This window comes from Vigna unguiculata, chromosome 2 (assembly GCF_004118075.2).
Source record: "Vigna unguiculata cultivar IT97K-499-35 chromosome 2, ASM411807v1, whole genome shotgun sequence".
Classification (NCBI taxonomy): domain Eukaryota; kingdom Viridiplantae; phylum Streptophyta; class Magnoliopsida; order Fabales; family Fabaceae; genus Vigna; species Vigna unguiculata.
The window spans coordinates 30,049,678-30,101,980 of record NC_040280.1 but is presented as its reverse complement, the minus strand read 5'-3'; the positions used below and the strand labels follow the sequence as shown (position 1 = coordinate 30,101,980).

Here is a 52,303-nt window from a genome sequence, read left to right as displayed (position 1 = left end):
GTGCAATAATTTTAATTCCAAACTTCTTTAATGATTAAGAAATAAGAAGTTGATTTGCATTCATATTGTTGTATTGTAGGTAGGGGAAATTGTATATTCATTGAAGTTCATATTTATTCGTGAGCGAAATTTGTGTTTTGTTTTGATTCCGCTATAATGGGTTTATCTACATACGTCTATCTATTCATTCAAATATTTATGAAATATATAATTTTTAAATTTAAAAGAAATACATTTTTTATGTCAAATAATAATGAGAATTATAATTGTATAAATTTTGAAATGGTATACAAAATTACAGAGTCTTTATAATTTAAGTTCTGGACATGTATGAGAATAAGAATGGTTGAATGTGTAGATATTTATTTTTTTATGCTTAATTTAAAAAGCTAATTAATATTTATATTTGTACCTATGTTAATAATTTTTGTTAAATATTGAGATGAGTTTATATAATATCTAAAAATATACGTCTATTTGCTATTTCAATTCTAAAAATTGAATAAACCTACAGAGAAACAAAGTCTTATACGGTATAAATATTTGAAAAATAATGGAAAAACAGAATACTTGTACTACATTTCAACTATTTAAAAGTCTTGGTCGAAATGTAATTTGAAAACAATACAAAATTATCTCTTAACATTTAAAAAATGTGTAACTTTTTTAAACCCATGAATCATACCTAAACATTTTCTCTACTGAATTTTTTATTTGAATTTAATAGAAATATTAATTTAAACCCGTCCAAATTATTTTGATTAGCTTGGTTTACAAATATGATAAAAACACATCTTTAATCAACCCGTGAACAACTCTGGAGGGATTGTGATGAAATGCGAGGAATTGAACGATAAATGCTATTTGAGTACTCTATTTTTCGCAATGAAACATGAGTCCGAAGTTTCAAACGTCTAATTAAAACACAAAATGAGAAGAGGAAAATTAAAATTATTTTGGAAGATTTACATTGAAAAGAAAAGGAGAAAAAAAGAGTCAGGAGTATATTTAGAAGATAGGATGATATTAAGTGTAACTGCCACGTGTTTTAGCAGTAGGGTTGTGATAGCTAGCTTTGAGTTCGTTATCTTCCGTAGGGCTGTATGTTGGAACTATGGTTTCGTGAATAATCTCGTATCCATACTTATTTTCTTATTATTTCAATATTAATTTTAGTTAATTTTTATAAAATAATAAAAAATTATGATAAAGGAAACATAATATTATAAAATGTTAGAATGAATTATAATTTTGAAATATTTTGTTTCTTTAATATTAAATATTTTGAAATAAATTATAATTGTTTACATTTTATATTATAATACTAAATAAATTTCATGAGAACTAAAATAATTATTTTTGTAAATGTTATGAACATAATTGATAAAATTAAAAAATATTTTTTAAAAAATATAAAAGAAAAACAAAAATTCAAATTAAAATATATTTTAAATGTTTGTTTACTTCAATCTTTTAAATTTTAATAAATCTCTTTTTTGTACACTAATAAAAGTTATAATACATCATTTGATTAAAATGATACAAAGAATAAATAATAATCATAATAAAAAATTTAAAATAAATTATAATTGTTTAGATTTTAGATTATAATACCAAATAAAATTTTATGAGAACCAACACATTTATTAAATTTACAAACATTAATGAAACCTAGTTGATAATATTCAAAAATATTTTTTTCTAAATATAAACGAAAAACAAATATTCAAATTAAAATATATTTTAAATATTTGTTTACTTCAATCTTTTAAATTCTAATGAATCTCTTTTTTATACACTAATAAAAGTTATAATACATCATTGGATCAAAATGATACAAAGAACAAATAATAATCATAATAAAAGTTTAAAATAAATTATATTTTTTTACATTTTAGATTATAATACCAAATAAAATTTTATGAGAACCAATACATTTATTAAATTTGCAAAAATTAATGAAACCTAATTGATAAAATTTAAAAATATTTTTAAGAAAATATAAAAGGAAAACAAATATTCAAATTAAAATATATTTTAAATGTTTGTTTACTTCAATCTTTTAAATTCTAATGAATCTCTGTTTTATACACTAATAAAAGTTATAATACATTACTTAATAAAAATGATATACAAAGAACAAATAATAATCATAATAATAAAATTTTAACATAGATATTATATCTTTTGAACTTCAATTATGTTGGATGGTGATAAAAAAATATTAATGACAATTACATTAAATTTTTATATTATAGTAAATAAAAGTTTTTTATACAATTATAGTTAAAAAATTACAGTATGATTGAAAATGAGTTAAAAAAATAAAAAATAAATAGATAAAATATATCGAAATAGTATTCTACATAATGAAAATAAACAAGAAATAAAAATATTAAAAAATTAACAAATGTTTACAAACAATTTGAGAGACTATTGAAATAAATTGCACAAAGGAAAACAAATGTATAATTAAGAGTATGATAAGTTGAAAAATATCCTAAAAATCTAAGAAAAATTTTCAAATATCAACATATATACTCAGTGGTTGAAAAATAACCAAACTTTTTTTAGTGAAATAAAAAAGTTATTCAAATGACAAAATTAGGAATATTTTAATAATTTAAAGGGGACGGGTAATATGGCGTGGATATGTACATCCCCATACCCAACCCCATACCCAATTGAAAAAGTCGGAGATTCCCCATACCCATACCCATACCTAGTCAATGTGGGAATTTCCCGTCAAAACGGAGACGGATTCGAACAATACCCACGAGGACGAGTTTATTTGCCATCTCTGACTATGGTTTCATTTCACCTAGATCTACATATGCTGCTTCTTTCTGTACCTCTCTATTTTTTCTTTTTGCACCTTTTTTTTATTGTCCAATTTGAAAGATATTTTTGAATTCAAAAATATTTTCTAAAATATACAATTTATACAATTTTAAATGTATTAAAAAATATTTTTTTAAATATGGATTTTGAAATATATTTTCAATTCAAAAATATCCTCTGAATTACATTATCCAAAATATATTTAAAAAATTGTATTTGAAAATATCCCACCGTTTGAAAATAGAATTTTAAATGTGTTTGAATGCTAGATTGTGTGCATAAAATCGAAACATATTGTATTACTTTTGTCATTCCAAAAATACCTTGCAAAGATAGTTCTAAAAAGTAACTTTTGAGATAGTTTCCAATTAGGATACTTTCGTAAAGTATGTTTCGGAATTGTTGTAATAAATAAAATTTATTCATTTTTAAAAAAAGAAAAAAAAAGAGAGAAAGGAGCTTTGGGATGAGTGAATTGTTTCTCAATGCTGATAAAGTGGGGACCGTTGTTGTTCATCCCCAATTACGAAAGAAAAAACTATAAGAAGGGGTGATAAAGGGTAAACGTTAAAACTATAATAGGAGAATGTATAAATGGAGCTATTTGAAAAAAAAAAAAGGACATTAAGGTTAATGAGATAATTTGACATTCAAAAGAAGGAAAGGGGATGTAAATAGCAATTCCCTATGTGTTCCATTGTAAGTGGCCTATTTAATAACGAAGGAGGGGTATTGGAAGAAATATAAATGAAGAAAAAACTCTCCTTTTCTTATTCCTGCACCTCCCTTTATTGCATTCTGCACCCCATAAAATTTTATTCCCTTTTTAACCCTACACCAGGTGCAGCAAGAGATTCCCGTCTCCTTTTTTCTACAGCTTGGTTTGAGGCCCAATTCTTTCTCAGCGAACCAAGATTTATGTTGGGCCTTTCAAAGGTGAGCACATGATGTTTAGTTACGAGGTACACGAAAATTTAGGTCGGTATTTTTGTCTTAACGTGTCATGAGTGTGGTTAAGGTAAACGGTAAGAATTGAGTGTGGTTAAAGTAGCTTGTAAGGTGGCGAAACCAAAACAAAAGAGCCAAGTCATGTCATCCTTGAAAATGCATTTAGGTTAATGCCAAAAACGATGTGTGATAAGTGGCATTTTTGGGTGAATATATCCTGACAAAGGCGTTATAGAATAGAATAATAATAATAATAATAAATAACAATAAGAATCAGAATGAGAATGTGAGTGCTTTATCACTTACCACAGCTGCTGCTCCATCAGCATCAGATGGGAACTAAAGTATGACTGGTGTATGTATGCAGTACATTTTATTTGTCCACGCCACAGGGATGGGCCATCTTCAAAACCGTGTTGCTGATATTTACAGCACAAAAAACTTGAGAGAAAAAGGCTTCTATATATCATGTCATCTATGTAATATATGGGGGAATCGGAATCACTATTCCTTTTCTCATCGTGGTCCCCAACCCAACCTTTTCACTTGTCTCTGTCTTGACCTTTGCTTTGCACCAACATTCCCTTTCATTTTTCCTGCTTTTTTATACATACCATAACCACCATATCTTCATGGATTTCCTTGCTTAATTCCCTTTCCTTCATCTGCATTATTCACCTTCAAAAAATTATGCTTTTTCAATTCACGTCTCCAACTAAACAAATAACACAAAACCTTCTGTTCTTTCTATAGTCATATTTTCCTCCGCTCAGCTTTTTGTAATCAAAAACTAGTTTGCAATAATTTCTCTTGTTGTTAAGGAAACATTTCTCTGCATGCAATAAATGTAATGATTAATCAGAGTTCTGATATTTAATATGCTACAATTGGGTAGAATGATTAAATTTGCACTCATCTTCTGAACGAGAAATGCTACACGTGATGGCTACAAATATTCGGGAAACTAAATGAAAGTTAAAGCATTTGGCTTACTATCAGTACCAAAGAAATAATGGTACTAATAAAATCAATTTCCGTTATTAAATTTAGTTTCTTTGTGTCTCAGACTCGGACCCATTTATGGTTATACCTCGCATAACTTTTGGAAAGTTGCATAACCATTTAAATTAAGAGGTCAATGCATGTTCTTCGTTTTCGACAAGTTATGCTCACAGAATAGAAAATAGAAGTAATAATTATACGCATTGGGTTTAAATTTACTTCACGACAAATGGGTTTTCGAAGGGTACTACTGTTGCACCTTATTTTTATGCAAACGCAGTCGCGCAAATCCATCAATCATCTATTCAATCCACAGTGTGGAAGCCATTATTGTAGTGTCTGGATATTCGTAAAATAAGACGAATTGTCCAAACAACAAATGTACCAGTATTGCTGTTCAAGACAATGCAAGTTATACGCAGTTTGGTTCGAATTTTGTTAAAACTTCAGTTTATATTTGCATAGGCAAAGAAAATGATTTTACTAGTGCCATGAAAAAAACTAGTACATAGAAAGAGTATTTTTTAGACATCTACGAAAAGGACTCAAAATAACTAGGAAATAGAAAGAAGTTTATATAATACTCCACAGAGTTTGCTTTACTGAAAACAGCATCTGATCTGGTGCCTTCTAACTATTGATGCACCAATCAACATGTTCGAGATGGGAAGGGTGTTACATCATGTGACTTCTTATTGTGTTGTCATTTTGAACAGAAATCACAGTATGGGATTTCATTCCAACTAACCATCTCCCTCTGTTCATGTACTCAGCAGTTTACCACCAATTAATGGAAAAACTATGCCAATTTCTTAGGATACTAGGAAAATTTTAGCCCTGCATACCATTCTCTGCTTGCTTTCGGTGGCTAGTTATCAGTGCCAATTATCGTTTGACCACACAATATATATTGATTCTCGAATACTACAATTCACTGTAGAGTCAAACAGTGGCAATGCATTCATAATATATCTTCATTTTCTACAAGCATGAGTGATAACCAAAGTGCGACTTTGAACATGTTACATCACTACTTATTTTAGAACTTAGATATTCAGCAAAATTTTAGTTTTCTAACTGGTATGATTAGATGATAGGCTAACTAGAATTGCAGTATGTCTTAATTTTAGTTCTATTTATTGTCTTGTTTGTCTTTTGTTCATTTAAGTAAACAAAATCATATATCAGAAGCTGCTTGATATCATTTCTAAATTTTTGCTCTAGAAAAATTGCAGAATAGATTGATCACTCCAATTCAGTGGTGTGTGGGTCACAGTATTATGAGAAATCTAGTTTACAGCAACCTAATACTCGCTCAGGACAAGCAGTGAACAATTAATGTCTGTTCACGTTTTGGAATAATATTACAAGAAAAAGGAAATCAAGAGTACAATCAGAGGTTAGGTTGTCAATTTTTCTTTTTGTTGCTTTCTCATATTGCATGTAGCAGAGTTTGGCTCCGTCTAGAGAGTGCTACAGGATTGCTCAATAGAAAGAACACAAAAAGTAAAGCACAGTTCATGGTGCTGTTTTTTAAAAACTTAGAAAAGATTGATTGTATTCTTTGACCTCATGTTAGTGCAGGAATCTCAAGGGAAAACAAAAAGGAATTTCATTTTAACTTGTTATCAAATTTTCTGTAATATATCTATAAATCACTTGCATGTCAGTTATATTAGTTAGGAAAGTTGTTCCTTCCATTAATTTTACAAGCTTCACTATTGTACTGTCGTAAAATCACTCATATTATTTGGGAAGTTTACCAACGTGTTAGCCATGTCAATATTTATATATATATATATATATATATATATACACACACACATTATAGAAAAATAAAAGAAATCAAAACAGAGAAATAGTCACCCCAAAAATGAACAGAAAAAAGCTGCTCTACGCAAACTAGCACTCAGTTTTAAGTTTTGGGCTCGCAGAATTTGCTTCTGAGAAGCAGAAGTGAGTGCTAAATCAACTTGCAAAATGCAATTTACATGTTGAACGAACCATAGCACCCGCAAAATGATACAACTAAACATTTCCTGCAAGGAAATGAGGGCAATTTACTATAGAAAAATAAAAGCTCACCTCAGAGAGAGGTCATTGAGAGGTAAAAACAAAAGACTAAAAAAACAAAAAGAATTACTTAGAAATGTATATTCATGTACAAAATTGGTAAATTAGTTGCTGTCATCCTTGATTATCTAACAACTAAATTGTGGAACAATTGGAATCAGGGGTTGAAAATACGGTTCCCACATTTGCACTTCCAACTCATGGGCTTGTAGTTGGACCCGCCTTCTCCCACTGGAAAAGCAATTGTTGACAGAGTTGAAGAGTTGATCCTCCCATTCTGCGCTTGAGGATTTGTAGGTACCTGAATGGCCTCACAGTGTCCACAAGACCTGCACCTTCTCTCACACCTTGGTGGTCTTGAGCCTATCTGTGCCCTCACCGTTGTTTTGTCATCATGTACTGTCTACACAAATCACCATGTTTGGGATCAGTAATGAATCAGTCGTGCTAATAATTTGCAGAGAATGAAGAACCAATTTAAAAGTAAGCTAGCTGGGTTGTACCTGATAAAATCCATTCTGTTTGGGAGTCTTTCTACCTGTTAGAACAAAGATAAGAAATTGTTAGTTGCAGGTGGTACTGGTGTCCATTTGGAAGCTTTGAAAACTTTTCTAATGCATGTATCTACCTTCAGTAACAAGTCCCAGCTGGGTCCAAGTTGAAATTATGAGAAAGCAAAGAGAAATGGTAACAAGTGAGAGTGTTCGGGCACGGATAAGATGGTGATGATCACGTCCCATTGTGGTGTATAAAGAGCAGAGAGTGAAGAGAGGTGATTGAGAAATGAAAGGTTGGAGAGGATGAAGCAAAGAGCAGAAAGTGAGTGAGTGAGTGAGTGAGTGAGTGTGTGAGTGACAGGGTGGAAGGAGGGAGGAATAAATATATTGCTAAAAAGACGTTTTCATGTTGAAGTGATGGAACATAGAAGGACAAATGAGAAAAATTCAGAGGGGCAAGAAAAGGAGGAGCCCCGAAAAGGGAAACACCTCTCCTTTGGTCGACGAGCCTCTGTCAAAACAAGAAACCAAAGATTGTATAATAATTGCTGCAACTGCAAGGGAGAAGCATAGACATTACATTACAATTACATCCCTGACTGAGAACTGAGAACCCCAAATACATGATAGTGGATAAGACAAGTAGAATATATAAACAGCAAAAGGTCACCAATTTTCACCAGATGTGAGGGAAAATCTCCCACTACAAGACATGCATTTACAGCTGTAGATTTTTGTTCTTTTTTCATTTATTTTACACATGCTTGCATGCATGTATGTGTACACTGTTTTTAATTCCTAACTTTAGTTTTTATGTGTGTTGTTTTTGGTTTGAGGTGTAGCATTGGTTCTGTGGTATATGTCAGGGGAGTAGTCCCACCATGGAATACATATACAACGGTAGTACTCTACTCTCTTTCTGTCTGAGTGTGAGAAAGAGAAAGAACATAATCTCTCTCTGGCTTCAACATTATGGTATTATCTTTTCACTCTATCATTATGCAATCACATAAGATCCTGGCAATCATTCTTCCTTTTCTCTGGTTGGGGTTTGGTAAATCTGATGGAATGATTCAGAACATGCATTCCTTCTGCTGTGTTTCATACTCACACTGCTAAGCTAGCGACTAATAACCAGCCTTCAGCCGCATACCAATGCTTACATAATAACATCTTTCCCACGCTCGCATCTCTTGTCGTTTTATCTACTTTTGTTCTTCCGTCAAGTACAAATACAACTAATTCATACTATACAAAACTTCTTATAAATTAACTTTATAAGGTTTAAGTTCATTGAATTATTATTGCATCTGCTATCAACTGTTTCACCTAATCATGTCAATTTAGATTAAAATGCAGAGAGTTTAAGTTTTTACTTATGGTAGATGTGGGTAAAATATGTTTTCTTCTGAACTTACTCAAACACGTTATGAAGCTCAGACGTTGATTGTACATATTGACAAATTTGGGCTTTCTAAACTCGAAACCTTTTTTTCTTGTTTGTGAAAAGATGACATGGCCCAATTTGTACCATGAATGATTCTCCACTCCTAGTGTGTAGTCCAATCAGATGTTAAAGGCTGAGCCAACCCACTTTCTGAGACAAAACAAAATACGAAGCAACCCACGCCCACTTGATTATGATCATAAAAAAAGATACACCTGCAACAAAAAGAAACATTTAAAAACTGTTTCCATTTTTTCTTTCTAAAATAATCAATACATCAACAAAGTATATCACAATGTTGCATAAGATTAAATGCTCTGTACAAAACTTTATTTCTATGCTAAACTTGTTAAAATGGGTTCAATAAAAGGTTTACTTAAAATGAGTAAAAGTAAGTGAGGTAAATTAAATTCACTTATTTTTAACTTGTGATATACTAATGTATATGAGTTTCGTATTAACTCAGTTTGACACTCTTATTCAACATTCATATTTAAGATATTTTTGTATTTATTACTTTTCTTCCATCGTTGTTTAAAATGAATGAGGTTTACATAAATTAAATTATTTCGTTTACTTTGATGATGAAATTTGTTAAGTAATGTTACTCAACTTTTTATCTTTATAAACAGTTTCATTGAAAGTGACCTTCATCTAACATTCACAACTATATATTTATTTATTGTTATCACAAATAAATTCATCTTTATGAGAAAAATATATCTATAGTTTGTTCGTGAAATATTTGACCTACGATAAAATATTCACAAGATAATAACTAAATTTATTATTTTTAAATAAATATGAACGTAAATACTTCATTGTATTTCATGTGAGTCCTATCTTAGAACCTACCGAAAGATCACTCATCTTAATAGTCAAAGTTTGGTTCAAAGAAAAAAAAAGAAAAAAAAGTTGTTTTGATAAGAAAAAGTAAGCTAGAATTTGAGCTTGGAACGATGATATTATAACACTTCCATTTTTTGAATTTCATCTTTTATTCTCTGACGTGATTTAAGTTATTGATTCTTTCCAAAAAAAAATATAATGATACATTAATCAATGACTCACTCTAAGTCATGTTATAAAGTAAAAAATGAGAGTCAGAAAATAGAAGTCAAAGTATAATTTTTCTTTGAATTTTTATATGTTTTAATCTCATTCTTTATATATGACTCATCTATAACAATCTTTGTAACTAAAATTTTATTTTAAATATTTAACATAATTACATCAACAATAAAAAAATAAACATATAATAATTATTAAAGTAGATCGGTATATATAATTGTTACTTTCATAGTAATAAGATGACAAATAAATCAGCAAGTATTATTTGAATATCTTGTAGTTATGATTTGTAAATTTATACATCGATTAAGTGCAGGAATAATACCCAGCTCGGTATGAGGGTGAGATAAGTATGTATACATTCTCTTCGTCTCATTTTCATATTCGTCCCATTACTTTTGTTTTAAATCACTAAAAACATTTTTAATTTATTTAGCAAGTTATATAACAAAATTATATTAACTTTTTTTTTTGCCGTCCTTTAACACAATGACATTGAATACTTGGTAATGTCAAACATCTTTTTGTTGTAATTTATATTTTTTTTGAAAAACATATTTAATTAACATATAAAGTAGTGACAAATACGAGTATACAAATTCTCTGATGAAAATGTGACGAAAACTTTTTACTAAATGAGAATAAAAGTAATTTTCTAATTCAAAAACAAAGATTAAATAGTCAAATTTTACTTATTCACTCGCTTGTCATTTCTACACAAGAATGTAGAGTTTAAAGATAAAAGCAATTATTAATAAATAATAAATGAATATTTTTCAATGAAATGATTAAATTAAAACTATTGATAAAATAATTATTTATAATTTAATTATACTATTTATATATTTTTTAACTCTTGTTATATAATGAACAACACAAAAGTATGGAACCCTTCACTCCTGTTCACATTCAGGACAATCCCTTACACTTTCAACTTTAATCATCTTAAGTAGCCGGTCGGGTAATAAACGGACTTCAGTTTCTGCAAATTCAGATATTAGGTAGCAGCTACAATACTACAGAAAAATTTTCGTACCAAATAAAAAACAGTATCCAAAACTGTTTCTTTATTCCATGCTGGATCTATTATCCAGAATTATGGAAAAGCTTCGTTACTATCGAGCCAGATGATGATAAGTTGTAAACAACAATTATGCATGTGTGGCAATTTGATGTGTAGAAGTCCACATCCTAACAGAAAGCGTTCTCCATGCTACGAACAACAAATTATTAAGAATTTAAGTGTCATTCTAAGTTTTATATTGACTAAAAGTAAGAAAGTAGAACATTATGTAAGAATAAAAATCCATTTTATTAAGATTTTGGGTTGACAATGGTATCAATACTTTATGTAGTTGAGTTTAGGTCTCATTGGTGTTGTATCTCTCCAATAATACTCTTCTATAAACGTAATACAAATATCCTAATGGTCTGTAACTATTTAGGACCATCAATTATTTCTTTCTTTCTTCAAGACCCAACCATGCAATGAAGTTATTTCAAGTGGGGTCTGTGTGTCGTTTCGCTGCATCAAGAGAACTACACAAATTCCATTTCAAATTCCATCAATGCTCACCGGCAATGACTCTGCACTGAAAGTGAACTCTGCATTCCAACCCTACACAAATTTCCAACCACACTTATCATATGCACACTACTCTTTTCTCTACTTTCTTGTCAAATTATACTTCTACTTCGATTTCCAACTAATATTCACAAAACACCCGTTACTCAACTCATCTCTTCTGTATGCACTAATTTAGTAATATAATACTGTTGTACAAAAACTTCAATTTGAAGTGCCACAATTCAACAAAGGATCGCATTGATTTGCCACAAAATTGTGTTCCGATTGCCCTAAATGATTGAACCAGCTAAAGTGACGGTGAAGTAGTGAACAGGTTGAGTTTTATGTGTTAGGTTATATATTCTTTTATATGTTTTGTTTATATATTGGTTATGGTTATAGTTATTGAAAGATTGTACTTTTATATGGTTATATGACATTAGTTTTACACATATAAAATATTTGGCACCATTTTAACTCAAAAACATTAAGTCAATGATGTTATAGATCGATCACCTTTACCCCAAAATCTTAAGACAATGATATTATGGGTCTTCATTTTTATATAGTATTTAACTTTGTCTATTTTATCTAATGTAAAACTTCTTCACTCATATTATATGGTGTCAGTAACGCTAAAATAAATAATTACCTCCTCCAAGTCAAAGTTGAATTTTTTTATATATTTTTCTTAATGTTTTCAAAATATATAAATGATCACTTATTTTAAAATTTTAAAATATATTGAATTTTTTGTTTTAAATATAGAGTAATGTTCTACAGAGAAAAACACAAAAAAAACTCCCATAAAGAACACCACAATAAAGTATATTTGTGAATTTTAGAACTTTGTGATCATTAGAAAATGACGAAGTCCACTACCACAGAAGGAACAAACTAAACATCACATGAAAATTGAAACACCAGAATTATTTTATCCCACCAAAGTTAAAGATTATTTGAGAATGATATAAGTGGTAAAGAAGCAGTCCAAGTTTCTGCCTTACTTGAATCATAATATAGTATTTGGCGTGAATTGCAATTCTTTGGTAAGTGATTGATAACTTTCCTAAAAAAAAAAGAAGATATAGCAGAGGGTGAGGAGCATAGACACAAGGTTGTGTACCCGAGGAGGAGAAAAAAGTAATGCACTAAATAAAATAGTATTATTTGTATTTCATTTTCATAAGAAAATGTATTAATTGTATCTCATTTTATTATGAGAATATATTTGTGTAATATTTGTGACTTTTTCACCCTTGCCGACACTTCCCTACTGTTCTTGCGCCCAGGCTTTGTGGTTCACTCTGCGACGCTTACGAACCACAATTAAGTGCATTTAAAAACCAATCTCATCACAGCACCTACACCCAATAATTTCTTAATTAAACCTCAACCTAGCACAGATTTCAATTCTTCAACACTCCATTTCTTTGGTAATGAGTTATAGGACGGTGCCGTACTGTATCTTGTAGCACTTTCCTATTAGGAAATATTAACAGGAATAAAATTTACAAAATGAAATCTAATCTTAAATGAATTTTTGAGTTAATAAGAATAAAAAAATATTTTTTCTTATGAATATTATAATTAAATAAAATATTAATTACAGTATGGATATCAAGTAATAGTTGTAAAAAAAATCTTAAAAATGATAAAGTATGGTAGGACTAAAAAATAAAAAAACTAAAGCCTTACATAATAACTTTTGTAGTTAACATGATTTAAAAAAGATAGTATAAAATTATATTTATTGTCTTCTTTTCTGTATTAAAGGGAATTTTTTAAGTTTACAGAAAGAAACATTTTTCTTTTAATATAATTATTTTAATATCTTTTATATATATATATATATATATATATATATATATATATATATGTAATCATGAAAGTAAAAGTTCATCTCTTTTATTTTCTTTTTATTGTTTTTTTTTCTATTATCATATTTCTTTATCTCTTTAATTCTCTCCAATTTTTCTCTACATTTGTTGTGATTCTGTTTGTCATTTATTTTGCAAACAAATCCCAACATTAATTACACTCCATCATAATTGGACCTAGAGTAAATTTTTTTATTTTTATTTTTTTTCTTTTAGTTGTTACGTGAGTAATTGGCATTTTTTTTTTGTTTTACTAAATAAGTTATTTTTTGAACTAGATCATTCGTTGGAAAGAATTTTGATTCGATCGGTAATATTTTTTAAGTTTCTATTTTTTGCAATTTTTTTAGCAATTACTTGGAACACAAGTAACTCAAAAGCAAGGAAATTATTTTGAGTTTGATTGAAATGGTTGGAATGCAATTGTTGTTAGATTTGTATTTAATGCGTTTGGTGTGAAATAATTGATTTTAAGTTTACATTAGTTTTTTAAAATTTGATATTTAGTTTCAATAGTCAAAATGACGTATATTGAGTATGTTAGGCACATAATGTGTTACAAGTACAAAATGAAGTTTGAAGTTTGTTAGTATACCTTGAATAGGAAAATTTTGATTTGAAGAAGTGTTATGAATTTTTGCAAAAACGGTGTTTCTATATGAGAAATAAGTTATTGTTCAAATGATAATTATTTTTGTTCAACTTATTTAAAAACTCGAGTGAGAGACTAATATCCAAGAATGATAACTCAAATAATAAAATATTGATGAGTTTGATAAGGTTTTGTTGAAATTTTTAAGTATCAAAGTGAAGCATATCACTTGGGTGATAAGTATTGATATGTTGCTTTATCAATTTAATCTAATGTTTAAACAACTTGTGGTAGCTTAAGAGATAAGGTATCTGAAAGAAAAATTTATTTTATTGGAGAATATTACTTCAAATAGATGATTTCGTTCAAGTAACATTCATTGATATCGAAAATATAATTTAACTTAGTTTAGAATGTTTTCATATTTAATAACTATAACTCATAATATATTTATACTATAATGTATAATTATAATGTTTTGTTGAAATGAAATATTGAATTATTATGTTTAGATATTGAAAATGATATAAAAGAATTGATTTTTTTAAGATATATTTATTACAACTACAAGAAATATGATGTATAAAATTACATTTGGAGAATTATTAAAGATGACGTATGTGTAAATTGTGTTAACTTATTTGTGTCTTATAAGTATTAAATTATGACCAACAAAGATAATCCTTCTTCATTTATTGTTTAAATTATTTAAATTAATACATTAGGTGATGAGAATCTTGAGAAAAGTTCTTACATGTACATTTGTAGGATGTTATAAATTTTGGTGCAATGAACTTGGCCTATTTTTAAAGTAGGATGTTATAAATTTGTGATCCACATGTACATTAAAGTTTTGGATCAAGTCAAATCCTATTTTTTGATTAGACTAATTTAATATAATTTTCGAGAGCAAGTCTAGTGGTTAAATGCTAATTTGAGTATTTTGAACTGAAACTTTTTATAGACCAACAATAGTAAAATTAAATAAACTAGTAGATGTAATTTAATTATGACTCCTGTCATAAAATTATATATAGATCTTGTTCTTAAGAGTGTAATTTTCTTCTTGTATTATTATGTAAATTTTCTTTTGCGATTATATTTGGTACATTAAAAATATTGAAAATAAAAAAATAAGTAGACATTTCATATATATATATATATATATATATATATATATATATATATATATATATTTCTTGTCAATTAACTTGATGTAATAAAATATACCAAATAATTATATAAAAAACATTTATATATATGAAGACACATACATAAAAGAAAAAAAAAAACTAAACTAACCATTGTAATTATATTATTTATAGATTTAACTTAGGAAAAATGCACACGCACTCTTCGAATTTTTCTTCAAACTTTAGTTCTCAAGGTTAATGGCAACATACCTTGCTTTCCCTTGTACCTGAATATGAAGGGGGAAAGTTGAAGAATAAAGTAGTTACAACTTAACTAATTTATTTGCTTTTACTTTATATTACTTTACATGACACCTTATTTTAAAAGAAAAAGAAAGTAAACATGAATGAAATGTTTGATAAAATAAATTATGTGGCATATCATTACTTTATTTTAACCTATTTATTATACATATTTTTTTTCACCATAGTGTAAGAATGTATGTTTCTACCGACTTTTATTCGAAGAAAACATTGACTTCCTTCCATCAAAAGTTTTATTTGCAATAGACAAGTGTTATAGGAAATATTTGTGTTTATTTTAAAATATCAAATAACCGCATAGCTATTGTTATTCAAATTTATTGTTTGTTATTTTTCTCGTTAAATCATTCATTTTTATTTTTTCTTATAACAGCTCAAACAAGAAGTGGATCCCGTAGCCTTAATTAAGGCTATCTATTCCAACCAAGGGAAAAAAATACGTCAGGGTAAAATTAAATAGTCATATTTTATTCTATTATTTGATAAAACGTCGTGTATTATGGTATCATTGTTGTCCGTCCAAGTTAGAATATGAGAGATGAAGTTGCCTTTTTGCATCAAAATTTTAATTTCTTTTAGCCATAGGAAGGTCGTTGAAAACTTGAATGAGACATGAAAAAACAAAATTGAAGCATGAATCGTTGAAAATAAAATGAGAATCTAAGTTTTACATTTGATAAAAATGAAAAAAATTAAAAAAACTTAATATATATCAAGTTAAAAGTGGTTATAATTATTGATGTGGATTAGAATGAAGTTATATACCTATAGAATGCATTTCTCGTAACAAAAGGGTGAGTATGTATATATTCCTTTGCTTTCAACGTAGAAAGGAGCAGCATTTGGGTTGAACATACAAGTGCCTTAAACATATATGTATGGTTCTCTGTCTTTTAACCATTAATATAGTTCACATTCACAGGGTTACATACAATGCACACGCTCAGAAAAATGATTAGGCAGCAGAGGACAAAAGGGGTGTGCCAAGAGTGAATAGTGTAGGCCATGCTCATTGTTTGTCAAAAGCTGGATCGAAAGCTATGCTGTTGTCACGCTTTTCAATTTCAATCTCAAACCCCCTATATAAATAACACTTCTCTCCCTCCACTTGCATTCCAATCTCACCTATATCTTTTCAGTTAAACATGTCCATGCCAATCATCAACACTTTTGGAAACATTGGTCTCTATGTTTTTTTACTGTCATGGTTTCTCGTATCTGCTGTGTGTGTTTGGGGACGACCAGCCACTTTTGTGCAAGACTTTCAAGTCGCGTGGTCAGAGTCTCATATCAAGCAAATTGATCAAGGCAGGGCCATACAACTCATTCTCGACCAAAACTCTGGTTAGCCACATAACCTTAACTTATACCTAACTCAAAGGCACACAAATTAATTACTTACTTTTTACCACACACACACACTCACTCTCTGCATCATTTACAGGTTGCGGTTTTGCTTCCAAGAGTAAGTACATGTTTGGCCGTGTTACCATGAAAATCAAACTTATACCTGGAGATTCTGCAGGAACTGTCACTGCATTTTACGTGAGTCCAAATCTCCTCATAACATCGTTTAAACAAGGTTTGAACTGAACAAGAACGCATTAATTAACATACTTGGTTGGTGAATTATCATTGTAGATGAACTCTGACACCGACACTGTACGTGACGAGCTGGATTTTGAGTTCTTGGGGAACCGTAGCGGTGAGCCTTACACAGTTCAGACAAATATCTACGCTCATGGAAAAGGGGATAGAGAGCAAAGGGTGAACCTCTGGTTTGATCCTTCCGCGGATTTTCACTCTTATACTATCATGTGGAACCATCACCATATTGTGTAAGATATGAGTTGTACTAGTACTAACAATAATAACGAATGAAGCAATTAGAATTTGACATTACAGACATGTTGGAATGCAGGTTCTACGTGGATGATTTTCCCATTAGAGTGTACAAGAACAATGAAGCGAAGGGAATCCCGTACCCAAAGATGCAGGCTATGGGAGTGTATTCGACGTTGTGGGAAGCTGATAACTGGGCAACAAGAGGGGGATTGGAGAAAATCGATTGGAGTAAGGCACCATTTTATGCGTATTACAAGGACTTTGACATTGAAGGGTGCCCAAGTCCAGGACCTGCAAACTGTGCCTCTAATCAGAGTAATTGGTGGGAAGGGGCTACATACCAAGCTCTTAACGCCATGGAAGCTCGAAGGTACAGGTGGGTTCGTCTTAACCATATGATCTATGATTACTGCCAAGATAAGCCAAGGTACACAGTGACCCCACCAGAGTGCCTTGCCGGCATTTAAACCCTAAATTCACCTCAATGCAATTCTCCATTGTCTACTGTAAAAAACTATATATAGTTGCTTCCATAGTTAATTTCAGTTCATCCCATGTGCCACGTCTCTCCAATTATTTCAAGTCTTCCGTGAAAACACGTGAAATAAATGTACAACAACAAAACAAAAGGTAAATCATTGGTCCCCATGCCCATGGATAAATTCAAATCAACACTTTCATTTTGTTGTTGTTTTGTTTTGGGGGAGAGGGCAAATGATTCCAGTGTCTGTGTCTGTGGGGGCGAGGGCTATGTTCGACCACAAGAGGATAAGTCAAAAGCCATTTCTGGATCCATTATGCAATTGTATTTTAGTGCGCATGATTGACGATGATATTTTTGGGTTTGTGATCTACCAGATTTCAGTGTGTAAGACTTTCTCTGTTTCTGTATAAGCAAGGACATCATAATTGCTCTACAACATTAACATTATCTATAAACTCTCACGCACCTGCTCCTCTCTACTCAACATTATCCTCCCTCTTTTATTGCTTTGTTTATATAAATTAAAAAAAAAAGTTAAAATTTACGCGACGAATAATTTGATTTATCTCCGTTTTAAATTTAAATTGTTTTTATTGTGTAATACTTAATATTTCAAATAAAATTTATTATACAAATATAAATATTACAATAAAAATATAAATATAATATTTTTGCATGTGAGTTACATGACCAATTTGATATGTAACTCGAACCTGTCATGTAATGAGTTTCTGTTTCAGATTCAACTGCCTGGGTCTAGCTAAGTTTTATAGTTATGCTTGAGAATAATCCTTTACTTTTCAATTCTCAAGTTTAATTTCCAAAAACTCTAGCTACATATACCAGAAAGAGAGTTTGGTATATTACAAGGTGTTTCCAATTACAAAATCTGTTTTAAGTTTCTGGAAAATCCTGTTCTACCCATCTTTTTATAGTATTTATCATTAACTATAGTTAATTTAATACTAAAAATTAAAAAAAAAAAGTTGGTATAATTAAGACAGCAAAAAAAAGTTTAATATTAAAACAAAATATATGTAGAATGAAGTTTAAACAGAGGGAGCATATAGGGAATGCAGAAAGACACTGAATATCTCGTTAAGAAAACAGGACAGGCTATATGAATATATATATATATATATATAGCTATCCGAAGTAACATAACATAACAGATAGTGATTTTTAAAACTGTAAAAACTGTCTTTGACTTAAATCTAACAATGTAAGAATATTTAAATGGACTTAAAAATGTATTTAAATCAGTACTGTTTATATATATTGATGCACAATTGAGCATTTAAATGTCAAGAAGTCTGGCTAATCTTAAGAGCATTACTAGAGATGTCTGAAACAAACTACAAAAACATTTAAACGTGAAGATCTAAGTAAACTAATCTGCTAAAACCTGTGCACCTATGCTCCAAAGTCCAAAACAAAGTAAAAATCTCTAATTCCAAGTAAATCCTACTATCAAGATTGAGTTTTCTTACATTTTTAAGAAGACACTTTACAAAACATTCACCTACCAAGTGTGCTAGATCCATCACAATCATCAATCAAGAACAAGAAGGAGCGGTGGTAGAGCTTCAGAGCTTCAGAGGAGAGGGGACAAAAAAGACAAGATCTGAGGGAAAATTTCAAGGGTACAGAGTGTTTCTATAGATGGAGGATTTTAGGTAATTTTAACTCTGTAATAATATTACAATGACAAGAGATGGTTTATAACTGAGAAACATTTTACTGCTGTCAATTATAAACGTTAACAGTGCATCCACTTTCGCTTACATAAATATCTAAACTCCACCACCACGCGTGAAGTATTTATTGTTGAAGTATCCAAAGAAACATTCAGAACAATGACTGGCGATAGGATTGAAAACATGGTACAGTTCAAACACCTAAACCAGGAAGATGAAACAGTAACTCTCGTATCCTCCAAATAACGTCAGAATTTAGGATTCTCAATATACGTAGCCGACAGCAACAAATGCACTCTTAAAGAGGTGGCCTACAACAACAAATTCCAAATAAATAAGACTTGACTTGTTCAAAACAGAAATGCAACTTGTTCGAAGAAGAAAATATCAAATTACTAATTAAATTCTAACATTTCTAACTCTACTTTCCTAAGGAAGGACACATTACTTTCCATTTTTGTCAATTTAGCGGAGACACTTGTGGCCAGCAAGAGGTCTGAAATTGAAGCAACAAGATAAGAAGATGGTGAATAAGCTCTTCCGAGCCCCTACATGCTCAAAATCTAGTGGTTAGATTAGACATATATAGTTGTTGCAATCACCAAAATCAATTCTATGCATTAACAAAGTAAACTCTTTCTATCTATAGACGTAATAGCTCCTGACGACGCTGTTTTCTTCACTTCTTGTTTTGAAGTAGGAGGTTGGCACGTACCTTTCCATCCTTCTGTTCTTCATGTCTTTTCAATGTCACTTAATTCTTCACCCTCGCTTCATGCATTATGCAAAGGAAAAAAAACAGTGACTTTACTGCTATTAGTGAGGATGAAACTTTCTGTTACTAATCCTTCAATTTCACAAAAATGTGCTCTCAATACCAATTCAATATGTTGATTTGTTGATGGTACGAAAATTGTAATGCTACTGTAACCACATGAATAGCCAACATGTGTGATTTTTCTTGTGCAACCGTCTAATAGAAAAAGAAAGTAATTTAGACCAATAATGAAGTAGGAGAACAAAAGAACGTCTGATTCATGAAATGGCCAGAGATAGTTTCCAATTTTCAGTGTGACATCCAGTTGCAGCAGGATTTCTGATGCCAGACCGCCCGAGTCATTCATGTATTTCTTTAACTAAAATGGCCTCAAAAAATTGAATTTGATTCTCTTTGTCCTTAATCAGCATCATTGGCACCGATCGAGAAAACAATAATGGTTGGATACGTTGGAAACAATGTTTTATGTACCTTGGGTATCATATAGAACAATAAATCCAAGACAGAAGGCACGGATCCACTCATCTCCCGTGCTACGGGTATTTTTGTGACTCTGCCAACGCTACCTACCACTCCTCTACATCCATCTCAAATCATAAAAGCATTTTTTAGGAAGAAGAAAAAGAAGTTACATAAATTTATCGCGACTTTTAAGTTCACCGATTTTTCTTTAAAAGATACTTGGGAGGATGGAGACGAAAGGAGGATATTTAAATTGTTTTAGATCACAATGATGTGAGACTATTAGTTGAATTAAAACATTATACTATATTATATTATATTATATTATATTATATTATATTATATTATATTATATATATATATATATAAAAATATATATATATATATATATATATATTTTTTTTTCTGATCTGATCTAAGTCCGGCAACGTTGATAAGAATAATTACCGTGTTCTCAGACGTTTTGTAACATAAAGTTTCGTCACGATTTTATCTTTAAATTATCATAGACCTTATCTTTAAGTGATGTAAAACTATATCCAAACGCTATTTATATTTATGTAGGTAATGATGAACACACACAGTATCTTGAATAACTTTTTATCATTAAAGGGGAGATCCGCAGCTTTAAAGCTCTTGTTACTGTGGGTCTTGAGAAGAATCAAGCACCTTATGAATCTATGGTATCAGCCTTACTTTGCATATTGTAAGACACTAATATAGCAGCAACTAAGGAACATGTAACTTCATCAAAATGGAAGCAACTCTCACTAGTTCTGAAATCATGATACAGCAGCAATGCTTTGACATCATCTTTGATGAAGTACTAAAACCAGTCCTATTTTCACGAGATGTTTCAACGCTTATTGCATGCGTGCATGGATAGATTCAAAATCCAGGAACAAACGTTGGATGATGCGCATCTCGAAGATCTGATTGGATAACAAGAGTTTCATTGATTGCACCTCATAATAAAGCTTCATTAGCTGCATTGATACAAGTAGAGAAATGATTGAAACGAATTCTTGAACCCTCCCTGATTTTATCCCCATGCGCATTGAATAAGTACAGATTTAAGGGAGAGGGGAATCATTTAAAAGAAATTATTAGACCTGTGTGTATTGTGATTCATCATGTCTTTGTCTTGGGTGTTGGGTGTTGGGTTTTTGTTTTCTATATAAAAATAAAGTAGAGTTAAACATAGATAATATAAAAAAACAATGACAAAATACCTATTTGAATGCTGATTCCCCTCATAAGAGACAAACGACTGACTCTTATATTCTGTACTGGTTCATACAAAAATATCCATTCTGCACACGCGTTTGTCTGCAACTTTATTTAGTGAAGACATTTTGAAATTTCACTTCACTCTTCTCTTACATGTGTTGTCCAGTACTACTACCTCTTTATTTTAATTTTGTTCATTTATTGAAACTTTAAGTGTAATAAAGCAAGAAAAGAATAAAAGAAGTAGTTTATGCGTTGGTGGGAAGGGTAGAAGAAAATGAGGAGAGGAAAATGTTGGTGTTAGCTGCAGAAGAAGAACAAGAAAAATAGGACAAGAACAGAGAACATGTACCCGACCCCAAGCCGAAAAGGGTAGGCACAGAACCATCCTTTCTGCTACACAACAAAACGAAACTAACTGCACGTACCAAGATTCTCTTCTTTTTTTTCTTACCTCTTCCACTTCACCATATTATCTAAAACTAAAAATCTCCAAACTCATTCCTTTTCAACACTCTCACAACCCTGCAAAACACAATTTCAACACTTTTTTTTTTTGTATAATTATTGGTGCAAAAAGAATGCCAAATTAAATAGTTTTGTAATTTATTAATAAATAAATCCTTTTATGGGTACTAGCTATTATTTTGATGCCCACCAAACTTGTTGATTAGCTTTTAAAAAAAATAATTAAGCTTAGTTCGGATGTATATGTTAGTTTAAATATTTTATAAAAAAGTTTAACCGTTATTTTCTTTGTACCGTTCCAGTCAGATATCCCTGTAACTTGTAACGGCTTGTAGTTACACAATGATAATGTAAATAATTGTTTCTTGTTGATTCAAAATCTAATAATAATATAGGTTTTTTAAATAATAAAAAATTAACCAAAAACGGTATTATTTAATACGCGACAAAAAAAAATACGGTATATTTTTCATTGCACTATTACAATGTTTACTTTCTCGTAGCTAATTGCCTAAATTTACAGTTTTTATTTTAAAACATAGGAAAAAACTATCCAAAATCAAGTCCCGGAGATGTTTTTTTCCTTCTTAAGCCAAAATAAGTTGAAAGGCTCTTTTGAAATTTAAAAGAGGTGTGAGCTCGGCCCACGTTCTTTTTCTTTTTCTTTTTCCAAAAAGGAATTGTAAAGTATTCACGATACATATAACACGTAATATAAAATTTATTTTGTATTTTAAAAAACACTACGTGAAAAGTTACTGAAAAAACTTTTGGAAGAGTATACTCAACATTAATTTTCAACTTTACAAGTACACCCCTTAAAATATATTTAATATTATTTATTAATAACAAATATGCATAATTTTTTTATTAAGAAAAAAGAAAAAAGAAAAAAGCTAATACTTTTTATAAATTGTATTTAATATTTACTAATATAACCTAACTTTGAAAAAGTGTACTAATATTTTAATAAAGCACGGGTTATTCATGAGTTATTACAGCCAAAACCTTTTAAAGTTTTAGTTTAATTTATTTAAATAATTAAACTTAATCAAAGGCTTAGATTTTTGTATTTAGCTTAAACAAATAGTTAACAAATCGAAGCCGTGTAATTCACAGATATTAGTAATGGGTAACGAAACAAAATTAGCATCTATTGGAGATGGAAAAGAGATTTAAGAAGAGTTAAAAAGAAGAATTAATTATGACAGAGGCATGCAAAGCAAGGAAGAGATCCATTAGGTGTTACTAAACGAAGGGACAGCTCATGTATAAACATGTCAGATGAGAACAGAAAAAAGAATGAATATTTTAGGCAATTCTTATATGCAGGATACTTCTTCCATGTTTCAGAAACAAAAACATCCAAACAGGAACAAAGGGAATAGCAGATTCCTTTAGCCCTTTCTGTCCTCCTTCTTCTAAAACCAATACCCTTTCATCATCACTTTCTGCGCGTGGCCCCACTTTCCACCATCTTCTCTCTACCGATTATGCAGAGGATTAGCTCCCGATGGCACGCCTCTCTTCTCTTCCAACTCCGCTTTCCCATTCCCAGACACATTCTTCCGCGGCCTTGTGAAATTCAACAAACCACCGCCCACACTCACAAACCCACTGTTGCAGAATATCAGTAGTAGAACCAGCAGCACCGAAAGAGCACCCATTTCACTCGTTAGCATAACAACACGCGAACCCACTTGTTTTTTACACGATTTTGCGAGAAATTGCAGATAAATGTGAATGATGTGATCACAAAGGCGATTGCTTTAGGATAGATTGCTTTCGAAAGCGATGTCTGTTAGCAGAAGCAGCTTCCAGCAAGGGAAAGAAGTTAAAGTATGGTAAAAGTTGATGTTTGGAGAAAAGGGTATATGGATTGAAGTGAGAAGAGGGAAGGTGATGGTATGAAAAAGAGTGGGAGAAGTTGTGATTAGAGTGAGTGAAGGCATGCAGAGGAAAATGGCAATGCGCAGTATCTTATATGAATAATGGTAGTGATGGGCATGTTGGAAGTTGGCGGCAACCTTTTTAAGAGAAAAGCCTCTGAATCACACGCCAGGGAGAGACCTTGTCCAGCATGACAACAGTTTTGATACTTTCTATTTGTTTTCTTCTCTTCTTTTCGGAGGGAGGACACTATCATGTCTTATAATATCATCACTCGCACCTGCTTTTCTAACCACTTTCTTTTTCTATTTCTTTATTACTAACATACAACCAATACCTCCCAAATCAAACTAAGCTAATAACAACGTTTGTTTCTTCAGTAGCTCCCGGGAAACCGTGCATTTTCTTTATCTTGTTTACTTTTTCTTTTTTAATTCTCATGCCTCAGGCTTCTAAGAATTTAAGCAAAACTCTTGTTAGGGGCTAGCATTTTTCAGCATGGGGAATTGCTGGCGTGTTCAAGAGGTAGAGCAAAACGTCAATGTTTGAAAAATTGCAGAAAAAGAAGCAGCCGAGGCGCATCACCATTGATCACAAAACACGTTCAACGTAAGGGTAAATAATGGTAGGTATCGTGGTCGTGATCCCCAATGTTGGGCTTTCTGGTTAGCACAATTTTGACAAGTGACGAAAAAACTTGCATCACACTCATTTGGAATTGAAGAAAAAGACTAGATGTTTCTTTCGTAGTAGTGTGATTGATTGGTTTTCCAAGGCTTAGATCAATAGCTTCCCGTTTAGACCATAATTTATTGTATTTAGCTTCTGCTTTTTTTGGGGGTCCTAACTATAACTTGAATATATAAAAAAAGGACAAAGCAGATCATGATAGCAGGGCATGGGGTTCCAAATTCCAATACCCATACGAATAATGTATTGGGCCCAATCATTAGTGTTTGCAGACAACAAAACAATTTCCAATCGGGACTTAGTTTACCCAAACGGAAAAAAAAAAATTGCAATAGTGACATGAAATTGACCCTTTCTTCGATTATTAGGATCCGTCCAAGTTGAGTTTTGGGCCACCCTTGTATGAGCACTTGGGCTGTTTCGGCTCCAAATAAATGAAGAATAACTTCTCCTGTTCTGAATCTCACTCTCACCACAAAAATATTAACATGCCATGTGACATGTCATGTGAATGTGGTGAGTTAGTCCGTGAGACACGGCAATGAATCGAGTTAATAATGGGTCATTCAATCTTCTTCAACTTTATTTTTCATTTTCAATGGATCAGTATTCAACGCACATAATTTCTTCTAACTAATCTGATACAACCCCTCTCAATTCATTAAATTTACAAACAAAAGATATTTTACCTAAATTTTAAATATGATAAGGAATTTGTAGTATTGACCCCATTTTTCCCATACGTGACCAAACACTTTCTTTTTCTAGAACAAATAATATATACATTTCTATATGGCCTTTAGCATTACTCAATTTTTATCTAACACCTCGTTTCTTGTTGTGTAACACCTTGATTTTACATTTGACTCACTATACAAGAAATATTTCTATCACCGTTACTAAAATTCTCACACAAAGATAAAAATAAGTCAATCCTAAATCTTTTATACAAATTATTTTTTTTAATTAAGAAAAAATCTCCATTTCATTTACTCAAACCAGACACACGCGATAATAGAATTCAAAAAAACTATGACTATCTTTTACTAAAATATCATAAAATAATTATAAAAAATTATCATTAAATGTCAAAAATTATCTAATATAAAATAAATCATATCATAAAATAATCATAAAAAATTGTTATTAAATTTTAAAAATTACCTAAGATAAAATAAATTAAAATATTTAAAATAATCTCCAACTTAATATATAAATTTAATATAATAATATACAAATATAATTTTAAAATATATATAAAAAATAAAATGAGAAAAATGTTGGGAGAGACATGGTTCCTCTTTATCATGTCTAACATCTGTCCTCGTCTCTGGGCCTATTCTCGTAAATATCACTTTTATAAATTACTTTTTACTTGTAGTGTCAAGCATGAAGTCAATTATATTTTATTTTTTAAATAATATTACTCATGGCGTCGTCTAGCGATGTTTAGTATTTATTTTTTTTAAATTATATCATTGGTAGAGTCATTTTATGGTGGAGCTCCAAAGGTGCATGAAGAGCTCCATGTGCAGCAGAAATGGATGAAGGAATGGAGGCAAGTTGGAAGGCATTTGCAAGCAATGGAAGGTGAAAGAGGTGATAGGATTTCCTAATCTATGCTAGCCTAAGAAAGGTGGCTAGAGGTAGAGAGAAGAAATCTTTAGAAAGTGATGACTCTCAAAAGGCAATAGAGGGAGAAGTGCTCTCAACTCAAGTTGCATCTATTGCATAAAATTTCAAGAGTGTCTACAAATGAGTGAAATTTTGGCTTTTATATGAAGTCATTTACACATGAGAAAGGAGAGTCATTAGATGGAGTGGGCCTTGATCTTGGCCCTTAGATCAAGCTTGGAGAAGGAGGCTTGATCTTGGCCATTGGATGATGCCTTGGAAAAGGAGGAAGCATTCCTAACCCTTGGATGCTTTGGATCCATAAGGTTTAGGAAGAAGTGTTGACTTCCACTCAGTCCACCTTGGCTCTTTTGATAGCTCATGGTCCAAACTCTTATTGGGCTTAGTCAAGCCCAATTTTATCAATTGAACTATTCATTGTTTGACTTATTATTCTAGAAAGCAAAGCCTAAACAATGGGCCAATATTATTGCTATTCTATTGCTCTTTGAGACACCTATTCAAATCTTCACATCTTCTTTGGGCCTCTTGATGGGCTTGGGCCATCTTGAATGAAGCCCAATTGGATCTTTTTGAGCATGCTCCTTGTTATTGGGCCTCTTGATAGGCTTGGGCTTGAAGGTGCATGTGGGCCATGTATTGGGTCTTAAGCATGATTTGGACCTAGGCGTTGACCCAAGCTATAAGTCTTGTTGGGATCACATCATTTTAGCTAATTCTTATTGTATATTTTTCTTGAAAAGAAAATTACCTGTTGTTGAGTTTAAGGCTTAGAAAACTCTGAAGGTGGATCAAAATTGAATTCAAAACATCCAACAATCTAGAATAAAATCAAATTAATTACAAAAGAAAGAACATTCAATCAAAAAGGCTATAAAATTTTAATCAACAACGCAAAAACAAACAAAATCCTCTCACACCACAACCCAAACTTCTTATGCATCATAATACTATTTTTAGTTTACGTGGGATTTTTGGTAATTACAATAATTAATCATTACTTGGTTTAATCAAATCATGTTTTTACCAATATAATATTTAATTTAATTTTATAAGTGGTGATTTGTAAATTTATCGAAATTTGTATGGTGAATCTAAGATCTCAAGTCAGTAAAAACAATTAAAAATTATTTGAGTCTAATTAAACAACCTTTTAAAGTAAAAAATAATAGACTAAGAAGCATATAATTGGAAAGAAAAAACATATAAGATTAGAGAGATAAAATAATTTTTTATATATTTAATAATTATTTTAACAAAATGGGAAAGAAATGAGACATTCGCCCACACTCAACTACATGTTGCTCTACCACTTTCTATGTCAATTACGAAAACATAACCTTGTTTGTAAATATTTTACTAATGGCAACTTTTTGACCGAGTTTAAATAAACGGGGAAACTTTGAATATTTTGTTCTCATAAATACATTTTAATCCTCTCTCCTTCATTGAATTTGTATTTTGCCATCATCCTACAGTGAAATGCATGCAACTTGGTATTTTATATATTTGAATTTAAATATGCATGGCATGATTTGAAATGCTGTTGCAAAACTCCTTGTAAGCATTTATGACATCCTCAACAATGTATTAAATGCACTAAAGATAATTTGATTACTACTCATGCTAGGAGGCACGAAATTGTTGAACGTAGCCACGCATACCCTCAAATAAAATTCGTAAGAAATCGTGTTATATGTATTTAGAGGTGTATCTTTAAAAAATATTTTAGGAGTGTAAATTTTTTTATATAAATGTATAGAAATGTTTAGAGATGTCTAAAAATATATTAAATTGTTTTAAAATACAATTTAAATATATATATATATATATATATATATATATATATATATATATATATATATATGGGGACCAAGGTTCTATGTCACACCCAAGGACCGCCCATATATGTATCAATATTATCATTAAAATCACGATTTAAATTATAAAATGGTAAGATTCTACAATCTTACACATTATTTTTTTATTTAGACTTCACATATAATGGTGACACATTAAAATAATTATAATAATGGCTTAAATACCTTTTTGTCCTCATTTTCGTAGTGTTTGTTGCGGATGGTCTTCATTTTCACAGAATGTTTAAAATGGTCTTCATTTTTACCGAATGTTTATAATGGTCCTTATTTTCGCAATTCGTGTTTTATTTGGTCCTTTTCTATAACGCCGTTTAAATCATTAACGGAACATTGTACAGGTGGCACGGTTTGTATTAGGGTGTGTTACGTGTATTGTACAGGTGGCTAATTAACCTTAATTTTTCAATTTAGGGGAAATTTTGCAATTAGGGAAATTTCTTTATCTTCGTCTTTGCTGATTTGTGTGTTATCCTTTCTCAACTCCCACTCTTCCAACCTTCTTTTTTTTCTTGGGTCTTCTTGATAAGATTCTCTTATGTGGTGGATGGACGTCAGGGTAGGGAGTTCTTTCCCATAAGACTTCACCATTGACTGGAAAGATGATGGATTGAAATATTTTTTCATAGGTGGATCTCCTGAAACAGATTGGTATGAAGTCCTCAGCATTGACATTGATGAAATTCATTGTTGCAATAGCATGGCAGCAAGGGATAGCAGTCAGAAGCCATTTCCTACAGCTGCAATGTTGAGCATCCACATTCACTGTGTACTTATCTCCAACCATGGATATGTGCCTCACTTCAAATATCTTTTCTCCTGACCAGCTGCAAATATCATTACACATATCAGTACACGAATAAGTTAATTGTGTTAAAAAAAGACAAAAACCTAACCTTGGATCCAATATTTGGTTAACTCCTTTTCCTTATGTAGTCTGTCAAGTATCTCTGGGCAAATGTTTTCTTCAAAAGTTGTAACATTTTTTCTCTTGGTGACCCACATTTCCATTAAATAAACTCTGATTTCCTCGAGCATGGTGATTATGGGTTTGCCTCTTGCATCCACTATGACACTATTAAAAGCTTCACTCATATTGTTGACAATTGTGTCGCATATGGCTCGACCACTAAATCTAGACTTGGACCAGAACCTGCATAAATAATAGCATCAGTATTGATATCAGGTATTTGTACAGAAATCAGGTATTTGTATAGAAATCAGGTATTTGTACAGTAGAGATACCTTGGAGGTATATCAATAAGGTATCTGTAAGCATCAATATTTAACTCTTTAATTGTTAACATCACTCTTTCCCAAACTGCTGGGTGTGTGCTCCTAGCAGCCTATCTTTAATTTTTGGCCAGAGAATCTTTTTCTGAAATTTGCATACACATGCCTCATGCAAAACCTGTGCTCAGCAGTGGGTAATAGGTCCTGAATGGCAGACACTAATCCCTGTGCAATGATAAGATTATTAGTACTTACAACATTAAAAAAAATTAATAAATTGAACATATATTAAACATACCTTTTGTTGGTCAGACATAAGGTCATTGTCCTACACACGTCAATACCTCCAAGATCACCAATAAGCAATTCCAAGAACCATGTCCAAGTTTCTTTATTTTCAACTTCCACAACAGCATACGCTAAGGGCAGTAACTGATCATTAGCATCTCTACCCACAACACTCAACAACTCACCTCCGTACTTTCCTTTTAAAAAACAACCATCCAAACCTATGATAGGTCTACAGAAGACAAAGGAATTTATACATGCTTTTAAACAGGAGTAAAACCTCTGAAAAATTGCTTCATCATTATCATTTTCCACTTTGATTTTTATAGTTGATCCAGGATTACATTTTAGTAATTCATGTGCATAGTCTTAGATTCTTTTATATTGCTCTTTAAATGACCCATCTACTATATCTGCAGTCATTGTCCTTGCTTTACGAGCTGTTGATATTGACACATGTGTATTCCATTTTCTTAAAGCCCTTTGTCTTACGTCATTTATCTTTAGCTTTGGATTCTCTATTAGAGTTTGGTCCAAGGTTTCACTAAGCCACTTTACTTTAATGATATTAATCTTGAACTCCCTGCTACAAGAATGAACATCAAGTAGTTTCCTCAATTGCCAAATCTTACGACTACGAACATAGGAACAATATACGGACCATTGACATTTATTTTGTGCACCGAAACAACCAACCCTAACTCGGTTACTATCATTTTTCAAGAATTTCAGATTTCTCCCTGCATGAATAGCATAAGCCCTAGTGGCATCCTTGAAGTGGTTGTTGTCTAGAAAAGCAGTTCCTACTTCCCATTTGTAATCCGCCATACTTTTTGGCATTACAAATGTCTGGAATGGACCACATCCTGTCCTTTCATCATTGTTTTCTTCATCCTCAGTTGTTTCACTCTCGCTATCTGGCCCACTAAGTAATTCTTCTGAATGCCATTCATCATTAGATAACTCGATTAAATGACGTGCTCTATTTTCAAATTTACCTCTGCAAGAATAATCACTTTCAGGCATAGTTTCCATTTCAATTTCACCTTCCACTTCAACATCACTATTCAGACCATTGGCATCCCCAATCTCTACTTCAGCAGCCTCTTCATGGGCCTCTACTTCACCATCGTGGTGGACAATAACATTGAACCTATCATCACTCATTGCCCTAAAGTAAATTAAACAGATAAAAAAGATGTATTATTAAGCCTACTTTAACGCAATGGGAGACCACTGCTACAATCAATTACAAATAAAATAATGGGAACCATTACACCAACATCGACAACCGACAAACAAAACAACTAAAATAATACCCCACTGAACCCCACCTACAGACACAAACTACACAAAATCATGGAAGTAATTTAGAAACCATGCAGAACATCACAACAATCGAAAGACAAACAAACCCAAAAATAGAATTACGAAAATCCTAACCCACGAGCAAACACAACCCAGAAAACCCTGAACCCACTTACCTCGTTGATGATGATCAACTAGAAAATTGAAATGAAGAGTGCAACTGCAATCCAATGATGAAATGGCAAGTATTAGCTGCTTCCTCTGCAAATCTGAACTCAAGAAAGACGAAAATAAAGAAATTTCCCTAATTGCAAAATTTCCCCTAAATTGAAAAATTAACGTTAATTAGTCACCTATACACGTAACACATCCTAATACAAACCGTGTCACCTGTACAATGTTCCGTTAATGATTTAAACGGCATTACAGAAAAGGACCAAATAAAACACGAATTGCGAAAATGAGGATCATTCTAAACATTCGGTAAAAATGAGGACCATTTTAAACATTTTGTGAAAATGAGGATCATCCACAACAAACACTACGAAAATGAGGACCAAAAAGGTATTTAAGCCTATAATAATCTATAATTGTAAAGTTGTGTCGTTTTTTTAGTTAAACATTTCATCACGTGTTTACATTTTTGGGTAAATAGTTCTATTTTAAATAAAATTTAAAATCTAATTAAAAGTTAATATAATTAAAATTCCACAGACCTAAAGTAATAACACGCAATTAAAAATCAATGGAACTAACTTCAAATTTGTTTACGGCTACAAAACTTATTTATTTCATTTGTTTTCTTGACGAATGGGTTTTACTTAAAACAAAATTTATACCTAATTAAAAATTAAAGACATTTTTTTTCTATGTCCTTCGTCTTCTTATTTAATTGAGTTCTATTTAAAATAATATATATACTATACCTTTTAAAAGAATAAAATGTACACGGTTTCGTAAATACTTCCCATATTATATATAATTTCGAAATTAACTGTATAATTTTTTCATCAATTTAGTTAATTTGGGTGAATTCAAGAAAACTCCACTAATTAATACAAATTGAATTTGTACACTGAAGTTATATTACAGCCAACCTCTTAATTAGGTCGATGACTGAGTTGAACCGTTTTCAAACGTTATTAAATATATTGAAACTAAGGATGACCATGACATGGCACTGACACAGTTGATGTGCATCATTGACAAAGCTGATTATTATTTTAAATAAATAAACATAATCTCTTATAAGGAGCGTATGCGTCATTAATTTAATACGATGAGTCAAAACAAAATACCGGTGTTACAAATTAGAATTGACTATGACTATCACAATCTTGAAATTCATCCAATAATTGTTTCATGGGATTTTGTGTATAGTATAGGGTTGACAAGTACGTGTGTCGAGGAGATTAAATCTGGGACTTGGTAAATGCGTTACGTGTGTGCAAACGTAGTAACAACGTTTTCTAGATCTGCGATCGTGATTTTGATTACAGTATTTCTAAATTTATTTTACTGCATTACAAGTTCATTTGCCAAGTGTAGAAGATGAGAAGGTACGTCCAAGGACAAGGTGGTCGGTTAGGTACATTAAATGGTACAAGTACCAAACTCAAATTCTGTATTCTATGACACTGTTGTTGGGTTATAATTCTAGAAATATATAAAATAATGATTCATAGAGTTGGAGTTGAAGAAGGGCATTGAATTGAAGTGGGTAGATTTATGATGGCGATGGATTAACATGGTGATGAGGAGGAGGGGAAGCAGATTTGCAGTTTCGAGGAAAGTGGGTTTATTTTCCCGGAAAGTCCTCTCACGATATTGATTGGTCCACAGCATGATGAATTACATTATTGTATTATCCGAATGAAACCCCACGGTACGTGTTTGTTTGATTTATTTTATGTAAGTTTGTTAGATGGTAGGAAGTTGTGTTGTTGTGACTCATCAATAAGGGGTCGTAATTGGTAGACAGATAAATGTTTGAAATATATATTTTAATCTCGAAATTGAAATGACAATTAGAAGGCTTTCTGCCAAACTAACCCAACTACAATAAGACCCTTGGTTAAACAAAATCTCTTTTTCATTTTTCAGTTTTTTGGTTTTAAGATTTTGGCATTGGGCCATCACGTGGGATGTGACCCACAAGTCCCCTTAAAGGCAAAGCACCTCACGAGACGCCACCATGAATGCACATAAAATTAAAACATATATAAATAAACACATATAACATTAAATGGCATTCAAATTATTTTATAAATAAATATTATGACATAATGAAAAGTCGTGGATATTAATAAAGTGTTTGAAAATGATGGATATAGATGCATAATTGTCCTGTGATTAATCATCTCTTATTTAAAACTCAACCATCCATTTCTCTCTCCCTCTCTCTCCTATCCCTATGTCTCTCTCATTCGTTTTCTCTTTAAGCAACTGATTTCCAGACACAAACACGTGAGCTAACTTCCCTTTCCTTCACTTAATCATAACCTCCCATCCCACTCATACTATTCAATTCTATTTTATAATTAATTTCAAATATTATTTTTTTAATCTCCATATATATGCAACCAATTGACTTTTTTCAACTGTCTTCTTTTCAGTATTTGTTTTACGGTTTTCCATCTTCAACTACGTTATTTTCCCCGGTTGATTAATATCATTACCATCGATAATTTCTTTTTATTTTCAGTCTTCAACTGTTTCTCTTTTTCTGGGCTAGGATTTACTGAAGTCTTCTTTGAATTTAATTACAACTCTGACATTATAACTTAGGAATAAAGTTTGACCGCTTGTTAAACTTCACTGTTGTCACTGTATCAATCATATATTTGAAGTTAATTTTGTTCACGAAATTATAAATAAATCATATTACAGAATTCTTCACCTGGATAGAAGACTGTTATATGTTATAGACGATCAAACCCAACACAAGGAGTTTTAAACGTATACTAATTATTGAAAATTCTTTCACGAGAGTCGATAGATTACATGCCAGTTGTGTATATGCATAAAACTTTAATTACAATGTATCAATTATTATTTGAAGGAAGTAAAAACGTACAGGAATCAATATCTGAATCAACTTCGTACTAATACATGCATACAATATATATGTATATAGAGCTATTATTTTCATAAATTAGTCACTTGATAACTGTTATTATTATTATTTCAATCATACTTATTATATTAATTAATAATAATCACTGATAGAAGTGTAATTGAAGATACATGTTACACACAGTGTGGACAAAAACATGCACGTTAACATGAGGCCTTAGAATGTAAGAGGAAATGAGATTATCCCCACGGCCAGCTATCTTTTTTCTTTTCCATTGTCTGTTTCACAACATTAGCATATGTGTATCTATATCTATACATATACACTTACCATGAGAACTTTAAAATGAACAATAAAAAAATTCTAACACCTTCGTATATAGAAGGACAACTTCTATAATGGTTTATATATAAACATACAATAATAGAGGAAGAAAAAGCAAAAGGTAATTTCAATCAGAAGTTACTATTCTTAACAGTATTAGCTAATTACAACTTTTCCCTAGCTAGACGCATCGCCCTCAACCAAAAAAATACAATGGTCGTGGGAAATAACTCTTCTGGTTTACCTCTTGGCCCGAAAGCGTGAAAACCTAACCACAATCAACATGCTGCAGAAGGATTGGCAAAGGGGTTGTAGAAGTGGGTCTTGGGAGCCATGGAGAAAGGGCTTTTATTGGAAGCGTTATCGCTAACGCCACCGAGCCTCTCGCAAGAAGGGCACATGGTGAGTGTTGCCGCAGGCATAGGCATGTACAAGGGTTGAGCCAGTTTCAGTGCCTTCAGCTCCTGCAGCTCCTTCTTTAACCTTCTGTTTTCGTCCGTCAACGTTTCGCAGCATTTCTTTAAGAACTCACAGTCCACCTCTGTCTGCTTCAGCTTTGTTCTGCAGCAACCAACCCAAAACCTTAATAAACCAACATCTCATGAATCTGCCAAATTCATCAACAAGGAAATTAATCCTTCCCATATGATTCTAGGTTTTATTAACTAATCAATTAATTAAATTTGTTTAATCCTTAAAACCGAAACTTTATCATGCCACACGTACGATAATATTAATCTTGTGCTTGATGATTATAAATATAAACCTCTTTTTATATACACATGAAGGAGAACGTAATGAAACATTTGTTACGGTGCTGTGTGATATAGAGCCGTCGATTTTATAATCAAAAAGAAGACGTACCTGGCTCTCCGATTCTGAAACCACACTTCAACTTGTCGAGGCCGTAGATTTAGCTCTCTGGCTAAAGCTTGCTTCTGTTTCTGTAAATCCAATCCAAGAAAATAATATTAATTTCAAACAGATTTTCTCTAAAAAACAAAAATTAAGAAGAGAGAGATTAATTATTTAATAATAATAATAATAATAATAATAATAATAATAATAATAAGTGTTATTTACAGGATTGAGAGTGCTGTGTTGTTTGAAGCTCTCCTCTAGTAGTGCAGATTGTTCTTTACTGAGTCTGAGTTTCTTCCTAGCATTGGTGCCGTCTTCTTCTTCGTCGCTGACTCTTGAAGAAACCCTCTCTTCTGCCTCTGCCTCTGCCTCTACCTCTTCAAAGCTAAGATCTCTCTCCCTCTTCACAACCCTCCCGGTCGAGAAAGACGAGACCACGCTGTGAGGTGACGTCTGTCGAGACATGTCGAGAGGATCCTCACAATAAACCTTACTGTTGGTGGGCACTTGCTTGGCTAGGTGGCAGCTCTCGCCAGACAAACCCAACGTCAAAGACGGTTCATTGGGGGAATTAGGCTTGGTTGGCGTAGGCTTAACAACACAAAAATGATGATGATGATGATGATGATGATCTTGAGGCTTGGTGGATGGAGTGGTGGTAGCCGTCAAAGATAACCCTAGAACGAGGTGAAGGCCAGAGGTAGTGGCGTCGTGATCAAAACCCATTTGAGAGAGTAAGGGGGTGGGTACGTATCTGCTTCTTGGGTTGAAAAATTATAGATGGGTCGTGGGATTGAAAGGGTCTTAAGAAGAGAGGAGAGAGAGTGAGGTTTTGTGGGGGCGTTGGGTGGGTGGGTGGGTGGCTATGATTATTGTTAATCAAAGGGAGGAATGAGTAGAGAAAGGAATCTTGATATATTGGAAATAATGAAAGTCCCTTGGAGTAGTATATCTCTTGCTTAGGTTGACCATTTGAGCCCCAACACTGTTACGTCCATTATAATTATTTATAATTATAATAACAGACAAACATGGAAAATCCTTCTCTCTCTTAAATACCTGCAATCTCTTACTGTGCCCATCAACACCAACGAGTGTACCAGATATAGCTATATATTCCTTTATCATTACTGTTACCTCACTTTCTTTACCTATATATCTATATATACATACATATCATATAGTAGTTTCTTTCACTTTACATTGTACCAATTATTGCCCCCCTCCAGTCCTGCTTTACACGTGTCCCAGTCACCTTTTATTTCTTTTTCTCCTATGTTTATTCATTTTCTCATGATTTATTTGCTCTTCATAATTTATTTTCCACGTTACTCTGACACTACACACAGAGGGATTAAAATAAATGGCAGTGATGCAAAGATTGTCTTGCAAGGCAAAAGGCAAAATAAAAAAGAATATATAAATGTATGTATGTATGTGTGAGAAAGTATAAGAGAGGCACATGAACTGTCTCCCACTTGATGGCTTGTTGAACTAGTTAGAGATGGGTACCATGTCACTTTGCTTACCAATCTTGTATAGTTTTTAATGAATTAGGAATGTGAAGGGCGATGGTTGGGGCTTTTTCCTCTAGCTTATAATGAATGTGGAAGAGTAGAAAGGGATGTGCACTATTTGTTTGTTTCCAATAGAAAATGAGATAAAAGTAGGTATAAGACACAAATGGAGTTTCAAAGAGTTATAATGGTGCCAGAATATGATTCATCAACAAGAATCCGGATCTTTGCTTAACTAGAAAGTTGATGTGAAGCGTTTGGGACCTACTTTTTCTCTATTAGTACTATAAGCACTTCCAATAATGCATTGTCGGCGATGCTCAGCAGAAGTTAGGTCACCCATAATTAATGATAAACCTAATATAATTTACTCACCACGAAATAACGGCGTAATTACCACCACCTTTTACACCCACGCATCATTAAACAATTTTTCTCTTCTACCCTTTTCATCATGCTGTGGTGGAACGTCATAAAAATGTTCTCATTCAATCTACTACAATTCTCTCAGCAAAAAATATCATCTTTAAAGCTTAATTATTAATTGGGGATTTCATTTTGTATTGGAGGTGTCCTTTTTTAAACCAACAGGGATTGAAAAAAATAATGAATTATAATTGAGCAGGATTGTTGGATGGGAATAAACCCACGCATCTTTGGTTTAACTTTAATTGGATGCATCATCATATGGTTACACAAAAAGTGAACGGGCCAAATGATTATTTTGAAAATAAGAATGCAAGTTGTTCTGCTTTTCGGTACCTGAATCTAATTCCAATCTCCTCTTCGATCACAACAAGGTCAAAAAGCGGCAAACACACCCTTTATTTATTTTTATTTTTTTTTTCATTTCAATGCACAAAACGCGACCCTTCAAATTTCAAAAAACAAGGTTTTAAGGCTGAATCGGAAATTTTCGTTGGACGAACTTACTGTTCAGTTTATTACGTCATGGCTAGGTATTTATGACGTCAGGTAATATTATAAAGTAAAAATTTATAAAGAAAGCTCTACAGCCCACGTACAGCGCCACGAGAACTTTTATTGTTTGCTTAAGAAAGAAGCTTCATTAGATAAAAGTTTTAATGTTAGCAACAAAAACAAGACTCTCATGACTATTAATAATAGAGATAATAATTACAATAATTATGTTAACAATTGTGATAATAGTAATGACAATAAAGATGAAAGAAGCAGAGACACTATATATTATGGGGGTGATGATAATAGTAGTCATGGTATGGTAGTTGTTCTTACAATATTGATAACTATAATGATATAGACGACACATATATATTAGATGATGAAAACAAAAATGATGGTGTTAGAAATGATAACAATGATAATAATAATGATGAAGAGAAAAATGATAAAATATATTAGTTGTAATAAGATTGAACAAGTAGGTTTATCCTATCTTTATATCATAGTATGTCATATTAATAACAAGATAGCAAATATGAAAAAGAAAAAAAGTTTTATACCTATACTAAACAAAATATTAAAATAGTTATTTCACCCTGCTTTCTCATATCCTAAAACGGCAATTGAGGGTAGTTAAAAAGAATAAAAATAAAAAGAAAGTGAGTTGTTTGAAATTTAAGTAAAGTAAGTGGAAGTGTGAAAACAATTTATCTTATATTTGATTGATGTGTTAAAATAAATTTGTGTTGACATTAATATATTTGAAAATAATTTAATACAAAAATATTTTTGAAAATGTAAAATAAAGTTTTAAAAAAATAAATTAAATTAAAAAAATTAAAAATGTTAGTAAAAAAATATTTTAAAATTTAAAATAATTAATTTAATTTTAATTATTAATTTATTTTTTTAATTTTATTTATTTTAATACAAAACAAATATTGACAAACTTGTTAACTATATTTTTATTTTAATTTAAATTATTCATTTTATTTTAATAATACGATATATTTTATTTAGAATTAAACAATAAATATGTTATCATATTTCATTTAATTTTGATCGATTAAGTTTGTTTTTTAATATATTATGGTTCTTTAAAAGGTGACTTTCTCCTCCAATGAAGGTGGAAAATATGATGCTAAAATTGTTTTCATTTTCTGTAATTGTATACTCTGTTTTTCGAACTTTTTTTTCGCTTGATATGCTTGTGTTTGGAAACAAATCATGGAACAAGATAAGTGTTAACTTGCTATTTTAATTGATTGTATACTTTAGAATTTCAGTACTTAAGTTTCACCTTTAATTTTCATTCTTATTAAGTGTGTTTAAAGCTTTTGTTTCCTTATCCAATGTCTTTATTGTGTTTTAATAAAGAGATTATTAATCAAAGAACATAAAGATATAATTAAAATATATATTAATTAAAAAACATCACTCTCATAATTGACTTAACGAGTATCTAGAATTATTAAAAAAAATTATCACTTTACGATAATATAAAATAAATAAATAAATGATATTGTAAAAACATAATTGGATGGGATAAAAATTGAAGAGATAAAATGAAATAAACTTAAGTAAACTTGAATCGAATGAACTAAATTAACTAAATATGAAAGAAAAGCAGTGAAATAAAAAATTACTAGTTTAGATTTTATTTTGTGATAAAAAGAAGGAACTAAAATAAGGTATGGATACTCCGGGGCAGCAATCCGTTGATAGGTATAATATTTTAGAAGAGAAAAGTGTAGAGGTTTTGTGAGGAAGTGGCTGAATACCAAAAAAAAGTGGATGAGTAACCGCAGGTTTGGTATTTGATTTGAGAGCCAAACGAAGTAGATAGAAGTTGACTTTGAAACAGTGAAGAAATAAATTTACAAAGGCAAAAATAATGGGATATGTGTGGTATTATTCTCCAAAATAAGTTATTCGATATGAGTATTTTGTAAGATGTTTGGTTGGGTGAAGAAAAATGGAGGAATGTGATTGGAGAGGGAAAGAAAGTGACATAAAAGCGAAGAAACGCAGTGGTGGTTGTGGTGTGAGTAATATAATAAAAATAGATAAGAAAAAGGGGAAAAAAGAAAGAAAGAGGAAGGGTGTGTACGGGGCAGAGACAGGAGGGTCCACCAATGATTTGGTATGATGGGCATTTGATTCCGTGGGAAGTAGATGATTGTGGAGCGTACAAAGTTGGGAGTTGGGAGTGATAGATAGATAGAAAGATAGATGGATGAGCGAGCATTCAGCATTTGAGATAAGGTTTCGCTCATGTTTCTTTGTTCCTTTCTTTCTCCCAAACCGACCATCTTGCTTTCTCCTGTTTCTTTTCTTTTTTCTTTTATATATTATTCACTTACTTTTACTTCAAAATTCAAACATTATACGAGGAAGACAAGAGTAACATTATGTCTGAGGTGAGCATTTGCATGCGTACCAAATCTCCTATTCAAGGAAACAATGGTTTACTACAGTGCAGGGTCCACTCTGCAGTGGCCACACGTTTTAGCCCCTACAATATTTCATACCATCTTCTCCTATCCCTTCATTTTTTATTTCTTTCCACACAGAGTAAGAATTTCAAAACAAGATTTAATTCCTAACAAAATATTCTCTCTCTCTCTCTACTTTCTTATCCTTCCTGTTTTTCCTCTCCTGCGAACACAAAAACGTTCGAATCAACAAGAACAAAAAATAAATCTAATAAACAGAATATATATAGTTTTTAAGTTTTTTTATTCATTTTAAATATTTTTTAAAATCTATTTCCGTTTAACAAAGTATATAGAAAAAGAATGTTCCGTACAAATATTACTAAAAAAATAAATCTTCTTTTTAAGTGGATTCAACTTCTTACTCACTATACTTTGCTTGAAATGCTCTAACTCTCATATATATTTTTTCTACAATGATTCGAATATATTTTAATGGCCACAAACAATAGATATTCATCTTAAATTCTCTTAAAACACATGCAACCACGAAAAACATCATATGCATGTAAGAAAACTAAAAATAACTCAAAAAAAAAGAGAAAAAAAAATTAACTTACTCTTAGCACAACTATGATCAAGTAGAATTGTTATATTATAAGTCAAGACTCTTATAATGGTTTCTAATATTAATAGATGATTCAGAGATATAAAGAATGTATAGAAAGAAAATAAAATAGTTTCCTAAAGAGACGATAGTTTTTATAAAATCAAATTAATTGATCTTTGAATTTATAATTCGACCTTTTAATAATAAAATAATCAAGTGTCATTTATAAAGGATTACTCTTACTCTTTAGTTATATTCTAAGTCTGACATTATAGACTTTTTAAATTTTAAATTACAAAACAATCTTAATAATAAAAAATTTTTAAACCCACCTGTGCTTTCTTGTAAGATTTGTTCTAAACTTCTCTTAATTAAAATAAAAGAGAAGCAGGTATATATTTTGATGAAAAAAAGAGGAATGTATTTAGTAAAGTAACATAGCTAGCTGTCTATAGACTTGACCAAAATGTTCTCACAGCTCCTTAAAAAGTGGATACAGAATATTACTCAACATAAAAAGTGGCAGCATATGTATAACTGCCCCTTATCTGCAAACTACTTGGTAAAAGTTTATCTGATTATGCCTCTGCAAGTAGAACTCAGAATATTCGGGGAAAAAGCACAACAAAAGGAGAAACTCTGAGTTCCTTCTAACTAGCATATATCTTTTGGACCTCTATATTATAAGTATTAAAATACAGACACAAAAAATAATAATGTAATCAATGTTCATGTAATTGTAATGAACACAGGTTTAGCCTAAAGAATGGTTTGTTAATTAGAAGGAAAGAAGTGAAGATTGAACGAAAGGATTAAACTTTTTTATCTATTTTATACTTTGTTAAGTATATATATTGGATTTATGATTTATCTCCATATATACATATTCCATTTCTCCTTTTCTGCTTGTCTTTGCAGAGAACCTTAATCCCACGTGAAAATGTTATTTTCAGAAATACTCCAACTGTGTAACGGGCCCATGCACGAACTGGTTGATTATGCTGTCAAAAAGAAACCAAAATTTAAGAAGATTTGATTCCTATATTCCAAGAAATACACACGACAAACACAAACATTATACGGTGTTTTTTCTTATACAACAGGGAAACAACTTTATTAATCTGAGGTGGAGAATGAGTAAAGACGACATTTACTCTGAACATTCAACACATGGAGTTACAGACTGAAAATTTGAAACAGGAATGATTGATTAAATTGAAAGAATGTGAAGTAATTGGTGCAGGGTGTGGGTGAAAAGACAGGAGTTGGATATTTGTAGTGGTGAGAAGAGAGCATCGAAGTATCACACATAAAACATAACCATCATGGTTGCGTTTAAAGTAGTGAAAGCACAGAGAGACAGCCATGTCAGAGCTCCACTAGCATGAAGATAGAAGAGCAGAGAGTGAATTAAGGAAAGAATTTTGTGGCAGGTCCCACCGAGGAACACTTTGAGAGAAAACCACAACGAAATGAAAAAGATTTGAGTAATTAAATGGTTACAGAGATGGGGGAGATGAGGAGCAGAAAGAGTTGGCATGGTTTTGCCGGTTATATTGTGACAGAAAGTTAAGGCAGAAGGGACCCATTGGGTGCATATAATAGGCGCTCCTAATAAGAGTTGCAACAACTGTGCATGATATTGGATATATATTTTTGTCCCTCCATTGGTTAGCAAACTTTCAGGAAATCAACAACATTTTACACGCATGCATGCTCCATCATCACAAACACACTGCATTATCAACATTTACGAAACCTTTATAATAATATAATGCCCTTCTATCATCTTATACAACTGATTATCCACTGCACAATGCAAAAGTCACAATAATTACTTGTGTATACAATAATATACGTTTCTGCAGAGCCGGTCCTTCACTTCGACACTTTAAGTTTCTTTAAACTTTCAGAACAGTGCTTTATTCGTCCAATCCGATGGGGGTGTACATGGTGTACATGTTAAAAGTATTCGGATGCCTCAGTTAGTTTTAGTCTAAATGTAAAAGGTATTAAGTTTTGTGACTGACACCTCTTGATTTCTAACGATTGTTATGAACTTTTACTTTCTTGGCAGTCCAATTATACCTTAATCCACATTAGTTGTTTGATTTGTGGTTATTATTGACTAATGTGATAATTTAACCTTTATTTTATAATTGGTTGATATTGTAGGTAGATTTGATAGATTCGTTTAAAGGTGTATTGGTTGGGTTGGTCATTCAGTTTGAGAAATCGATTCAAGGATGTATTAGTTGATTTTGTTAATCGGTTTGGGAGATCGACCAAAACGTGCATCGGTCGATCTTGTCAATCTATCGTGGGAATCAATCTAAGAATATACTATTCGGTCTTACCGGTAAGTCTGACTTATTAATCAAAAAGGTATGTGGTATACAATGGACAATAATATTATAACTTCTATATTTTGACTCTGATCATTTATTTTCTAACGTGATTTAATGTGGATCATTGATTAATATATCACTATATATTTTTTTTGAAATAATCAATGATCACACTAAATATAATTTTCAAACATGTCCTCATCAAGAACAAATGTCATAATTTCTTGAAATGTGCAAACATTTATTTGAAGAAGTACAACATATTTTTACTTTCGCAAAAATAGTATTTACACTGACACAAATAATATTTTTCACATGTTATTTTTTATTTTTAAAATTTATTTTACGTCTAACGGTTTTATAGGACACATAAATTTAAATCATATAAGAAACACTTAACACAACATACTATACTAAACTTGTCCTAAAAGTGAAAATTTACATCAGATTATATCAGTCTAATATAAAAAATTACTACCAATTAAAAAAATTATAATAAAATAAATATTTATATGTTTATTTTAGTTGTGTATATTACGTAATAAAGGGAAAATTTTGATTAAATTGAAGAAAAATTAATGAATAGAGAAATCAAATTTAAAATAGGAATTGAGTCACACAAAAAAATTAAGTTGTAGAGGCATTAAAGTCAAAGAAAAATCGAAACCTATAATTTTGAAATTTATATACTCTTATTTCTGTGACTACTTGCTGAATTTGTTAGTGTATCTAAATGAATTAATTTGTTAATTAAATATAATTATTTAAAAAATATATAATCTAAGAACAATAACTCTCGAATAATTTATAAATTTATTAAACTTGAAATCTTATTAATAAATATCACATCAACATATATTTTTCATTTAAAGTTTATGAGACATGGAATGAATCATAATGTACAAAAATAACTATTACATTATTTAAATCATTAGATGGTTAATAAATCATAAACATATCAAAGCAGATCAGATTGGATGATCAATCAGTCTGCCATTAATAGAAGGTCGGGTTTAAATTTTTAACCCACTAATTTATTATGGTTCGATTCGTCTAACCTGTCAAACTGATGGGTCAAAGACAAGTCAGTTTGTCCTAGATTGTCAATTCATTTTTTGTATGTTTAAAATTAAAAATAAATAAATTTTTATATTATATAAACAAATTTTTATATATAATTTTTAAACAACAAATTTATAAAAAATTAAAAAAAATGACAGACCAGTCCATTCTAAGAGACAGAACCGGTTAAATTGTTCAACCTATTCCTAATGACGGACTGACCCAACTATTTTTTGCAAACCATAAATGGAAGGAGTTGGAGTAAGCTATTTTGCCACCCGTAATAAAGAGTCGTACGAATAAAAATAAAAGCTAGTTTGAATTTAAAGGAGTGTATACCATCCTGAAGACTGAGATTTGAAGAAAAAGATTATTGATAACTTAAACTTTATTTTAAGGTTATATAAGAATCTTTTATAACATATTTTTCTTAATTTATTGAGGTCCAATTTTTGTGGTGTTTTTGCTTGAAAGAATCCAAAAGATGATTACCCGTGTAGCGTGCCCCCACAAAATATTAATTAATGACTCCATTTTCTTCGTGCATTGTGCAACAAAGTGGGTCAGACTCAGATGGATGGAGATGATGATATATAAGAGACAAGATAAATCTTCATTATTTGGGACCAGACCCGTGCCCATCACATTCAACTATTTTCAATCTCAATTCAGTGACACACTGTTATGAAGATGCGGTGAAGGGGAAGCTCAATAACTCTTTATTTTGGGTGCATTTAATTTAAAACTCTATTGAAAATGTGATCAAGTTGAAGGATTTCAGAGGAGGTGAATAGGGATTTAAACGGAGGGAAGTTCTATTTTTATTTTTTTGTGAAACTTATATTTTGATGGAGGAATTAAAACCTATTTTATTCTATATTTTTTATTTCGTGAAAAATAATTTATTCATCTATTGTAGCTGAAACAGGTCAATAAAACAGAAAGGGGAAACAATATAACATAGGACTTTAGTTTGAGACATTATTTTGTTATGGCCTCATGAAGCAACATTTGAGATATAGAAATGACATAGAAGGCGACGGGAAAAACCCAGTTCAGATCGGGGTGGCAAGACGAATCAGTTTGACCTATTTTGGTCTGGTTTGTATGTGATCCGTCAAAAATAAATTGAGCCAGATTGGTCCATCGAACAGAAACGGATCAATAATCACAATTCATCCCGTATAGGACAGGTTAACGGGTTGGGTCAAGTTGGCCCATCAATTTTTATTTTTATTTTTTTAGTTTTTTAATTTATTTTTTAATACATATAAATTATTATTAAAGGCATATTTAATCAAATAAAATATTTTTAAAATTTTTAATTGATTAGTTAATGTTTTTAATTGGATAATTAAAATAATTATTAAATTTATATATTCAATTATTCAATTGTAACTAATAATTGAAACTTAATTTGTAGGTGTTAATAATTTAAATTATAATACTATGATATATTTACACATTTTAAAAATATAATATAAAAAATTATTCTTTTTAATTATTTTATTTTATTTTGTTTTTTTTAAAACAGGGTAGGACAGATTGTCTCGTACTTTGACCCATCAAATTAACGGACTGGACGGATCAGAACGAACTGATAGGTTGAAATCTTCAACTCAATTCTTCCCTTTCAACATAAATTGGCCCGTTGGACTAAGCCCATTTTGCCACCTTGTTCAAACTCTAGACCAAAGACTTCCCAATTGTCAAGTGATTTATTTTCTTTCTTTGTATAAGTTAATAATTGGTGCCTACGGTGGGCAGAGCACCGCAGGAAAAATATTATTATATTATCATATATCTAATTAAGGATTTTGATGCTGAAATTTATTAAATAAGAAAACCTATACTTTTTTCATGTATTTATTAAGAATCTCAACTTGAAAAAATGTTTAAAATATTTATCGTTTAAAAAATCACAATGAATTGTCACGTTTTTGTTCACTTTATAAATTACTTCAGCATTATAAACTTTTGTTTTTGTAATTTATAATGAAATTTAGTTAATAAATGGCGCATTCAAAGTTCGTAAAAAAACTTGCTATTAAGATAAATAAAATAATTTATAAATTGTGTTCTGTGTGAACTCAGTTTTCCTTTTTATAACAACAATTTTTTTTTTATTTAAACACGTCTCTCTTTATAATTAGTATTAATAATTTCAACAAGCTCAGCCAAATTCAACAAACATGAAATCTTTTTTTATTTAACAAATACACTTAAGTCTACATTTTGATCTTCAGAATTTGATGTAGACTTAATATGCGAACTTATAAAATTTTAAGAGTCATATTATAATATAGAATATTATGATCATATAATTACAGTATGAAATATTATGAGTGTTTAGAATTTATAAAAATTATAAAAATATGAGAGATATAAGATATATGATAGATAAAAAATATATAATACCGAAAAAACTTATTATTTTATTTTATTCATATATTTTCCCTCTCTCTATCTTCTCTCTCTCTCTCTCTATATATATATATATATATATATATATATATAACAAAATGTAACATAATATAATTACTTTACATGTGTTTTTTAAAAATAAAATTACAAAATTATTGATCCAGAAATTTTTCTTTCAAATGCAAATTTAGATCGGATACGGACTTAATGAATGTGAACTTAAGCGAATGTTTACTGTAGATTCATATGGTTCACAAAATTTTCAAGTTACCCGAATGTTAAATTAGTAAAGATCATGTGTCATATTGCTATCTAAATAGAGATGTTAAAGTGGGTCAAATCCGCCAGCCCGCCAGGAAAAGGGTGGATCGAGTTGGAATTTTCAACCCACCAACTCACTGTAGCCCGCCCTATCTAACCCGTCCAATTGGCAGGCCAGCTCACCCTGGCTTGCCAACCTTTTTATTTTTATTTTTTATGTTTAAAGTTTGTTTTGAGTTTTGTTTTTTGTTATACGAGTGTTTTTTCTTTATCACAAATGAGACAAGGAACATTATTGAAACTCAAGCTTTGGAGCTAGATCGAAGTTTGTGTACCAGAGGTGTTAAAAAAACTAAACTAAAAAAAGTAGTTAATTAACTTTATTAGTAACCTAAAAATTAAATTATATTTTGTTTAATTTTTTGAAAACTGAATTTTTAAATAATAGTTAAGGGAATTTCGTAAATTATATAAAAATAATAACATTTTTATGTGCTCCTATAGTGGAAAATTTAACCTTTATTAATGGTTTGCTTAATTCCATATTAATTATCTGATATTTATATTCATTTATGAAGTATAATTTGTCTATTAAGTGTTAGTGCTCTTATGATTGATCAATGAACAATAAAGGTTAAATTATTTCTTTGATTTCCATTTTTTGTTGAAAAAAGTAAATTTAGTTCTTTTTTTTATGTCTCTAAATTTGGTTTTTATTTTGAAAAGTTTGATGTAATCAAGTTTTTATTTTTGTTAATATTGCATTAAAGAGATGTCATATGTCATTCATAATAATTTTATTTAATTTAAAAATAAAAATATTTTTTCCTATGTGTCAAACTGACATCGTGTCACGTGTCATTGTCACGTCAAACACTCCTCAATCTTTAGTCCCTATATTTTTTTATTTTTTTAAATTTAACCTCAACTTTTCTAAAAATTGAACAATTTCATCTCTTTTCATGTTGAAACCAAATTTAAATTTTACGTAAATGGTATATAAATAATTTTATTAGAATTTATATTTATATTAAATATTTTTAACAATATTAAATTATTTAAATTTATATTTTACATTGAACTTTGTTTAAAAGTATTTTAAAGTTGGAAAGTAATATTAATAAAATTAATTCAAAATTAATTTCAACTAACAAATATGCTAAACTTGTTTATCAATTCCATTTCACAAAATAAATGTATTTATGAACTTTTTAAACTCTTTTAAAATTTATATTTTACATTAAACTTTATCTGTATTGATATTTTATTACACCATACTTTAATATTGATTTTTATTTGAATTTATATTTTAAATAATTTTCTATTTTTAAAATTTGTAAAATTTAATAATTTATATACAAACGTTCGAGTTAATTTAAAAATAACAATTATATAAATTCAAATATAAAATTTTAAAATAATTTTAAACAATTTTATAACAATTTAAAACAAATAAATTTAAAATTTGAAAATAATTGTAAATAAATTTGAATGTGAATAGTATAAGTGATTTAATGTTTTAATTCCATTTAAATTTTTTGTAATAAGTATAGTTTGATCATAAAGTGTACTTTTTATCATGAGTTTAATGTGGTTCTTTTTGTATTTTGTTTTTTTTTTAATAATTTCTCACATGATAGGAACTGATTTATATGTTAAAATGAATTTTGACCTATGAGCCAATCTGGTTTATCATGGGTTTGAATCAGGTTAGGTTAAAAAATTTTCAATTTTTTAAATGTGGGATGAACTGAATCAACTTGATTCACTTACTCTACAGGTTAAACCGGGTCAAGACGAGTTGACTCGTAACCCACCACCAACACTTTTTTTTTTCTTATAATTTTTTTTGTAAGTTTTTTCTTATAATTATTTAGTAATTATAATTATGTAGATTTATAATTTGACTTTTTAAATACTAGGATGTTATTCAATGATATTGTACTATTATAAGAAAATAAATCGGATATCCACTTTCATTTCAATGCAATAAATATATAATATAAATTATAAAAGATATATAATTAGTAAGTAAGTCAACTTACTAAATTATTAACTTGTGGTCAGTCGAGTCTCATTACAAAATTTATAACTCACCAACAAGTGAGCTGAGTGAAACTCACTTTTTTTTCAATTTGTATGAGTCGGATTAACTTACTTTGATGTCCTTAACTGACATTTTAGAATATATAATTAATGTATAAAATAACCTTATTTGAAAATAAAATAAATAAATTTTATTGCTCGTGAAAAATATGTCAATTAATAATGATTGAGGATATATTACGTAACAAAAACTTTAAAATATATAAATTGTAGATATGGTTTATATATCAAATAATAAGTTTAATTTAAACATAACAATCTCACTGACACATATAAGTTTATAGTTTATTTATATATAGTCGATTCATACTTTCATAGACAACTAGCCGACAGCAGTGGATTTATTAGATAAGAAAATAGAATAGTGGAGTTTAGATAAGCATAAGAATGTAGGATGATCCAAACAACACACGTAAGCTATTTTTTACTTCCACTTTCTTCCAAAGTGATAAAATAAAAAATGTAGGGATCCACTGCACTCAAATGCACACTGCAGCCGACGCAGTTTGACTCTGCACGGTTCAAAAAATTGTTGTCAAACTTAAAATAGCTTTTAATTCAAAATGAAGGTTGGAGGGGTAAGAGTGAACTTAGAACAGTGTAGACTATCGCATCCCATCCATAACAGTGAGTATTGATTCGCCCCGATGCTTTTGAATCCATTGATTTCATTCACATTACTAATTATAGTATTTATTAAATTATTATTGATGACTACAAAAGTAAAAAAGAAGAGAGATTCAGAATCACATAGTATAACCCACGTGCTTCACAAACCCTCCCATTGTCGTCGTTGTTTGAGGAAGGAGAAAAAATGGAGAGCAGCGCCGTCTCCGCACGCATTCGACTAACATACCCGATCTGTCCCTCTCGACATTTTCCTTCTCACCAATCGCCCTTCCTCTTCCCTTCTTCTCACTCTCTATCTCTCAAGGTTTTTTCCCTTTTCTATTTTCCTATTCTCTTACTACATTCTGTTATCTTCCCTAATTCATTTTCGCTTAATCTGCAGCTTAGTCAAAATCACTTTCCTCTCACTTCGTTCAATCTTCTCGAAGCTCCTTCTCCTCTCAAGCCTTCCGCCACTCTCTCTGATTCCTACAGGTACTTTCTTCTCCTTTTCATTATTATTTTTTTTTTCATTTTAAGGCTTCCGTTGATTAATCGGAATAGTATTGGAACTGAGCAGGGAAACATGTGACTTAGCTGATATAGATTGGGACAACCTTGGGTTTGGCCTTCAACCCACGGATTATATGTATATCATGAAATGCGCTCGAGGTGGAACCTTCTCCAAAGGTCAACTCCAGCGTTTTGGTAACATTGAATTAAACCCCTCCGCCGGAATTCTAAACTACGGCCAGGTTGGCTTATATTTTATTTGAGGCATTACATATTCAACTTCCGACTTCATTTTGTTGAATTGCTTTTGACCTGAAAACAATGCTTACTTTGTATTTGAATTTAAGTGAAATGTGTTTGGTGCTACAGTGCAATGTTCTAAAATTGAAATCCAATTAGTTGCATCGGTATTCTTAGCATTTTGTATTCAATTTACCTGATGTGCTTGTTTGATGGAGTATTTGTTTCCCTGCTTCAACATAGGGATTGTTTGAGGGTTTGAAAGCGTATCGGAAAGAAGATGGGAATATACTCCTATTCCGTCCGGAAGAAAATGGTCTGCGGATGCAGATAGGGGCAGAGCGGATGTGCATGCCGTCGCCTACTGTGGAGCAGTTTGTGGAAGCTGTAAAGGATACTGTTTTAGCAAACAAACGTTGGGTACGGGTGTTATGGACTCATGTCATCGCCTTAGACATTGTAGATTTTGTAATGACCTCGATTGATTAGATGAACTTTGGTTTCAGGTTCCCCCTCCAGGTAAAGGTTCATTGTACATTAGACCATTGCTAATGGGAAGTGGACCTGTACTTGGTCTTGCACCTTCTCCAGAGTACACCTTTCTAATATACGTTTCACCTGTTGGGAACTACTTTAAGGTTTGGTATCTAATTTGTTTCATTGAAAGACAGCGTCTTTATTTATTGTTTTATAAGTTTTCCAATTTCATTATCTTCTTTGGGATATAACAAATTTTGATCCAAATCCCCATGGCTAAGAGAAATTTGAACGATTTATTCCAATATAACTTGTAGTCTGAGAGCTGGATATTATGAGAATTGAGATGCAACATCAATAGAAATTTAAATTTTATTAGATTTTTCTGATATGATTGAATGGGTTGAATTTTTAGTATGAAAAGATGAAGAAAAATTTGCAACAGTGTTCTATTATGGGTCCAGATTGTTACCACCTATTTTCTTAGTAGGATTTATTTTCTACTTCTACAACTTCTATTAGTGCAGTATCACATTTTCTTAATAATTATTATTTTCAACATATCATTGTAATGCTTGTTTCTTTTTCGCATCTTTTATTACCTCCCAAAATTAATAAAATATCAATTTCACCACAGGAAGGTTTAGCCCCAATTAATTTGATTGTGGAAAATGAATTACATCGCGCAACTCCCGGTGGCACCGGAGGTGTGAAGACCATTGGAAATTATGCTGCGGTAAGCCAGATTGCATCCCTTTCTTCTTTCTTATGTGTTGTCCACTGTCACTTGTTCCTACATGTTCTCTCTATCTGATTTTGTTCGATATAACAGGTTTTGGTCATTATTTTGCCTTTTCCTATTTATAAATGCGTAACCTTATGTGGTCTACATACATTAGGGATTCAGGCTGTGCCTCTATTTTTTATTTTAACATGGTATCTAGAGCTATGTTTAATCTTTGCCTCCCGGTTAACACACTTTTCACCCGTGCTAATTTTTTTTTAGAAATTGTTCCTCTTTTAATTTCTGACTTTGTTCTTAGGCTTTTTCTTTTCCGCCATTGTTTTTCGTCACCAATGTACTACCACCACCTAGTCTGATCCTCCCATTGCCGACACCGTTTGGACGGCGTCACCATGGTTGTGATCGTCCTGGCCAGCTACACCCCGTCCCAGTCCTCGTTGGCGTCGCCATGCGTGATGGTGCATCCGACATCCTTTCTGATGGCAACCACTATCGTTAGACTTGTCTCTCC

At 30.9% G+C, this 52,303-nt stretch overlaps 4 protein-coding genes across 4 annotated transcripts in view; 2 read left to right on the top strand and 2 right to left on the bottom strand.

Moving 5' to 3' along the window:
• Nucleotides 1-6,690: 6,690 nt before the first annotated feature.
• Nucleotides 6,691-7,964, bottom strand: LOC114174545 (EPIDERMAL PATTERNING FACTOR-like protein 2). Its single transcript, XM_028059381.1, has 3 exons — nt 7,493-7,964; nt 7,368-7,402; nt 6,691-7,267 (listed from the first exon to the last, which is right to left on the bottom strand). Exons 1-3 carry the CDS (start codon nt 7,602-7,604, stop codon nt 7,022-7,024), a joined length of 393 nt encoding a protein of 130 aa, XP_027915182.1. The 5' UTR covers nt 7,605-7,964; the 3' UTR covers nt 6,691-7,021.
• An 8,403-nt stretch (nt 7,965-16,367) lies between these two features.
• Nucleotides 16,368-18,159, top strand: LOC114170281 (probable xyloglucan endotransglucosylase/hydrolase protein 6). The gene is made up of 4 exons (XM_028055767.1): nt 16,368-16,719; nt 16,820-16,920; nt 17,017-17,213; nt 17,297-18,159. Exons 1-4 carry the CDS (start codon nt 16,521-16,523, stop codon nt 17,685-17,687), a joined length of 888 nt encoding a protein of 295 aa, XP_027911568.1. The 5' UTR covers nt 16,368-16,520; the 3' UTR covers nt 17,688-18,159.
• A 16,530-nt stretch (nt 18,160-34,689) lies between these two features.
• LOC114167506 (homeobox-leucine zipper protein HAT22-like) lies at nt 34,690-36,384 on the bottom strand. Its single transcript, XM_028052608.1, has 3 exons — nt 35,744-36,384; nt 35,525-35,604; nt 34,690-35,221 (listed from the first exon to the last, which is right to left on the bottom strand). Exons 1-3 carry the CDS (start codon nt 36,245-36,247, stop codon nt 34,939-34,941), a joined length of 867 nt encoding a protein of 288 aa, XP_027908409.1. The 5' UTR covers nt 36,248-36,384; the 3' UTR covers nt 34,690-34,938.
• Nucleotides 36,385-49,923: 13,539 nt separating this feature from the next.
• LOC114174185 (branched-chain amino acid aminotransferase 2, chloroplastic) overlaps nt 49,924-52,303 on the top strand; it is a 9,251-nt gene continuing 6,871 nt past the window's right edge. Inside the window, exons 1-6 of the mRNA XM_028058974.1 lie at nt 49,924-50,142; nt 50,221-50,312; nt 50,398-50,572; nt 50,814-50,990; nt 51,077-51,208; nt 51,685-51,783. Of these exons, the coding sequence (XP_027914775.1) occupies nt 50,023-50,142; nt 50,221-50,312; nt 50,398-50,572; nt 50,814-50,990; nt 51,077-51,208; nt 51,685-51,783 (795 nt within the window). The 5' untranslated portion in view covers nt 49,924-50,022. The remainder of the gene's footprint in view (nt 50,143-50,220; nt 50,313-50,397; nt 50,573-50,813; nt 50,991-51,076; nt 51,209-51,684; nt 51,784-52,303) is intronic.

Bases quoted from the DNA above. Each gene is read 5' to 3' on its own strand.
- LOC114174545 (XM_028059381.1), bottom strand. From the start codon at position 7,604: ATGGGACGTGATCATCACCATCTTATCCGTGCCCGAACACTCTCACTT. The intron at 7,403-7,492 runs GTAGATACATGC...TTGTTCTAACAG, and splicing joins GCTGGGACTTGTTACTGAAG to GTAGAAAGACTCCCAAACAG. The intron at 7,268-7,367 runs GTACAACCCAGC...TGATTTGTGTAG, and splicing joins AACAGAATGGATTTTATCAG to ACAGTACATGATGACAAAAC.
- LOC114170281 (XM_028055767.1), top strand. From the start codon at position 16,521: ATGTCCATGCCAATCATCAACACTTTTGGAAACATTGGTCTCTATGTT. The intron at 16,921-17,016 runs GTGAGTCCAAAT...TTATCATTGTAG, and splicing joins GAACTGTCACTGCATTTTAC to ATGAACTCTGACACCGACAC. The intron at 17,214-17,296 runs GTAAGATATGAG...GTTGGAATGCAG, and splicing joins TGGAACCATCACCATATTGT to GTTCTACGTGGATGATTTTC.
- LOC114167506 (XM_028052608.1), bottom strand. From the start codon at position 36,247: ATGGGTTTTGATCACGACGCCACTACCTCTGGCCTTCACCTCGTTCTA. The intron at 35,605-35,743 runs GTAAATAACACT...TTGGATTTACAG, and splicing joins AACACAGCACTCTCAATCCT to AAACAGAAGCAAGCTTTAGC. The intron at 35,222-35,524 runs GTACGTCTTCTT...TGGTTGCTGCAG, and splicing joins TTTCAGAATCGGAGAGCCAG to AACAAAGCTGAAGCAGACAG.